At 42.1% G+C, this 71,349-nt stretch overlaps 3 protein-coding genes across 8 annotated transcripts; all 3 read left to right on the top strand.

Annotated features, from left to right (window-relative positions):
• Nucleotides 1-3,611: 3,611 nt before the first annotated feature.
• Nucleotides 3,612-8,130, top strand: LOC139321122 (protein NKG7-like; the record flags this gene model as incomplete). The annotated part of the gene is made up of 4 exons (XM_070949745.1): nt 3,612-3,873; nt 5,808-5,957; nt 7,075-7,209; nt 8,090-8,130. Coding segments are annotated over 4 exons (588 nt in total), but the record flags the coding sequence as incomplete, so codon positions are not given.
• An 8,677-nt stretch (nt 8,131-16,807) lies between these two features.
• LOC139320853 (lens fiber membrane intrinsic protein-like) lies at nt 16,808-27,682 on the top strand. 4 transcript variants are annotated; one of them, XM_070949325.1, is made up of 5 exons: nt 16,808-17,097; nt 22,772-22,978; nt 23,073-23,219; nt 25,476-25,589; nt 25,977-27,682. In XM_070949325.1, the coding sequence occupies exons 2-5, from the start codon at nt 22,810-22,812 to the stop codon at nt 26,021-26,023; spliced, it is 477 nt and encodes a 158-aa protein (XP_070805426.1). In that variant the 5' UTR covers nt 16,808-17,097; nt 22,772-22,809; the 3' UTR covers nt 26,024-27,682. The 4 variants fall into 4 exon arrangements, with proteins under 4 accessions (XP_070805426.1, XP_070805424.1, XP_070805423.1 ...); XM_070949323.1 differs by having other exon boundaries at nt 16,978-17,097; nt 22,761-22,978; XM_070949322.1 differs by lacking the exon at nt 16,808-17,097 and adding an exon at nt 17,118-17,747 and having other exon boundaries at nt 22,761-22,978.
• A 1,571-nt stretch (nt 27,683-29,253) lies between these two features.
• On the top strand, nt 29,254-63,456 carry LOC139320852 (claudin domain-containing protein 2-like). 3 transcript variants are annotated; one of them, XM_070949321.1, is made up of 9 exons: nt 29,254-29,494; nt 32,351-32,461; nt 33,217-33,357; nt 36,122-36,201; nt 46,051-46,251; nt 46,346-46,468; nt 53,115-53,231; nt 53,694-53,961; nt 63,439-63,456. In XM_070949321.1, the coding sequence occupies exons 4-8, from the start codon at nt 36,156-36,158 to the stop codon at nt 53,747-53,749; spliced, it is 543 nt and encodes a 180-aa protein (XP_070805422.1). In that variant the 5' UTR covers nt 29,254-29,494; nt 32,351-32,461; nt 33,217-33,357; nt 36,122-36,155; the 3' UTR covers nt 53,750-53,961; nt 63,439-63,456. The 3 variants fall into 3 exon arrangements, with proteins under 3 accessions (XP_070805422.1, XP_070805421.1, XP_070805420.1); XM_070949320.1 differs by having other exon boundaries at nt 29,254-30,065; XM_070949319.1 differs by lacking the exons at nt 32,351-32,461; nt 36,122-36,201 and having other exon boundaries at nt 29,254-30,065.
• Nucleotides 63,457-71,349: the final 7,893 nt, after the last annotated feature.

Genomic DNA, 71,349 nt, shown 5'->3' with positions numbered 1-71,349 from the left:
AAAAAGAGGATACTGTGCAGTTTACAAATTTGGGGATCTAAGAAGAGATTTCTTCAAAAGGTTCCATTTCTGGAATTCCAGAACTGTTTAAGATAGATGTTTGACTCCAGTGTAGGTAGGTTGTCGTTATTATGTCTTGTTTTACAGATTATTCACAACCTGGGCTGTCCTTTATTCCTGAAACAAGGTTCTTCTGACATAATCAGAAACGCCTGTTATCCTTTCCAAAATAGGATAGATTATCCAGTAAATAAGCAGTACTCAGCCAGCCACCTTGCTACTTGAAGAGAATGGAAAAAGCAATGGAGAATTGCATTAGTGGCATCATTTATTCTTAGTCCGGTTACTCTTAAAATAGATCACCAATGGAAAGCTACTTCAGATTGTGTTGGATTTTTCATTTGGCAGTTTGTTACAATGGAAGCATCCTACTGTCTCCATGCAGTCGCCCACATCCATCGGTGACTTCTACAAAATGCCCATTGGGGGTTCTGTAAAAATAATCCGTGACTTTTAAACTACAGTCTATCTGGTTTGAACCCAAAGATTAATGCATATTACATCTTAAGCACAGAAGCTTGAAACCATCATGCAAATCTCAGGAGACAGACTTACATCGTTTCAAAAGCGGTTATCATTTCACTGCATGGGAGAAATAGTTAGCAAAGGCCATCCGTATTTTTTTATTTTTGCACACAGAGATGCATATGTTATTTTAATAACGATGTCTGCCTAGTACATCTAAATGCATTAATCTTGCTGTTTTAAGTGTTCCTGACTGTTAAACACTGAGTTTGTTTAGAAAACTTTAAAACCCTTTTTGGATATCTTATGTGGGATTAAAACCCAAGGAAAGCATCTGTGGTGATTTGAAATACTTTATAGTAAAATATTTTTGTTTTTCCCCTAGGGGAAGGTGGGAATTTGTGTTTTTCTGATAACTTGTCACATGTTGCAATAAAGTTGGCATTGTGTTAGCAAGATGGGCTGTTCTCCTTAATATACAAGGCATGGGCACGTTTATTTAAACTTGAGCAGAGTTGTCATGGTGGGCATTTCAAGAAAGCCAATAAAATTAAGAGTCAATTTTATTTACCTAATTTTATTTATCCAAACAAACTAGCATGATCAAAGCAGTATGATTGAAAGAGGGCCCTGGGGAAGTCAAAGAAGAGATTTTCTCCCTACCTAATAGCGCAGTATTTTATTTTTATGAAATCATTTCTCTTTGCATAGCTACTGTTTATTTCAATTGTAGATACCTAAAAACAATTAAAAGCCCAAAGATTAGGTAGATGATAGCACAAGAGATAAAGAAAAATATACTATATATACAGAGAGAGATAGATGGATGGATAGGTACAGATATTTGATATATAAGAGATACAACAGGGGTGTCAAACTCGTGTCATCAATGGTGTCACATGACGTATTGTGATTTCTCCCCCCCCTTTGCTAAACAAGGCGTGTCCAGCGTGTGACACATCCAGCGTGAGTTTGAAAGCCCTGAGATAGAAGATAGATACTGGAGAGTGGGTGGGTCAATTTTGCAGCTTCTGGAGGTACTCCAGAGCCATGATGGTGCAGTGGTTAGAGTGCAGTACTTCAGGCTACTTCTGCTGCCTGCCAGCTGCCTGCAATTTGGCAGTTCGAATCTCACCAGGTTCAAAGTTGACTCAGCCTTCCATCCTTCCGAGATGGGTAAAATGAAGACCCAGATTGTTGGGGGCAATAGGCTGACTCTGTAAACCGCTTAGAGAGGGCTGTAAAGCACTGTAAAGCGGTATATAAATCTAAATGCTATTGCTACTCCTAAGTAATTTCAGAAGTTTCTTTGTAAGGAAACAGACATGACACCATTGAAACTTTGCTCATTATACTTCAGACTCTTCACAATTTAAATTGCAATCAAAACATTCTTTCCCTTGTTGCACAACATTAATCTAATTGGCCAGAAACCTTGGGGACAGAAGAACGCAGAAGCCTCATTGGTCGGAATTTGCACCCATCAATGCAGATTCCGGTGGTAGCCTAGAAACCTGTGATGGTCGTCGAGCAACCGAGCAGATCTCAGAAGAGGTTGCTGTTTCTTCATCCTTGCTTCCATTGCAGAGAAGCTGCCCCAAATGGCAGAAAGGTGTGGCTGTTGGACCTGTTGTGGGAGGGAGAAAGGGGTAAGGTCTTAACAGATTTAACAGATTAACAGAGTCAGAAGGGACCTTGTAGGTCATCTAGTCCAATCCTCCCCAAGCAGGAGTCCCTACACTATTTCTGACAAATGGCAGTCCAATCTCTTCTTGAGAGCCTCCAGTGATGAAGCTCCCACAACTTCTGAAGGCAACTTCTGTTCCACTGGTTGATTGTTCTCACTCAGAAAATTTCTCCTCATTTCCAGGTTGAATTTCTCCTTGTTCATTTTCCATCCATTATTCCTTGTCTGGCCTTCAGGTGCTTTGGAAAATAAGTTGAGTCCTTCTTCTTTGTGGCAGCCCCTCAAATATTGGAAGACTGCTGTCATGTCTCCCCTGATCGTTCTCTTCACAAGACTAGCCATGCCCAGTTCCTGCAACTGTTCTTCACCTGTTTTAGTCCCCAGTCCCCTAATCATCCTGGTTGCTCTTCTCTGTACTTTTTTTAGATTCTCAACATCTTTTTTATAGTGTGACCAAAACTGGATGCAGTATTCTAGGTGTGGTCTTACCAAGGCTTTATAAAGTGGTATTGGTACCTCCCTTGATCTTGATTGTATCCTTCTGTTAATGCAACTTAAAAAAAGAATTGGAAACTGTGACCTGCATTTTGTCCTGCCCCATTCTTTTTTTAAAAAATTTTTTATTATAAACTGAAGACAAAAAAGAAACAAAAAGAAGACGATAACAAAACAAAATCACATACATACAACTGAGGTCGATTCAGCCCCCATATACATACAGTTCCTAAGTAACATTACATACCATCCTACTACATCTTCGATTAAATTTTCCACATTGCATCTTACACTTGTTAATCTTCTTACATCTAGTATTACCTTATATATATATATATTTAGCTTAGTATCAACAATTCTATGCTATATGCTTTCCTAACATCAACCTCATGGCATTTTTACTTCTATCCATTTGTACCATTTATCCCAGCTTTGATTGAAAGTTGATTCTTGTCTATCTTTTAAGAATATATGTTAAGCTATCACATTCTGCACACCACAATTTTTTTTTTAATAATCATCTGGTCCGATGATACTTCTTTCCCTTTCCAAAATTGCGCACATGCAATTATTATATAATTATTGAGTTCCAACCTCTGTTCTATCAGATCTTGCAATCAATACCCAATACTTTCCTGCAAATGACCATTAATCAGGAATTTAAAAAAATACATTAGAAATAATCATAATTTATTTATTTATTTATTTATTTATTTATTAAATTTTTATACCGCCCCCTCTCCCGAAGGACTCGGGGCGGTGAACAGCCAAAATTAAAAACACACAATACAAATATTAAAATACATTAAAACAGAATTAAATTATCTTAGGCTTCTCCAATTTAAAACCCCGTTACCCATAAAATTCACCAATTAAAAATTTTTAATGACTCTAATTTTTTTTTCTTCCTCCTCCATCTAGAGAAATCCCTTCCACTACAGTTTCTTTAACAAGCGTCACCAGTTTAGAGATAAATTTGTCTTTCTTGAGTCAACCTCTGAAGATTAGCAGTGGCATTTGCTCAGCGGGAAGTCTGCTGTTGGAGTATATGTCCTTGAGTACCTCTTACTGGGTACTGGAGACAACTCACAGAGGCATGGTTTATAGTGGTCTCTGGAACATCTGCTTAGAATCAAAATGCAACCTGTACCAGTTTAATCTCTTAGGTAAGATCTCTCTACTCCCTCTTGTGATGTCTTAAAGATATTCATTCATTCATTCATTCATTCATTCATTCATTCATTCATTCACTCACTTTATATTCTGCCTTCCCTCCATGAAGTCAAAACAGTATACATCAGGGGTCGGCAACCTTAAACACTCAAAGAGCCACAAAGGTCCTAACCGGAAGCCCCCCATTCATATCTGGAGCCAACCGGAAGTCCGGTTCCCCCATCATAGAGTCTCCTCCTAGCGTGGCATCCTTTTTCCTGCCCTAACTGAAAGCCCTATCAATTGTGGAGCTGACCAGCGACAGGGAGCCGCTGCATTGGGATGAAAGAGCCACATGCGGCTCCAGAGCCGCAGGTTGCTGACCCCTGGTATACACAATGCCTACTTCTCTCATTTTTGTCCACATAAAGGCCCCTGAGAAATAGGCTGCGTTTCAGCAATAGGAGGTTGCTGTAACTTCAGGTGAATTTACAATCAGTTAAAAATAGAATTCTTTTGGGGGCCCATTTCAGCTGCTCTGTTAGCTTTTGGACCCGCTAGTTGATGGTGGCTTTTCCTGACCCAGAACAAAATGAGCAAACTGAATTTATAATGAGTGTTAAAAGGCAACCCCTTTTAGGAGCTACAGACAGTGATTTACCCATGCCTTTTCCCAGAGACGCGGTGGCTCAGTGGCTAAGATGCTGAGCTTGTCAATCGAAAAGTCGGCAGTTCAGCGGTTCGAATCCCTAGTGCTGCGTAATGGGGTGAGCTCCCGTTACTTGTCCCAGCTTCGGCCAATTTAGCAGTTCGAAAGCACATAAAAAATGCAAGTAGAAAAAATAGGGACTACCTTTAGTGGGATGGTAAAAGCGTTTCGTGCGCCTTTGGCGTTGAGTCATGCCAGCCACATGACCACGGAGACGTCTTCAGACAGCGCTGGCTCTTCGGCTTTGAAACGGAGATGAGCACCGCCCCCTAGAATCGGGAATGACTAGCACGTATGTGCAAGGGGAATCTTTACCTTTTCCAGGATATCGATCTGATTTTCCAATCTAGCCTCTTACTTTCAGACCCAAGCCCAGAGACAAAACAGTGAGAGCCAATCAAATCCAACCCTTTATTTGCTTACACCTAAAGAGACAGAATCTTGCCTAATTAAAGCTATAACCTTCTAATCTAGCAAGTATATATCCTGAGGGATTTTAGGCTGTGGCCACCCTGAACCTCTTCCTTCCTCCCCATCCAGTTCAGGACAGCAGGGTCTCTTAATCCAAGCTTCTTTCTGGGAAAGCTCAGTATTGCCAAGATTCCCTCTCTACTCCTGCAGGTATGCATTACACTACACTACTGCACTAATCCCAGATTTTCCCATGCAATCACTAGTTTCAGGATCAGGCAAACCTGGCTAGGTGCTGCTATCTATCGGGACCAAATTTCTAAATTGACATCCCAATTAACGTTTAGGTAGACATCTAAACGTCTAGGTAGAGATGGAACTAGGTAGAGATGGAAAACCCAGCTTTTTTAAACCCAGCTTTTATTTTTTTTTAAATTCACTTCTGTGCAGATCTCACTTCTATTTTCACCATTCAATATTCGATAACAAGAGTAACGACCTTTGTCATTCCTTTAATTTCAGCAATTTTTTTTTAAATATCCAAGGGTTGCTAGCAACAGTGAACCAGATTGGAATTGAAAATGTTTTTCATTTTTTTTAAAAAAAATGTGAAATTGTAGCTGTGTTAGTAAAAGAGGGGCATCAAATATATTGGAGGTTTAACATGCCTCTTTACGAGCATTATTGTTTAGGCTTGGCAACTTGCTACGAAATGTTGCGGAATTTTTGGGATGCTCTTTGAGGTGCAAGGACAGGGTTATGGGGCTGAATTTGTACACACCCACACCCACACCCACACTAATGTTTTCTTTCTTTTCTTGGGCACAGCTTTGCACATCCATGTTACCCGCGCCTTCCTGCTAATGGCCCTCTTCTGTGGCTTCATAGGGTTGCTTTTCAGTTGCATCTCTTTTGAACGTAACAAGCTATACGGTGTATCGGTGATAAAAACAGCAGCCGTCTTCAGCTTCAGTGCAGGTTGGTAATAGACTAAGGGCTGTTGTGACTCTGACCCCCGAGGCCGACTTATCGGAGGGAGAAGGCTCCAAACATGAAGGAGAGGACTTGGCCAGGCCGCCTTCTCCAGGACTCTCCTCTCTGGCAATGCCTCAGGTGTCTCCCGAGGGAGAAGAGATTGGCCAGGAGCCAGGTATCTCCTCACAATCAGACAGTGATGGAGATAAGTCTTGGCTGGATCCACGCCAGCGTCGGAGAGACAAGCGTATGCAGCAGAAAAGGAGGCGTGCCAGAGATTAAGCTGAGTCACTGGACCACACCCCACAGGGGATATAAGGGAGTGAGGTGGCCATTCAGATTCTGTGATGGACAAAACTAACTACTAGCGAGTCACATTGTATCTTTACAACAACAATATCTGCCTTGGATTTAATACGGACTGGACTTGACAATTCTTGAACTGTGTGTATCTTGTTTGGCTTTATCTGTCGGAGGAACAACCCTTCCCTTTATGGGTAAAGTTCTTGCCAAGCAGCTACTGGGTTGCTGCCAATCCCCTTATCGAAAGAATTTGTTGTCTGCCAGTTTTATTTAACCCCTGGATATCTGTTTGTGTGCATGTGTGAGACGGGGACAGAACAGGGGCAGCCTTTTAGAATTATTCCAGAAAGGGGTTTTGGAGTGGATACAGAGTGTAAATGTAGCCTTTGCCTGCAACTCTTTAAAGCAGCTAGGTCTCTTCTTGGTATTGTTGGAAGAAAAATCAGATCCAGTTCCAAGCCGGGAGAAAGATGCTGAAAATAGGCTGCATTCTGGGAAAGGAGATAATTTAGTAGCCAGAAACTTCAATGACAGCAGCATGTTTCTGGGGTGGCTGACAAAATGGGGCTGAGATAGGTGAGCTTTTATATATTCTTTGGGGGCCTTGTGATTGAGATGTCTGTTCCTGTGCAAGTACATGTCCTTTTAATATTCTAATGGCTGTTGTCACATTCTTATGCGGTCATGTAAGAGTAATGGCTGGCTCTACAGGCAAAACAGCTCCTAGCACCCTTGACTATTTGGTTGATGGGTGAGGTTGCTAGATTGCTGTTCAACTCCCACTCCACATTTCTTTTCCTTTCTCTTTTGCCCCTAGGTTTCCTTGTTCTGGTTGCCATGTCTCTGTTCACAGCCATTCTTAGGAGATCGCCAGGATACGCCCAACGTTTAGTAGTATTTGGTACATCCTTCAGCTTGGGCTGGGCCTCCATTCTTATGTACATTGTCACCGGTGAGTCATCTTCTTTTTAGAAGGCCTAGAAGGCCTAGATATTGATTTAATGTCATTATGTTTTTGACACTAGGGATGGTTTGAAGGACTTCACCATTCCTTCCAGTGGTGGGTTTCAAATTTTTTTATTACCGGTTCTGTGGGTGTGGCTTGGTGGGCATAGCATGGCTTGGTGGATGTGGCTTGGTGGGCATATCAGGGGAAGGATACTGTAAAATCTCCATTCCGTCCCCAATCCAGGGGAAGGTTACTGAAAAATCCCCATTTCCTCCTGATCAGCTGGGACTTGGGAGGCAGAGAATAGATGGGGGCTGGGCCAGTCAGAATTTTTTCTACCGGTTCTCCGAATTACTCAAAATGTCCACTACCGGTTCTCCAGAACTGGTCAGAACCTGCTGAAACCCACTTCTGGTTCCTTCCCTTCAGCCAAACTGGCTGGGGCAGATGGGAGATGAAACCAGGGGTGCTATTCAGCAGGTTCCAACAGGTTCTGGAGAACCGGTAATGGAAATTTTGAGTAGTTCAGAGAACCGGCAAATACCACCTCTGGCTGGCTCCAGAGTGAGGTGGGAATGGAGATTTTGCAATATCCTTTCTCCAGGAGTGAAGAGGGAATGGAGATTTTGCAGTATTTTCCCCTGCCACGCCCACCAAGCCACACCACACCACACCGCACCCACCAAGCCACGCCCACAGAACCAGTAGTAAAAAAAAATTGAATTCCACCAACTGGATGATGCCCCAAATATCTGAATTTTCAGGACTTATAGATAGGTGTAGATAAGCATCAGGCAACATTTTAAAATCAATCAATTATATTACTATTTCTGGCTTTGACAGATGACTTATATGACTCGTTTTTTTTTCCTTTCTCCCCCAGGTATTCTACTTTTGTTGACTGAAAAAACCATCATTTCTTAAGTCTAGGCATCTACCCTTCCACTGAGACTTTTGAAAAAGTCACCCATCGCACATTTGCTGGTTTCATAATCATGGAAACGATTATGCGCTGGAGCATTTAGCTGGGGCAAATGCAACCTTATTCTCTAGGTATATGAAGACAGTGTCCCATTTCTCCGATGTAATTGGACCATGATTTGCTACTATGAAGGGCCTTCAGCCAGTTCTTTCCCAGCTTGACAGGACATTGGCATGCAATATTTTATGATAGCTGGAAATGACCATGGCGTGCTATGACATCCCAGAAACTATGATCTGGGGGGGGGAATCGGCGCTTGCTTCACCTTTAAATTGGAAACTGGGGTTTGGCTTCTAGTTCTGACTTGCAGCTAAGTAATGGTTCATGCTAATTTCACACATGTTGGGTATCATAAGGAAACAGAGAGGGCTGAATGAGAAGAGACAGATAAGAAGAAAGCACATGTGATGATACTCCATGGCAGCCATTGTAAATAATACCTCATTTGTCTTCGTACACCTCAAAAAGATATCTTACAGCTATCTTGCGGCAGTGAGCCAAGGCAGACAATATTTCAGCCTTTCTCCAACTGAAAATCAATTAGACAATGCATAGGTTTGCCAAAGGAGCATTAGCTTCCGGTGTAAGTGAGTGAGTATATGGTGGTGTAACGATGGCGGTAAAATGGACATCTTGAGGAGAACAGGGGTGTCCATTTTGCTTAGTTGTCTGAGGATCTGTGCAAAAGCATGGGAATCTGGCGTGTAAATATCTCTTTGTGGGGATCAGTTAACCTGTGGATTGTATTTGTCAGTGAAAACATATATGAATATGGTTTTGTTTGTTAGTTGTTGTCAATAAATACACTCTATCACTATGTATTTTGCCTCATGGTTGCCTAGCCTTTCTTGTTCCACCCAGATTTTCTTGAGATCTTTTTTAGATCACGCCTGTCTTGTTTGAAATCAAAGAAATAATTTTTCAGTGCGTGCAGTGACTTTTTTCCCTAAAAACAAACAAACAAACAAAAAAAAACTGGCATGGTGAGATATATAAAGGATTTGACTAGGGTGAAAAGATCCAGGTTAAATATTTGCTTAGTCAAAAAGTTCATGGGTGGTCATGAGGCATTCTTTATACAGACAACAACCATAATTTGTTTTGGCTTAACGTCAGTGTCAATCCAGTCAGCTATGTTTTATTGAAACGATCATGATTCATTAAACCATATCTTGACATGTTAGATGGACCTAGTTGTTCTCTCTCTGACTTATTTCCTGTGATTGCTGGAAGGCAACAAAGGGCTGAAGTGAGAACCAGGGCCGCTGAGAGGATTATTAAGTGCTGGAACAAGACTAATATGGGACCCCCCGCCCAACCATACATGTGTGCGCAGCCTCCCCGCATGCCCACCGCAGATGCGTGTGTAGTCCCCACACACTTGCCCCGCCCTCTGCGCATGCGTGGCAGAGACCTGAAGACCATTTCCAACACAAATTAAGTGTGCGACATCCAAATTCAATAAATTACATAAATCACTGTTCACTGAGTTTCAGACTAATAAAGGTTATGTCAAACAAGGTTGCAAGGCGGTTTTGCTATACACACAAAGTATAGAGCCGTAATGGCGAACCTATGGCGCGCATGCCACAAGTGGCACACAGAACCATATTGGTGGACACGCGAGCTCAGCTCTGTATTCGGGCCGCCTAGGCCCACCAGAAGTAGGGAAACAGGCTGTTTCCAGCCTCCAGAGGGCCTCGGGGGGTGGGGAAGGCCGTTTTCACCCTCCACAAGCTCCTAGAAAGGCTCTGGAACCTGGGGAGAGCAAAAAATGGGCCTTCCAGTCCCACCAGAAGTCAGCAAATGGGCCGTTTCCGGCCTCCAGAGGGCCTCCGGGTGGTGCGGGGGTTGTTTTCACGCTACCGAGGCTCCTAGAAAGGCTCTGGAGCCTAGGGAGGGTGAAAAAACAGGCCCACCATGCCATCGCATGCCAAAAGCGGGAGGCGTGCGGGGGGTGTCATGTGCACATGTGCAGGAAGGCAGGGCGCATAGATTTATGGGTGTGGGCATGCATGTGCATGACCCCCCCCCCCCCAGTTCCCCCTCCCCCTGCTTTTGGCACGCGATGGCAAAAAGGTTAGCCATCACTGGTATAGAGTATGAAGTATATATCCAATATCGTTTTTCTTTTTAAAAATTTGGGTTTGTAAAAATGTTTTTTTAAAAAAATGTCTCCTTCATGGGCCCCCTTTGAGCTCCATGGGCCCCGGAACAATGTACCGGCTGAACCCTCGTCTCCTCAGGCCTGGTAAGAACCAACAAATGCCATCATCCGCTCTGTAGAGAAGATGGGAAAGAAACATCATAAATAAAAGCACTTCTTTTCGTGCCTCGTTTGAGTTGACTTCAAATAGATATTGAGATATTAGATTTTTTAATTGTTTAATGGGTTTTAGTCGTAAGGTTCTTAATGTTTGGCCAAAGGGTATAATTCTTTTAAATTTTTAAATTTTGTATTGGATGTTTTTTACTTGGCTGTGCACCGCCCTGAGTCCACTAGGAGAAGGGCGGTATACAAATTTAAATAAAATAAATAAATAAAAATAAAATAAATACAGATGAAACGGATTAATATATTTAAGGCAATGGCGACGCCTGGCCTCAGACAAAATATTTTGGTTTCCTTCAACTGTAGGGTGAGTTCTGAAGAGATCGTGACGGTGGAGTAATCCATTCTTTAAACAGATTTTAAGTACTCTTTTAAGTACAGGTGATCCTCGACTTACAACAGTTCATTTAACGAACATTCAAAGTTACAATGGCACTGAAAAAAGTGATTTATGACTGGTTTTCACACTTAACGACCATAGCAACATCCCCGTGGTAATGTGATCAAAATTCAAACCATGGGCAACTGACTCCTATTTATGACAGTTGTAGTGTCCTGGGGTCACGTGATCCACTTTTGCGACCTCCTGACAAGCAAAGTTAGTAGAGAAGCCAGATTCATTTAACAATGGTTGGACTAATTTAACAACTGCAGTGATTCACTTAACAACTTTGGCAAGAAAGGACGTGAAATGGGGCAAACTCACTTAAAAAATGTTTCACTTAGCAACAGAAATTTGACAAGACAGTACTATTTCCTGATTGCCCTCTTCAAAAATCTCCTTCAATACTGTTATTGTTTAGCATCATTTTATGGGCCTGTGTATCTTTCCTCTAGCTAAAATGTCATCCCCTCTTGTGTTCAGTTTTCGAAATCATGAAGTTGCTTACATTTGTTATGTCTCAAAGAAACCAGAACAGGATCAATTTCCCACAAGAAGCTCTCTGCTCTTTATGATGGATTCTTACATCTTCCTGTAAAGATTTCAATATTCCAATTTTATCTGTACTCTTAGTTCATTTATTGGAGTCTTATTGAACTTTCCACTGTTTATTTCAGTTTTGTTTTTTTTTCAATTCCTTAGCTCATAACTAAAAATTTCTTTCATTCAGGATTGACTCATCTGGCATTTTCAAACTTGTCCCAAATGATGGAGGACCATTTTCCCTGTTGCTTCTCTGATTGGTTTAAGTTTCCACATGTAGAATTTTCCAAGAATCTGATTGGTCAAATGTTATGTTGCTTGGCAGTGACTGGATCAGCTGTCGTCTCCTAGGCAACTGGATATATTTCTGAAGGGGTTGATGCTTCTCCAGAGTCAACCCCCAACATAAATATGGTAGACAGGTATGACAACAGGACAACCCCTTATGGTAGGGAAAAAGGGAGGATGTGTAGAACGGACAGCATGACATGGAATACATGAGGTATAAAGGCCATTTGAAGCTATCCAAGTTTGTGAATTGATGTGACAAATGAGATAGGGCATGATCTCATATTTCAAGCACCACTCTGTGCCCATATAGCACCAATCCATCTTCTTATTCTTCTAGAACAGTGATGGCTAACCTTTTCTGGACCGAGTGCCCAAAGAGTGTGTGCAAATGCGCATGCACCCGAATCCCCAAAATGCGATACATGTGCGGCCCCTGTGTATGTGCCCCGTGCATGTGTGTGCAGCCCCCTGCATGCGTCCCACACCCCCGCGCATGCATGCACCCTCTTGTGTGTGCTGTGCCCCTGCGCATGTGCCTGCAGCCCCCCGTGTGGGCCCTGCCCCCATATGCATACATGCCCCCCGTATGTGCCCTGCCCCCTGTGCATGCACGGCAGAGATCCGAAGACCATCAGTCATAACCGTCAGCCCAGGATTCTAACCTCGTGAGCCACCACTTTCCCTACAAATGCGGATAATGACTCACTTCTCTTCCTTCCTAGGACTATCTCAACCATATCGGTGTATTCTCAGACTAACTTTCGTTTCTTGATGCAACCCCTCTGGTTCAGCAGCCTGATTTTCTGCACTGCAAGTCTAATGTTGATGCTGATAGCCTTGCTCACCCCTTACTGGGTGACCGAAAGTACGCCTCACGGTCTGCTTCATGGGGGTCTCTGGAGTATTTGCTTAGATCCAAATTGTGACTTTTATCCAATTAACCTAGGTAAGACTTCTTGCTTTGAATATTGTGCAAACATTACGCAATATTATGCAAGCTCTCCGCTTCAAGTTCTCTCAAGGTCCCATTTTTGCCCTACACATATAAATACATTTATGTTACATCTGTTCTATGTCTGCATTGGCTTATACATTTGCCATGGGACAAAGCCCTACAGAGAATGTTTTTTTACATTAGCAGGTATGGTAGCAACGAAGATATTGTTATTTCAAGGAGCTTAGTGACATATTTTAATTTCTCCTTCATATTAATAAAAACCTAGATGTTCAGAGCTCATTCTGAGCTAACATGCTTGGATATTTTTACTTATTTACTGAATACAGGTGGATGTGTGGATATTTGGGTTTTGTTAAGTATTTAGGAGTTAAGCGCATAATTTTCATGGAACAGGCGTGGAATTTTCTTTGTTATTTTTGCTGTTAGAATTTGCCATGAAAGCAATTTTGCTAAAATTGCTAACAAGAAAGCATCCTACTGGGAACCCCACAAAGATACAACATAGAGCTTCACGGTTATTTTCCAACATATTTCTCCGGAGGTTTTGCTGATGGCAAAACTTAACCTGTTTTTGTGAAGGTAGGATAAAGAGGGTCCATCCATCTTTGTACCATTGCTGCCTAATGCTTTTGTAATTCTCTTTCTCCTCGGCTCTTAGCATGGTTTATCCACACTGCCAGGACTTTCCTGGTGCTCGGAACAATCTGTGGCTTCCTGGCTTGGTGCTGTGTCTCTTTTTCTTTTCTTCGTACCCAAGTCAACTCAGTCTCCCTGGTCTTGCTCGGCTCTATCTTCAGCATCACAGCAGGTAACAGTGCTTGAGGTATCCTCCATTTTTATTTTACTGTATCAGTAGGCCCGTTCTTCTCTCTTGAAGGACCCTATTGCAAGGCTGAGGGAAAAGTGATTTAAGATGGGCCATAAAATGCCCTTCTTCATGTTGCACTTGTGCGGAATGATAACTGCTAATTTGGAAAACCTTATGAAGTGGATTGAGTGAATTCATGGGGTATTATTCTTGAGATGGTATTCGAAGGCATGCTGCCCTCAACTTGGATTAACACTGGGTTACCTTGAAGAAGGGAACAGCATCGCTTCAAATACTACTTGAAAATGAAATCTGTTTTCATGTCCTGTTTCTAAGTCCCTCACAATGGTTGGTCATGGTGATGTTAGACCATGATGTGCCTTTGCCTGTTCTGGCAGGGCTATTCTTTGGTTCTTATCCATGGGAGGCAAATTAGAGCTTTTAATTCCCTTGAGCCTTTGGGAAGTGATGTATTGGCACCCCAATTGGAAAATGATATCACTTCTGTTTGGACCACCACTTTCTTATTACTGATCAGTTTCTGTTCTGTGATTTTGTGTCCTCTTGGTTAAGTTTTGTCAAGTTTGCTATAAGCCAGCCAGAATTGGTTGAGCTGGACACCCATGCAAATGTTTTTAAACAAATTAATATTATATGCAATGTTCTTTTGAAGCAAATTCCTTTGTTTTTCTTTTTTTCTCTCTTTCTCTCCTTCTCCTGTTTGGCCCTAGGTACTCTCTTCTTACTTGGCATGTGCATATTCACATATATATACAGGAACAGCAGGCCTTATACACAGCATTTAATTATCTTTGGGTCCTCCTACAGCTTGGCCTGGGCTTGCATTCCAATGTTCATCATAACAGGTGAGCCACGACATCCAACGGGGCTCATCTTGATGGCCATCTGCTTAGAGAGAATGTCCACCAAAGGAAAATACACCATATACAGAATTCGAAAATAAATAATTTTTAACTATTGCAAGGAAGAAGAACAATACCAGCTATCTTAGCAGTGAACATTCATTTTCTAAAATAAGATCTTTAGGTACTATACAATTAGTTTAAAATGAAATAGGGGAACAGAAAACAGATGTAAAAACAAAAAAAGATATAGATAGCTGGATAGCTGGATGGATGGATGGATATATGATAGAGATAAACAAAAAAGAAAGAAAGAAAGAAAACCAGCATTTTTTTAAAAAAAAAATGCAGCTGGAATACAATAAATGTGATTAGCATCTTTTTTAAAAACAACAACAACCAAGAATTCCATCAGGAGTGTATAGAGTGCAGGAGCACCAATATATGCTAGGCATTAATTTAGTAAAAGCTGAAGAACCACGAGGAAACCACTTAGCAATCAAAGCAAATATTTTAGCAGCAAACTCAGTCCGTCAATCCTCAGTAACAGGATCCCTGGATTTCTTCTCGAAGCAAGTTTGTGTTCTATCCAAATGTTGCAATGGGAAGAAGGTACCAGAGCTTTGTGTGTGTGTGTGTGTGTGTGAGAGAGAGAAAGGAGTTACATCCCCAGTATGGGAACTTTACTCTTTGTAAACAATTAGAGCTAGTTTGGATGAGTCTCAGCTTGTCTGAAATTAACTTCTTTCTCTTTTCCCATCAGGTGCATTACTGATGAAGACGCATCGAATTCTCTTCCAGTGATCCTGTCCAACTAGCCATGATAGTCATCAAGGAATGCTCCTGTATGATTTTCACCCCTTTGGTTGTCTTGGCTAGAAAGAACATAGCCTCATCCTAGGAATGAGGTCACAGTTACAATATTCCTGTGCCTTAGTTGGAAATATACTAAGTATGTCCTATGAACTTTTCTGTCTGTTTTATAACTAAGTAGAGCTAAATCGAAGTCTGACAATTTAGAATATCCCATAACATTTTTTAACAGAATAAGGACCACTATTTTAAAGGATTTAGCTTTCATTTCAAACAGGCCTTCAGCTAATCAAAGATTTTCCTTCTTCCTGTCTTGCAAGCAGTCACATATAACCAGTTTCAATTAGCTTTATTGATTAGCCTAGTATAGGCCATATCAAAGCACAAGGTGCAAACACATATCACCAATAAAATCTTATACAAACAATTTCAAATAAAAGTAGGGTAAAATACAATAGTTATAGGATAAGACACAAGATAATTTAATACATAAATACATAAAATAGCATAAAATGACATAAAATTATATTTCGGTGTTACCCTTACAATCTACCCCAATCAGGTCCCACATATGCAGATCTCAACCGAAACATTTTGTTTAAGTCCGGCGCTGTGTTAAATGTTATTTTCAGGTTCTGGCCACACATAAAGTAAGTTGTTTTGATATGGGGATCCCAATGAGTCATTTTGTTTGTTTGTCTGTCATCTTCAGACTCTTATCTAGTTTAGAAGCTGTGGGTGTGTGAGCTCCGACCTCGCAACACACCCACAGCTTGTAAACTAAGATAAGAACCTGAAGATGACAGGGTTGTGAGCCTGTCGAAACGTTGCTATAAAGAAAAAGTTTTAAGGTACTGGTAGGATTTTAGCTAAGGTTTTAAAGGACCTTGCAGAGTGCTCTGTAAGGATTTTTAGAAGATTTTAAGCTGGGATTTTAAGCAGAATTTTAAACATTTTAACTTATTTAACATGACGTGGGAAAACACCCGAGATTTTAATTTTTTGCATATATATATATATATATATATATATATATATATATATATATATATGTATGTATGTATGTATGTATATATATAAGCAAGTTACTCACAACGATCAAAGGGGATCTGAAAAAGAAATCATATTCCCCATTCCTCATATTGAGGAGTGGCTGAATAAGTTTCTTTTTCTTCTTTTTTATTTCATTTCTAGCTATGATGTTGACACCTTTCCAGCAGCAACTAGCAACGAATCAGGAATTCTAGATATAGAACAACTTCAAAAAGAACAATATAATACTGGACAAAATGACTCAGAATGACTTGAACAGGTTTTAGGGTTGGGGGTCCACACAGTCTAAGGGCTGGTTGGCCCCATGATAAACCCCTCCCCATCTGCATTCAAACTCCTAGTCTCTCCATCATAGAACTCTCCATTTTGGGGGGGTAATTGTATAATGTTGTTTTATGTTTTTTAAATTTTTAATCTTGTCACTTGGTTTTTCATGTTTCAATTTATTAATTAAATTGTACGCCACCAAGAGCTCCTCTTTGAGAGAGATGGATGGTTAAGAAGTTTGATCTATGAATAAATTAGTAAAATGTTAATGGATTTTTTTGAATGAATTGAAAGGCATGGAAACTTAATTAATGAATAAAATTGATTTTGTAGATGCTAAATTCAATGGTTCAAACTGGAGTGACTCTTGCATTGGCTGATGTGTAGCAATCGTTTTAAGATCTCAGAGAGCCAAGAATTAAGAAATACAACAGGAAACACATTGTAATATGGGTGGGGAAAGAACCTAGATATCAAGAGTCCCTTAAACTGTAAAGGAAGTGATAGTTCTCTGTTAACATATAGTTAGTTAACATATATAGATCTTCATTTCAGAGAGTTATCACCTGCAGGAAGGTCAAGGAACGGATTCTAAGCTGGTGAGACAGCATTTCTTTATTTCTTTAATCATTTAAGAATTGGCAAATTTTATTCTGAATGAGCTTCAAGAAGTACTGATGGAATCTAATTGTAAGCTTTTGAAATCAATATTTTACGCAAGGCTCCTTCACTTAAGATTGTGGGGGAAGTTGCATATTTTTTTTCTGCTTGCTGAATAATACTTCTAAGTGCTATTTGTTCCATCACCAGTGAGGCTAATCGTGGCTCGATGTATTAGCTCAAGATTCCTTGAGAAATCCTGAAGCTCGGATCTTCTTTAAGATGCTTGGCTTCTGAAAATGTTTGCTCATTTCTGATAAATTTGATCAGTCATCCGTTTCAATGAAAGCACTCTGGGTTTTTGAATGAAAAATGTGCTAAATGTGCTAACATTGAAAATAAAAGGACACAGACTTCCAGTGGCAATCCATTGGAAAATGGATTGGATGTTTTTCAAATTAAGAAGGAAAGGCTGAGAGGTTTGAAGGAGTGTAACCAGGAAATATTGAGAGAGATTTCTCCAGAGGCTTTGATACAGACAACTGGAAAATTGTCAGGAGGTGTTGGGATCTCTAATATAAGAAGGAGGATTCGAAGTGGAATTTTACAACTTTTTTACAAAAATGGATTCTCAATCGCAATTAAAGAGGTGTGTTTAATGAAAGGAATTACTTTGCGAAGAGAAAAAGAAGATGGAGGAATAAGACTGAAGAAGAAGGTTCGCAAAAAAGTCAGGAAAAAATCGAGATGGAAAAATTACAATCTTTTTGCCTAGGGAGGATAGTAGTAGTGGAAATGAATGACTAGACCTGTATTTAGGAATATGATTTGTTTTGAAAAGTTATGTTATAGTGTAAATGAATGATTTACTTATATTTAGGGACATGATTTGTCTTGAAAAATTATATTAAGTAATGTTACGTTTGAATTGTTATGGGCTACTGACCAAACTTTCACTTTTGTCCTGAAGTATATTAACACTAAAGTTATATTTCAAGGAATGCTTTGCTGAAAAACTTATATAAGCTTATAAAGAATGTTTTGTTGAAGAATAAATATAAACTTGTGGGTTATAAGGAAAATATAAGTGGTGCAAGGGTTGAGGGAAGATCTTTTACAATATTTTTTATAGATATCAAATAGTGAAGATGTTATTTGATTATAAGCAATGGATTTGTAGAGAACAAGATGAATAAGTTTATGCAAAGCTATTAAGTAAGGAATGTTCCCAGGAAGAATCAATATGAGTTTATGGGGTAAAAAGTATAAATAAGGTTTTTACAATATAATTTATTTAAGATTGGTTAAAATATTTTGTTAATGTGTTAATATATGTAAGGGTTGGAGATGTGATGGTTAATTGTAATTGGGTGCTGATTGTGCAATGCTGGAAGAAAGAAGACTTGCTTATTATTGAAGAATGGACAAGAATGAAGTTGGATTGATTATTTTCAAGCAATAATTGGTTTAAATAGTTATATTCAGATATGAACAAGGGGAGTTAAAGTGCAAAAGGGGGAGAAATCTATAGATAGTTAGCTTGTTTTTTTTATATGTTTGTTAAATGCTATAGCCTGTATTTGCTCTGGGAAGTCCAGGGGGGGGAGGGTTGGGGCAGGAGGGGGGAGGAGGGAAGGGAAAATATGTGTAAAATTTTTAAAAACTTTTTAATAAAAAAAATGAGCTATGAGAAAATGAGCTATTGAATCTGACAGCCAGAATTTGTGTAACAACTCTTTGAAATCCGTGGGGCTAAATCGAACTTCTTGAACAGAAATATTCAAAACACATTCTTTTTTTGGGGGGGGGGATAGCTGATCTTTTTCTTTCTCTCCACTTCCTAGAAAAAAAAAATATTAACTTTTCCTTAAATAAGGAATTATAAACTAACAATGTCCACTGCATATAAAGAAAATCAATATAAAATATTCTACAGATGGCATATGCCGCCTGAGAAATTGGCAAAAATGTTTAAAGGTAAATCAGCTAAATGTTGGAAATGCCATCATTTGCCAGGTTCATATTATCATATGTGGTGGATGTAACCAGAAGCAAAGAACTACTGGAATAAAATTAAGTTATGGTTGGAGGAAATGATACAACAATGTATGGATTTAAAACCAGAGCTGTTCCTACTGGGTATCTTACCAGAGAAAATTAGTAAAGAAAATATATATTTGATTATACACGTAATAACAGCTGCAAGGATTATTTATGCACAAAATTGGAAAGCAGAGAATATACCATCAGAGGGAGAAGTAATTAAAAAAAAATTAGATTGTGCAGAAATGGACAGATTAACTATGATGATAAAAGAAAGAGAAGATTCAGAATACTTTAAGATATGGAATCAATTTTACTATTGGTTAGAAAAGAGATATAAATAAGTTTTAATAGAGATAGATAAAAATGTTACAATTAGAATATTCATGGAAAATTTTTGTAATGGACTTGGCGAGAACGAAGATAGAAGAGTTAATAGAAAAGAAGAAGTTTTTGGAGATAAAACCGAGATATCACATGGAAGAAATGAACGATTTACTAAATGTTTGTCTTTAATATATATATATATATATATATATATATATATATATATATATATATATATATATATATATATATATGTAGGTCTTTGGTTATTCGGGTCTTCTCCCACGTAAAATTGGAAGTGTCTTGGCGACGTTTCGACGAAGTCTCATTCGTCATCTTCAGGCTGGTGTTCTTGGCTTCGTGCTTCCAGGAGCAATGTGAGATCGCAGCTGTCTCTTCCTTTTAACTGCTAGTGGAGGTGTGAGCTGATTGGGTGGGAACTTGGCTGTGTTCTGATTGGGTGGAGGTGTGTTCTGATTGGTTAGGGGCTTGGCTGTGCTCTGATTGGCTGGGGTTGTGTTCTGTTTGGGTGGGGGCTTGGTTGTGCTCAGCTTAGTCTGAGTTGCAGGGGGATTTGAGCTGGTGAGCTGCGTTGTTGTTGTTTGGCTTCGTGTTTGTGGCCGTGCGAGCTCTTCATGGTGGGTGTCAGTCTGCTTCATGTATGGATTGGAGGGGTTTAAAGTGGCTAATGATGCAGCTGCGGTCTGGCTTCTGGTCCTTGGTCGTGGCTCATTATCAGTGTGGGTTTGAGTCTGCTTTCCGCGTGGATGTGTGGTGGTGACATCAGGTGTGGCACTCGTGAGTGTGGGTCTGGTGTCATTCGTCGTGTTAGGGACTCGTTTGTCAATAAGGGCGGGTTTCCAAACCAAAGACCTACATACAAACACCCGCGAAAACCTGAGAAAACAAATATATATATATATATATATATATATATATATATATATATATATATATATATATGTAGGTCTTTGGTTATTCGGGTCTTCTCCCACGTAAAATTGGAAGTGTCTTGGCGACGTTTCGACGAAGTCTCATTCGTCATCTTCAGGCTGGTGTTCTCGGCTTCGTGCTTCCAGGAGCAATGTGAGATCGCAGCTGTCTCTTCCTTTTAACTGCTAGTGGAGGTGTGAGCTGATTGGGTGGGAACTTGGCTGTGTTCTGATTGGGTGGAGGTGTGTTCTGATTGGTTAGGGGCTTGGCTGTGCTCTGATTGGCTGGGGTTGTGTTCTGTTTGGGTGGGGGCTTGGTTGTGCTCAGCTTAGTCTGAGTTGCAGGGGGATTTGAGCTGGTGAGCTGCGTTGTTGTTGTTTGGCTTCGACCGCAGCTGCATCATTAGCCACTTTAAACCCCTCCAACCCATACACGAAGCAGACTGACACCCACCATGAAGAGCTCGCACGGCCACAAACACGAAGCCAAACAACAACAACGCAGCTCACCAGCTCAAATCCCCCTGCAACTCAGACTAAGCTGAGCACAACCAAGCCCCCACCCAAACAGAACACAACCCCAGCCAATCAGAGCACAGCCAAGCCCCTAACCAATCAGAACACACCTCCACCCAATCAGAACACAGCCAAGTTCCCACCCAATCAGCTCACACCTCCACTAGCAGTTAAAAGGAAGAGACAGCTGCGATCTCACATTGCTCCTGGAAGCACGAAGCCGAGAACACCAGCCTGAAGATGACGAATGAGACTTCGTCGAAACGTCGCCAAGACACTTCCAATTTTACGTGGGAGAAGACCCGAATAACCAAAGACCTACATACAAACACCCGCGAAAACCTGAGAAAACATATATATATATATATATATATATATATATATATATATATATATATATATATATATATATATATATATATATATATATATATATAATGTTTTTCCTCTAGCCAGGTTTTCCCTACGTAACCAAGGTTTTTCTGCAGAAGTAAGAATATATATATATATATAGTCTTATGGGTCTTTATTTGAACAAAATATAGGATTTTATGTATGTGTGTGTGGGGGGGGGGGAACCCTCTTGGTGGAAGGACAGGCTCAATTCAGACTGGAATGCTCCCTAAGAGACAATTGCTTTATTTTACAATGCATTGTGAAATACACATCTATTGGTAAGGAATTGTGGTGCACATGTGCAGCACATGTGCAGCAATTGTGCAGCACATGTGCAGCAGCCCTGGGACATTCTCCCGCAGCACCGCTGCCGCCACCCCTCTCAGCTCCAGCACAGCACTCCGTCTCCCCGAAGGGCTGCCTGCCCATGGGCCGGGCCGGAAAGCAGGCAAGCATGACAGGGCCAGGGGGAAAGGAGCTAGCGAGCTGGGCGGCCCTGACATGCTTGCCTGCCTTCCTGGCAGTCCCCGTGGCCAGGCCCGCTTGCCTGCCTTCCTCCCCAACCATCACCTCTTTGTTCGGCTGCTTACCTTCTGCAGAGGCTGGTCCAGAGTCGGGAAGACAAGCTGACTTGAGTTTTCTGCAGCCCTCAGCCGGACGCCACTGCTGGAAAGCGGCTGGCCAGGAAGCCTCCAAAAAGGCTTCTTGGCCAGCCACTTTCTCCGCAGGCTGCCAAAAAGTACCGGTGGGAAAAGCTGCTGCCATCGTCACCATATTCTTCATGCATGCACATCCCATTGGACTTACAAGGGAATGGATGCACGTGCACGAAGAACATGGCGGCAATGAACTTGCTGGCTGGGGCGAGCGAGCGGCGACTGAGGGACTGGTTTGGGGGCATGGCCAGCCAGCCATTGCTACCAGTTCTGCGATTGACAACAGATTTTTACTACCGGTGCGAACCGGGAGCAAGCAACCACTTTACTAGGCCCAAAACGGGGCAACCTGGCACGTCGCTGTCCTCCCCGCGGCCCGTTTTTGCTCCCAGGGAGGTGCAAGAGGCGAAGTGCTGCCTGTCACACCCCTGGCCAGACCCACCATGGCCATGCCTCCCAGCCAGTCATTAGGGGAGAGAACCAGTTGTTAAATTATTTGAATCCCATCACTGCACATTTTCATGCTTTTGAACTGCTAGGTGAGCAGGAGGTAGGTCGCATGGCATTTCAGGTCTTGAACCTGGGCTGCCAGCTATCCAGCCTAGTGTCTTAACCACTAAGCCACCACCTGGCTCTCAACAGCTCTCATTTTTCCCTGGGAGTTTACCATGCACTAAAATCACACACAGACACACTCAAATTGTTAGCAGAAAAAAGTAATTAAGATGCGTTATCATAAATGATCAAAGTAATGAACAACATAATGAATAACATAAAATTAATGTCATCCAGTTCCATCCTAGATCTCTTGGCCAGTGGCAGACCAGTGCATTCCATAGAAATGAGTGCCCTGCATATTGGTGCTGGAGTGTGTTCCTGCATCAGCCTTCTGTGCCTGCTCCTTGCCTTGGGCTCAGACTATTGGATAGCAGATTCCGGACTACATATAGGTCTATGGAAATATTGTGAACATGAATTATGTGACTCACTTGGTGTGGAAGGGGTGTCAGGTAAGATTCAATATTCCAAATGCATCACTCACCTGAAAGGCCCAGGAGCCTCCGCCTTGAATTTTTATCTTGTGTCTGCATTGGCTCCCTACAGCTTCTTTTCATGCCATCCGAACCTTCATGTTCCTGGGGATGATCGCTGGAGCTGTCTCTCTCGGTGGGCTTTGTACCATGAATAGGCAACCCAGTCTTGGCAATATCTCCATGAGCTGGATCACATATATTGCCAGCTTTACTGCAGGTAAGAACGTTTACAAGAGTCTTTTCCCAGATACGGTTTTTTTGTGTGGCTTAGTTCAAACACTATCACTACTAGTGTGTGTGTGTCTCTGTGTGTCTCTGTGTATTATAGTACTGTACTAGACTAGACTAGACTAGTGTTCTGACTCAGCCTTAGCAGAAGCAAGAAACGGACTCTTTGTCATGAAAAATCCCTTTTATTTACCTCTTGTGAATTAATTGCCTTCACCCACCGAAAACTTCAGTCCTGCAAGGAGTTAACTGCAGCAATAGACCTTATCAGTTCATTCAGTGCAAGGCTGTGAGCTCCCAGCCGAAAGGCTGCAACTTAAGTTCTGGCAAGCAATCCTTGTTGCATGAAACACAATGAGCAAAATCTCTAGAAATACGAACCCTTTCCTTCTATTTATTCCCCAGCCAGGGAGGGACCATTCAGCGTCCACGTTTGCTTTGCTTCCTGAGTCAACTCCTTGTTCTCCCTTGTTCACCTCTCCTAACTGCTCTGCGCATACGTGCATCTGGAACAGGCCCCAGCTGTTCTTCCTCCTCACTCATCTCAGCCTCCAAAGGCAGCTGCCTCCCCAGTGGCTGGGAAATGTCGGATGGCCCTGGCTCTATCTCTGTGTCAGACTCTGAGCATCCATCACAGCCTTCCCCAGGCTCCAGAAGTGGCCCAAGTTCTTCCCCAACCTCCTCATTGACCAAGTCTGCCTCAAGCTCCGCTGGCAGCTGGCGGGCCACAATGACGAGTCAGGGTGGCACAGTGGTTAGAATGCAGTATTGCAGGCTAATTCTGCCAACTGCCAGCAGTTTGATCCTGACGGGCTCAAGGTTGACTCAGCCTTTAATCTTTCCGAGATCAATAAAATGAGGATACAGATTATTGAGAGCAATATGCTGACTCTGTAAACTGCTTAGATAGGGCTGTCAAGCACTATGAAGGGTTAAATAAGTCCAAGTGCTATTTGAAACTTCCACTTTATCAAGTGATCTAAAAAAAAATCACCCGTAGTGTAATTCCTAATTCTATATTTTGCCTGTTTTTGAAGTTCATTTCAATTCAAGTTTTCTGAGGAAGGTTCAAATAGCAATAGCACTTAGAGTTATATATCGCTTCACATTGCTTTACATCCCTCTCTAAGCAGTTTTAAAAGAACTCTTTATCAAGTGATTAAAACACCCATACTGTCATTCCTAATTCTATATTCTGCCTGCTTTTGAAGTTCATTTCTTCATATGTTTTAGCCATTAAAAAAAAAAAAAAGAATTGTAATATTACATACCATCTCAGAAAATAGTAGAACCTATCTGCTGTTGGATGATCTCAAACATCTAAGCAATATTTAACCTGCCTAATACATGAATCAGAAACCATCCCAAAATCTCAGAGATGTAGGCTAGACAGGGAAGTTGAAAAGGCATCCCAAAATAATGGACACGGCTGTGTCTAAATTGATGATGATGATACAATCAGAAAGGTACAAAGCAGTGTACAAACTTAAAGCATCAAAACAACAGCTATAATCACAAGCCCAAATACAGACATTTGAGTTTTGGGAAATTGTATAATTGCAATTATTTCTACAATCTGTCATCAACCAGACAGGATTACCCCATCCTCTGGCCCAGTGGTAAAATTCGCACAGTTCTATCCAGCTCACCGAACCGGTAGCACCGGAAGGCTCTGCCCATTCGCCGGGATGTCATTACATCCCATTTTTTTACCCTCTGTGCATGCTCCTGCACACTCCTGTTCCTGAACTGGTAGCGAAGGTAAGTGCATTTCACCACTGCTCTGGTCCCCTTGAAAACTATTGATGATACAATCAGAAAGGTACAAGGCAGTGGATCAGGGGTGGGTGCTACTTACCTTTACTACCGGTTCGCAACGGAATCGCATGCGCAGATCACCGATGACGACATCCGGGGCAGTGGGCGGGGCTTCCCGCAGGTTTTAGTACCAGTTCTTGCGAACCGGTCCGAACCAGGGGCAACCCACCATTTCAGTGGATGCAATTCACTGTTAGAGCAGATTTGTGAATAGAAAAATATGAAACCGAGGGGGTGGGGGAGGCAAATTAATCCAACCTTCCCTATGCCAGTTTCTGAATTTGGAGGAAATATGAAATACTATTCTAATGCAATAAGAATCCCAAGAGGCTGTTGACTTCTTTGTAATGAGAGCAGAAAAGGCCATAGATGTCTTCCATACTTCTGAAGGAAATGTTTCTACCTCTCCCTCTCCCTTGATTTTCAGGCCTCTGCGTCATGATTGCCATGTCCATTTTCTCAGGAGGGATTGGTTCCACCAAGCTATATGGATGGTCTTTCGGCTTGGGTTGGGCCTCTTTTCCTTTGTTCTTTATAACTGGTAAGGATCTTTTTTTGGATACCCTGGTGAGAATTTTTAAAAGATACATCTTTATGCATTCTGTGTATTTTCACAATGGTGAAATTTATGTCATTTTGGGTTGGGAACTAAGCACATTTCCCTGGCAGAAGAGGTTGGGACTAAAAAGATTTCCAGACATTTAGGAAACACTAGTTTACCTCTATACCTGACATTAAGATTGTGTGCAGTTATTAACAATAGATCTATTCTGGACCATTGATTTTTAAGGATTAGAGTTTGGTCATAAACAGATGAATAAAGAGATGAGGTTGAATTCAGAACTCCATAGATTCCTGGTTATTTATTTTTTTAAAAATTCTACTTCATCTGCTGGGTGGCTAATCCATTATTTTTCCCTTCGGACAGGTTGGCTTACTTATAAATTGCATAAGAACAGAGCATCAACAGCATAGGAGAAATATGACACTGTCTTTGGAGATGACCAGTGAAGCTGCATTGGTAACCTGGAGGCACAGATCAGAATTATTGGCCCTGCACCAAATTTATAAGATGAAGCATGAAGGCAGAAGAATTAGTTTAGCCATACATTCCCAGCCCCTCCCCATCCCATTTTTCTCTAAAATATCCAGATTGTTTCTTTCTGAAGTCCATTTGGATTTGCAAATGTGAAGAACTTTGGGAGACTCCTGCAAGAAGGTCCCAGAAAGCAAGAATTCTACTCTTCTCCCTTCTTTCCTCCTTCCAGGAAACCAAAGATGCTTTTTGGTTTATCTGTGGTCTCCAAGGTCCACATCTGGGGTCTGCAACCTTAAACACTCAAAGAGACATTTGTACCCATTTCCCACAGGAAAAACAAACAAACAAACAAAAAAAAAACACCAGGAGCCACAAAACCTGGGTGGGCGTGGCCAACTCAACATCACTCACTTCCACCAGTCACATGACCTCCTAGCCATGCCTATTGGCCGGTCATCAGGGCAGAGAACTGGTTGTTAAAAAACACTGGGAACCACAAAACCCATTTGATGTCTCTCTCTCTCCCTCCCTCCCTCCCTCCCCCCTCTCTTTCCCTCTCTCCCCCCTCTCTTTCCCTCTCTCCCCCCTCTCTGTCTCTCTCTATGCCTCTCTCTGCCCCACCCACTTCTCCATCCCCTGCCGTAGCCCTTACATTCTCAGGCCAGGCGAGGAGTGACTGGAAGGGGAGGGTGAGGGGCGGGGCCAGCCAGTGTTGGGATCACCCGACAGGGAGCCACAGCAGAGGGTCCAAAGAGCCGCATGCAGCTCCGGAGCCGCAGGTTGCTGATATCCGGTCCACACCCATTTGCACTATTCAGATGACCCAGAGGGCATAGATAAATTTCCAGGTGGCCTCCATGACTTTCAGAAAGAGTACTAACGACCAGATGACTGCAAGGAATATAAATCCTTTCTCTCCTCCACCATTCAATCAGAACTGAAGAAGCGTCTTGGATGAGAAGTGAAACATCTTTGAGGGGGAAGAAAAAGTCCAATTGCCTTTTGTAAAAAGCACCTTTGGAATAACCCTGAGCTGGATGACTGAGAATCTCCATAGATTCTTTCAGAAAAAATTGATTTCCATTCTGCCCAAGGGAAAAGAAAAAAGAAAATTAATTTTCTTCCTGCCAAAAGAAATAGGATGGAATTATCCCTGCCATGCCTTCTCTTCTTCCTCTGATGGGGATCAAGAATTCTCTGGATAAACACCCCGCCCCAACCTCACCTTCGTTGCATCTCAGATTTCCCCCTTTTCTATATCGCACCTTTAAAAATTTTATTTCCTAGAAATCAGAGTTTTTGCATTTTAGGATAAGGAATGCTAAAGAATTGTATAACTCATGGCATACGCTCTCAGGCTATAATTGTATCTGTTTAAATCACCTCTTCTTCAACATCCTATCTGTATAATCCCCTGTTCTTCTTTCATCTGTTCTTCAACAGAGTCTTTAGGTCTGAAAATATTTGGAGAGGAAAATGATATTTCCAATTCAACTGAATTTATGCAATTTGAACTACTTTTTTTTATCAATGACTGAACTTTTTAACTCTAAATATCTGCAAAATATATTCTCCAGTAAAAAGGCACAAATATTTGCAGTGTTTCGTGAGAGTTTCAATGGAGAAGGGAAACTTGATTGGAGTTGGATGCCAACTATGTCAGCTACCCCTCAGCACCACTGAAATTAATGGGAACTAAGTAATCACTCATTTTCAGTGAGTTAGGGACTTATTTGTAACTTAGTGAGTCCAACATAGAATTTAAGCCTCTGATAAGTAACAAAGCTAAGACTTCAGTCACCATAAATAAGGGCTGTTAAATATAAAATGTGCTCAGTAGCCAATGTTTGAATAAATAAGGAGAGGGAAATGGATATAAAGAAAATTTTATTTTGATCACAGTCTAAAATGCCTAGGACCAGCTGAATGTCACTCATGATTTACCGTAAAATATAAGGAGGGAGAGCCAATTCGGTGTAGCGGTTAAAGCATCAGACTGGAAACCAGGAGACTGTGAGTTCTAGCCTGGCCTTAAGCAAAAAGCCAGCTGGGTGACTTTGGGCCATCTGTTTTCTCTCAGCTCTAGGAAGGAAGCACTTGTGAAACATCTTCCCAAGGAAACTGCAGGGACCTATAGAGACAGCTTCTGAGAATCAGATATGATGGAATGGAATAGATCTGGAAGGGACCTTGGAGGTCTTCTAGTCCTACCCCTTGCTCAAACAGGAGGCCCTATACCAGTGATGGCTAACCTTTCTGCCATTGCCTGCCAAAAGCTGGGGGAGTGCAGGGTGGTCACGTGTGTGTGTGCCCACACCCATAATTCTATGCGCCCTGCCCCCCAATGCATGTGTGTGCGACCCCCCCCATGCTTCCCTCATTTTTGGCATGTGATGGCACGGTGGGCCCGGTAGGCCCATTTTTTGTCCTCTCCAGGCTCCAGAGCCTTTCTAGGAGCCTGGGGAGGGCAAAAACAGCCTTCCCTACCTCCCCGGAGGCCTTCCGGAGGCCGGAAACAGCCTATTTGCCGACTTCCGTTGGGCCCCAAAGCCCCAATAATCAGCTGGCCAGCACGCTGGAGCTAAGCTAGGGTAACACTCGCGTGCCCACCAATATGGCTCCGCGTGCCACCTGTGGCACGCATGCCATAGGTTCGACATCACGGCCCTATACCATTCCAGACAAGCGACTGTCCAGTCCCTTCTTAAAAGCCTCCAGTGATGAAGCACCTACAACTTCTGAAGGCCAGCTGTTCCACTGGTTAATTGTCCTCACTGTTAGGAAGTTTCTCCTCAATTCCAGGTTGCTTCTCTCCTTGATTAGTTTCCATCCATTGTTTCTTGTTTCGCCCTCTGGTGCTATTTTTCTACTTGCATTTTTTACGTGCTTTCAAACTGCTAAATTGGCAGAAGCTGGGACAAGTAACGGGAGCTCACCCCATTACGCGGCACTAGGGATTCGAACCGCTGAACTGCTGACCTTCTGATCGACAAGCTCAGTGTCTTAGCCGCTGAGCCACCACATCCCCTAGAGACACCCTACTACACCCCCAAGGAAGAAAGAAAGAAAGAAAGAAAGAAAGAAAGAAAGAAAGAAAGAAAGAAAGAAAGAAAGAAAGAAAGAAAGAAGGGAGGGAGGGAGGGAGGGTAACCCTTTTGCATTCCACCAGGGGGCAGCACAATGCTGAAGGCCTGGTCCTTGCATTAATAGACCAAGGATTTGAGGCAGCTTTCAAAGGCGCTACATCACCATTGCTGAAAAATGACTTGGAAATGCCCATCTGATCAACTTTTGCAAATAAATTGAGAAGAACCAAAGAATCTTGACTCAGTTCCAGAAAAGAGACCTGAAGCAATCAAAGAGAACAAGAATCGGTCATTGGGACCTAGCTCCCAAAAATATTAAAGGTAAAGGTTCCCCTCACACATATGTGCTAGTTGTTCCTGACTCTAGGGGGTGGTGCTCATCTCCGTTTCAAAGCTGAAGAGCCAGCCCTGTCTGAAGACATTTCCGTGGTCATGTGACCGGCATGACTCAACGCCAAAGTAAGCCCCGCCTACTTTCTCCTTGATCTCTAAACCACGATAATAAATCTTGAGCATATAATGACACTCACTGTACTTTGTTCCAAGCCTTTCATAGCTCTTAATCTGACACGCTCTGTTACCTGTGGTATTATTCCACCTATTATTTCATCCTTCACCGGAGGTTCCTTGAGGTGTCTTATCTCGGAGTTGAAGCAAAAACTGAAGCTCAATTTCCTAGAGTTTCCTGAATCAGGAATCCTGACAATGTGGTGGCCGCTACTTCTCCTAAAGATCTCCAGCCCTATTCTTCTGACGCTGGCTTCTGCGCTTTTGTTCGCTGGCATATTCACCGAACACTGGGTTGTTGTCATTACTCCTCTGGGAATATACCATGAAAACTTGTGGAAATCTTGCATTGAGTCAACCTGCTTTTCTTTGGATCTGGATTGGGGTAAGCTGTTTGTCAGGATGCAGCATGTGACGCGTCTGGGCCACTACCTTACCTGAGGTTGCTAGTTTCTTTGAAGATACAGGTTCATAGTTCTCTTGGGAAATGACTCTGCTTCCAGAGCTGCTTCTCGTTTGCCATTGAAAATGGTTAACAATACGAATAGGATAGGATAGGATAGGATAGGATAGGATAGGATAGGATAGGATAGGATAGGATAGGATAGGATAGGATAGGATAGGATAGGATAGGATAGGATAGGATAGGATAGGATAGGAGCTGGAAGGGATCTTGGAGATCTTCTCCGCTTGCTCAAGCAGGAGAACTTACACTATTTCAGATAAATGGCTGTCCAATCTCTTCTTAAAAACCTCCAACCTCAGGTGGCAAGCTGTTCCACTGGTTAATTGTCCTCACTGTTAGGAAGTTTCCCCTTAATTCCAGGTTGCTTCTCTCTTTGATTAGTTTCCAACCATTGTTTCTTGTCCTGCCTTCTGGTACTTTGGAAAATAATTTAAACCCCCACCCCCACCTTCTTTGTGGGAGCCTCTCAAATACTGGAATCCTGCTATCATGTCACCCCTAGTCCTTCTTATCTCTAGATTAGCCAGACCCAAATCCTTCAGCCGTTCTACATACGGTTTAGTCTCCAGGGCTTCGATCATCTTAGTTGCCCAATTAATTGCCCACAAATCTTTTAGTTGGCCACATTTAGAAAAGTATTTTGAAAAGGGCTGGGTAGTCCTCCCCCAATCCTTTAAAGTTTTGAGAAGCTGATGACCAAAAGATGAATATCTAGAATGCTTTGTGTTTAAGATTTGAGGGTGATGTTTATATGAAGTTAAACCTGAAAAATTTGGGGATATTTATATTAATGGATGGCTTCAACTGTTTTCAAATTAAATCTTAAACTATATCCTGTCTCTCTGGATATGAGAGTCTGGTCACACCCACTTTTTCTTCTTCAGCTCATTCATCGTTTCTCTTCTCGGCGTCTCTTTTTCTTGAAACATTTTTGAGGAAATTTTATTCCTGCTTTTCTAACCAACCGTTGAAAATAAAACTTAAGGCTATTAAACATTGGGAAAAATAACACAGCGGTTGGATTTTCACAACGTATTAGACTTAAGGCTTTGATGGCAAATCTTTTCTCCTCAGCCTTTCAAAACTTCGACAAATGTGTCACTTGACTTTGCTGGGTTATCACACTCCCCACCACACACACAAAAGCGAAACAATTATTCACGTATTATCTTTTCTTTCTTTCTTTTTTTAAAAATGGTGGACAAATGGAAGCAGCGCCAGGTTGGGTGGGGTTTTCTTTCTTGAAGTGGCTTAAGAGAATGCTCTTTTGCTGCCTGTGCGACCTGCAAAAATCGTATGAAAACAGATACCATATTTAGGGGATTTTTGGAAGCTCTGTGACACAGAACACACTCTCACACACACACATTATCACATGGTCTCCGCAGCCTCTGCAAATCACGCAAGACCAAGGCATGTTTTTAAGAATATTTGTGTTGTTTGGTACCGGTGAATGCTACCATGCCACCCAAAAAATCCTGGCATGTCACCTTTGATAATATCTTGCGCCCGTCGGAGTCTGAATCTGAGACGGAAGATGAACAGCTGACAGAGAGCGGGAGAGTGGCTCAGTTGGGTGTGGAGGAAACTGGGGAAGGGCAAAGTCAGGCTGGGCAAAGCAGGGGAGAGGTAGAACAGGGGAGAGGGGGTTCAGATGAAGACCAAGGCCCACCTCCTCCTCATCCTAGGGGGCACAGGGAAGAATGCAGAAGTGAGTAACGTGGGTTGGGTGGTTTACGGGGAAGGAAAGGGCCCCGGTTCTCTTCACAAGGCACACCTGGGGATGGAGTTCAAAGGAGAGGCAGTTGGGAAGGGCGTTTGTCGGGAACAAAAAGAGCCTTGGTAGTACAGTGGTCTAAAGCACCCTGTTATTAACACAGCTGCCTGCAATTACTGCAGGTTCGAACCTTACCAGGCTCAAGGTTGACTCAGCCTTCCATCCTTTCTAAGGTAGGTTAAATGAGGACCCAGTTTGTGGGGGCAATAAACTGACTTTGTATAAATATACAAAAGTATGAAGGCTATTGCTTAACACATTGTAAGCCGCCCTGAGTCTCCGGAGAAGGGCGGCATATAAATCAAATTAAAAACAAAACAAAACGCTGAATTCATCTAGTATTGAGAGTTGTGGCGTTCATTCCCGGCATTCCTCCTGACAGTTTGAATTAGAAACGTGCTTCTGTGTGCTTATCTTGTCTTGCTAGAATTATTCTTGGCTTCCTGGACTCATTATCCTGCCCTGCTGGAGTGATTGATTGTAGTCATTCTGATTACAGCGCTTGGACAGGAGTAGCTGCAGCCGGAAGCTGCTACAGGTTTGTGGGAGAGCTTTTTTCCAGGCCGGAGAGTTAAAGGGACATTGGGGGCAAAGTTGGTGCCAATAAAGGGACTCATACCGGTTCTCTGGCTGTGTTGCTTTCATGCCACACCCCAAGTCATCACAGATACGTGTATCATAGCTTCCCCCATGCCTGGATTAGAAACTGGCAGTGTGTGATCTAAGCTGTTGTCAAAACCCTATCATTAGCCACGAGGTATAGCCACCGTAAGGATGAGCTATTGGGCATAAGCCATAATGTCAGCTAGCAACTGTACAGGTAGTCCTTGACTTACAACAGTTCACTTAGTGACATTTCAAAGTTGCACCGGCACTGAAAAAAGTAACTTATGACCGTTGTTCAGACTTATGACTGTTCCAGTATGCCCATGTTTCTCATGCGATCAAAATTCAGATGCTTGGCAACTGACTCATATTTATGGTGGTTTGCGGTATTCCTGGATCTTCTGAAAAACAAAGTCAACAGGGAAACCAGATTCACTTAACAAGGACAGTGTTTCATGTAACAACTCTGGCAGGAGAACTCCTAAAATAGGGCAGAATTCGCTTGGCAACTTTCTCACATAACAACAGAAATTTTGGGTTCAATTTTGGTCATACGTTGAGGACTACCTGTATTTACGAACCTGGGGTTTAGGATTATAGTGTTATGTGAACCCAGCCTACTATAAGGTAACTCCAAAGTCTTGTCTTGTTTTGCATTCTGAATGTTCTCTCATTATTCTTTTGCAGTATACGAAATCTTTGTCATTTGGCTTCTGGGAACAGCGGCAGGATATTCAATCATACTCCCCATTATTCTCCTCCTGCTGTACATCTGGAAGACGAACAAGTTCCTGACCAAAAGATTCAATCAATCCGTCTTAGTGCCAGGTATCTGCAACCCCAAATTCATTTTCTGGATCAGAATGGATTGGCTTTGGTCCCTTAAAGTTAAGGAGAAACTTCCTAAGAGTGAGGACAATTAACCAGTGGAACAGCTTGCCACCTGAGGTTGTGGGTGCTCCATCACTGGAGGTTTTTAAGAAGAGGTGGGTAAAATGGGGAGCCAGATTGTTGGGGGCAAAAGGCTGACTCTGTAAACCGCTTAGGGATGGCTGTAAGGCACTGTGAAGCGGTATATAAGTCCAAGTGCTCCTGCTATTTATGATGCTCTGTGAAATGATGACAGGTTCTTCTTAGCCTCAGCTCTTCAAGCATATAAAGTTGCTTTTATAATTAGACATGATTGGGATGCTTTAGTTCTGGTTTCCCACAATTAGTTTCCTCTATGGGCCAGTACTTCTCTAAACCACTTCCTCTTATATGCTGAGCTCTCACACACTTTATTGTCATTGCCCTTGTGTGTTTCCCTTAATGGCAGTTAATCCCCTGAAACTACACACATAATTTCTCTAATACCTTGGGCCAGTTAAAAAAGTATTGTGATACTCTTCCCCACCAGTGGTGAGTTTCTCCCGGTTCAGCCCAGTTAATTGTCCTCACTATTAGGAAGTTTCTCCTCAATTGCAGGTTGCTTCTCTCCTTGATTAGTTTCCACCCATTGTTTCTTGTCTTGCCTTCTGGTGCTTTGGAAAATAAGTTGAAACCTCTTCTCTTTGTGACAGTCCCTCAAATACTGGAGTACTGCTATCATGTCCTCCCCAGTCCTTCTTTTCTCTAGATTACATTCTAGGAAGAATGGTAAAGGAACAAGGTATGTTCCAGAAGTTGAAAGGACAGATAATAGCAACATAACATTCTTCCAGTAGTTGAAGGTGTGCCCCAGGGAAGGGAATGTGGATTTATGATCTATAGCTCCAGAAGACAGGACAGGAAATAATGGGTAGAAACTTTACAGGGACACATTCAAATCTGAAATGAGATGTTTCTGTCTGAGTGGTATTAAGCAGTGGAAGAGCCTACTTCCTTGAGCGAGAGGGGTTCACTCATGGGAAGTTTTCAAACAAAGTTTGGATAAGTATTTTTTTGTGTGAGATGGTAGTATGATGAGTCCCACTTCTTCTAACCCCATGTTTTATGATCCATAGGTACAAGCCTATGCCATTCAGTTATACGTTACCACCTGGTCTTTACTGGCAGAGTAGCCAAACTTAGCAACTCAGTGTGATGTTTTGGTCTTGGTCAATCAGAAGCTGTCTAGCATGTCCATATCTAAGAAAGGATGAATTTCTCCTTTTCCCCCCCTTTATTTTCTCGCTGTGATGTCACCCTTTTTCAGTAATAGCTAGAAGTGAACGAGAAAAGGGAAGTCCAAGTATCCACTCCTAGGTACAGAACAATCCAAAAATAGAAAACCTAGCTCACAATATACAGCTACAGAAAATAATTCAGAATGAACTGAAGGGATTTCTTAACGTGCTTTTTGAATGAATTGAAAGGCATGCAAGTTGTCCTCAACTTGCAACCATTCATTTAATGACTGTTCAAAGTTACAATGGCACCGACAAAAGTTCGCCTGATTCACCAGTTGCAGCCCTTTCTGGACCGGAACTCCTTGCACACGGTCACTCACGCCCTTGTCATCTCCCGGCTGGACTATTGTAATGCTCTCTACATGGGGCTCCCCTTGAAGAGCACTCAGAGGCTCCAACTGGTCCAGAATGTGGCCGCACGGGTGGTTATAGGCGCAACTCGTTGCACCCACGTGACACCCCCCCTGCACGAGCTGTACTGGCTCCCAGTGGTCTTCCGGGTGCGATTCAAGGTGTTGGTTACCACCTTTATAGCGCTCCATGGCATAGGACCCGGGTACCTCCGAGACTGACTTCTGCCACCAATAGCCTCCCACCGGCCAGTTCGCTCTCACAGAGAGGGTCTCCTCAGGGTGCCATCGGCCAAGTTATGTCGGCTGGCGACACCCAGGGGGAGGGCCTTCTCTGTGGGAGCCCCAGCCCTGTGGAATGAACTGCCCCCGGAAATACGTAAGATCTCCGACCTCCGGGTATTTCGCTGTGCACTCAAGACCCTGCTGTTCCGCCAGGCCGGGCTATCGACATGATAATTTTAAATTGGGGTACTTTAAATTTCTGGGGTTTTAAATTGAGCCGAATTATTTAATAATTTTAAATTATTTTAATTGATGTTTGTCTTGTGCTTTTAATAGGCTGTACACCGCCCTGAGTCCTTCAGGAGAAGGGCGGTATAGAAATAAAATTACTATTATTATTATTATTATTATTATTATTATTATTATTATTATTATTATTAAAAGTGACTTACGACTGGCCCTTGCCCTTACTTTCATCACAGTATCCCAACAGTGAGGTGATCGAAATTTGGGTGCTTGGCAACTACTACGGTATAAAGTTATGGTCATTGCAGCACCCGGAACTCATGTCATTAACAGCCATCGTCACTCCTCTACAGGATTTTAAATACACTAGTGGCCAAAATTTTGGAAACTTTTTTTTTGGGGGGGGGGAGTGTATTTTTGAGGTTTGATGGCTAATAACACCACTTTTTTGGGGGAGTTTCAAGATAATCCTATTCCACTGCTGGAATGGCCTGGGAATAGCCCAGACCTTCACCCAATTGAAAATCTATGGAGCCGACTAAAGAAACTTGTTAGTCAGAAGCGATCCAACAATAAAACCCAGTTAATAGAAGCAATCCTTCAATCTTGGTTTCACATTAGAACAGCTGCAGAACTCAAAGACTTGGTTCGCTCCATGGGAAGACGTTGTAAGGCCGTGATTCATGCTAGAGGTTACCCAAGTAAGTACTAACTGATGTGATTTTTTTAAAAAAAATATTTTTATTATACATTTATTTATTTATTTATACATTTTTTCTTTATAACACATCATATTTCCAGTTTTGCAATGAGAATGTACTGGCTGTATCCAGTCCTATACATAGTATTATACACCCTGGTTATAACCACTATTTTCTTAATCTTACGTTATAGTTTTTTTCAAATGCATAATGTTGTACGTCATAATTATAACCATTATTCTCATAATTGTACCATAACCTTCTATATATTTATCTCTATATGCATTTTAATCTATAGTCACTTACAGTCCAATTGTAATATATATATATATATAGCTATCTGAGTCTCCCAGAGAGCAACACAGAGTTGCAGTTTGTCAACAGAAAAAAAGCCCTGAAGCTTGTGAATGAGATTTCACACAACCAGAGCTGCAAAACAACTTAGTTTACGTAGGTAAAACCTGGCTAGAAAGAATATGCACATAAAAGCCTACGAAAAAGAAAAAGACACATTATACCTTTACAGGGGGAATATCTGAGAAGTGGGTGTGGCTCACCGACGAAGCCTTATAAGGCAGAAATAGCTATCTGAGTCTCCCAGAGAGCAACACAGAGTTGCAGTTTGTCAACAGAAAAAAAGCCCTGAAGCTTGTGAATGAGATTTCACACAACCAGAGCTGCAAAACAACTTAGTTTACGTAGGTAAAACCTGGCTAGAAAGAATATGCACATAAAAGCCTACGAAAAAGAAAAAGACACATTATACCTTTACAGGGGGAATATCTGAGAAGTGGGTGTGGCTCACCGACGAAGCCTTATAAGGCAGAAATAGCTATCTGAGTCTCCCAGAGAGCAACACAGAGTTGCAGTTTGTCAACAGAAAAAAAGCCCTGAAGCTTGTGAATGAGATTTCACACAACCAGAGCTGCAAAACAACTTAGTTTACGTAGGTAAAACCTGGCTAGAAAGAATATGCACATAAAAGCCTACGAAAAAGAAAAAGACACATTATACCTTTACAGGGGGAATATCTGAGAAGTGGGTGTGGCTCACCGACGAAGCCTTATAAGGCAGAAATAGCTATCTGAGTCTCCCAGAGAGCAACACAGAGTTGCAGTTTGTCAACAGAAAAAAAGCCCTGAAGCTTGTGAATGAGATTTCACACAACCAGAGCTGCAAAACAACTTAGTTTACGTAGGTAAAACCTGGCTAGAAAGAATATGCACATAAAAGCCTACGAAAAAGAAAAAGACACATTATACCTTTACAGGGGGAATATCTGAGAAGTGGGTGTGGCTCACCGACAAAGCCTTATAAGGCAGAAATAGCTATCTGAGTCTCCCAGAGAGCAACACAGAGTTGCAGTTTGTCAACAGAAAAAAAGCCCTGAAGCTTGTGAATGAGATTTCACACAACCAGAGCTGCAAAACAACTTAGTTTACGTAGGTAAAACCTGGCTAGAAAGAATATGCACATAAAAGCCTACGAAAAAGAAAAAGACACATTATACCTTTACAGGGGGAATATCTGAGAAGTGGGTGTGGCTCACCGACGAAGCCTTATAAGGCAGAAATAGCTATCTGAGTCTCCCAGAGAGCAACACAGAGTTGCAGTTTGTCAACAGAAAAAAAGCCCTGAAGCTTGTGAATGAGATTTCACACAACCAGAGCTGCAAAACAACTTAGTTTACGTAGGTAAAACCTGGCTAGAAAGAATATGCACATAAAAGCCTACGAAAAAGAAAAAGACACATTATACCTTTACAGGGGGAATATCTGAGAAGTGGGTGTGGCTCACCGACGAAGCCTTATAAGGCAGAAATAGCTATCTGAGTCTCCCAGAGAGCAACACAGAGTTGCAGTTTGTCAACAGAAAAAAAGCCCTGAAGCTTGTGAATGAGATTTCACACAACCAGAGCTGCAAAACAACTTAGTTTACGTAGGTAAAACCTGGCTAGAAAGAATATGCACATAAAAGCCTACGAAAAAGAAAAAGACACATTATACCTTTACAGGGGGAATATCTGAGAAGTGGGTGTGGCTCACCGACGAAGCCTTATAAGGCAGAAATAGCTATCTGAGTCTCCCAGAGAGCAACACAGAGTTGCAGTTTGTCAACAGAAAAAAAGCCCTGAAGCTTGTGAATGAGATTTCACACAACCAGAGCTGCAAAACAACTTAGTTTACGTAGGTAAAACCTGGCTAGAAAGAATATGCATATATATATATATATATATATATATATATATATATATATATATATATATGTTTTTATTTCTATTTTGTTAATCTTCTTTCATTATTAAACTACTATCTGTTTAATACTAACTACTACGTGTTATCTATGTTATGCGCTTTGGGCACTTGGCACAAAAAAGGTTAACCATCACTGATCTAAGGTATCCACCCTGAATTTTTTATCTTGCCAGGAGACCAGAATTCCTTCTGGTATCAACCATCTGAACATCACACTATATTTGATCAATTGTGCCGTCAAAATTTGGTGCTGTCTCCTCTGTTCTCTCACTCTCCTAGGTATCTCTTTTAAAGTCAGAATTTCTCTCCCTTTGTATTTCATAGGTTCATCTCTCGTTCTTTTGTATACTTCAACTCTCAATGTCTTCTTGGTAAAGCTCACAGTCTCCTCTTTTGGTAATTTGTGCCTTCTTGCATAGTTTGTATGAATTCTAAATATTTCCTCTATATCTCTTGGTACATCCTGCTTATTTTTCTGTAGCACTCCGGACAGCAGCTCTATCATGGTGATAATTTTTGCACATCTCGTTTTTTCTATGGTGATAAATGTTTGTATATCTCGTTTCTTCTACGTGTTCCACTTTTATTCTTTATAACTGCTATTCTAATAGCAAATCCTTCATAAAAGTTATTGCATTACATTCTCGATTAAATGATCTTTCCATTGATAGGTATTTTTATGGTACTGCTCCCAAAAAATTGGTGTTATTAGCCATCAAACCACAAAAATACACTTTTTCCCAAAAAGGTTTCCACAATTTTGGCCACTACTGTATAGAGAAGCAGAGAAGGACTGCGGGGATGGGGGTGGAAGGTTGGGAGCTAACCCAATCCATTCCCTCCTATGTAGTTAAAGTTGTGTCAGAAGAAACCCACTCTGAGTATCTTAAGAAGGAGGCTGCTCTAGTGCTATGTTTCACCCCCCCATCTTTAATTAAGTATTTATTTATTTATTAGTTATTTATTAGTTCGATTTATATGCCACCGTTCTCCGGAGACTCAGGGCGGCTTACAATGCGTTAAGCAATAGCCTTCATACTTTTGTATATACCTGCTTAGTAGGGCTTTCGGGCCCCCCTAAGTGGTGTTCTTATTTATACAAAGTCATCTTATTGCCCCCTCAATCCGGGTCCTCATTTTCTAGTATCACTAGATGTGAATGTAAACTTATCTGCCTTCTTCTTCTGGTTAAAATGTCAGACTGAAAAGCAATGGATCTTTTTACTGTTCAATTGAACAGTTCTAATAATATGGGTGGGAAGAGATTCTAGAGCTTACTCTGAATAAGTTAATTGACTTATTTTTAGGTTCAGATTGACTGAAGACCTGTAGAGTCCTGAATCAGGACACTACCAGTCTTCAAACTGTTGGAAGAAATGTCCATCTGGGTTCAGTTCCAAGTGGGGAGAAAGACACTGGAAACATGGTGGCTGTTTGGAAAGATGGTTGAGTGGTGGACAGGACCACATGGTTTGAGGTCCTGGGCAAAGAAGAGCATATGGATGTGTGTGTGTGAGAGAGAGATCTATACCCTCTGTTGGGCTTTGAATTTGAGCTTGTATTCTGAGCGGTTGTCAGACTCCCATGGGGACATGTAGGGGTAACTTTGTAGGTTGTCTTTTGAGTCCCAGGCCTGGTTGAATCTTGCTGGGTGATGATGTAATGAAGAGGGTTTTGGACAATTCCTATTATGGCTGAGGGCTAATCCTACCTTTGTTGGATCTTGGGTGAGGGCATTTGCTTATGAATAGACCTAGCTATCTCTTTATCTCTGAAGTGCTGACATCTACTGTGGGCTATTGAGAAGGGTGGGGCTATTAAGAGTGAATCTGCTTCCTGCCTAAAAACATGTTTCTCCATTTCTCATCCAGGGCGGTATAATATTCTGCCTTTTTTAATATTTCCTAGAATATTTCATTCTTCTTGGTGAGGGGTGAGTGCTAACTTCCTACAAAACAAAATGCCTTTTGTAACAAAGAAATTCAAGATTATAATAAACTATTTTGTTTTCTCAAGTTTATCATTCATTGCAACCTAATTTCTGGGGATGGTCAGTGTCTGATGAATTTACAATAAGCAAAATGGTGATTTCATTATTGGGAGTTGTCATAATGTGATTGTTTTATACGCTCTCTGTGTGTCGATGAGCGCTTAACCAGAATTACCTAGAAAGCTTTTCCTTTGCTTACTCTTTCCCATTTTCTGCAAAAGCTTCTTGGTGAGAGCATCCCTTTTTAAGACAAAAGTCGAAACCGTGACTTGCATTTCACAGAACAAACTTGTCTTCTTGGCTTTGCGTAGCAGAACTTTAGCTTATTCGCTTGTTTGTTTTTTGAGCAGCTCAAAAAAAAATCAAAGTATGGCATTTATTCAGAAGCAAGTTACTCATAACGATCAAAGGGGAGCTAAAAAAAGAAATCAGTTTCCCCATTCCTCATATCTAGGAGTGGCTGAATAAGTTTCTTTTTCTTCTTTTTAAATTTCATTTCTTGCTGAGAGGTCGGCATCTTTCCAGTAGCAAGTAGAAACGGAACAGAAACTCTAGATATAGAACACGAGCCCCTCTTTGAGAGAGGGGAGTGGTTAAGAAGTTTGACCTATGAATACATGAATAAAATGTTTATGGACTTTTTGAATAAATTGAAAGGCATAGAAACTTAATCAATGAATAACATTTATTTCTAGATGCTAAGTTTAATAGTTCAAACTTCAGTGACTCTTGCATTGGCTGATGTATTGCAATCATTTTAAGATCTTAGCAAGTCAAGAATTAAGAAATCCAACAAATTATATAGAGTGGGGAGAGTCCCTTGAACTGTAAAGGAAGTGATAGTCATCAGTATAGTCTCTGGCAGTGGAGCTCAAGCATTCTAGATCTCTACTTCAGAGAGTTATCACCTGCAGGAAGGTCAAGGAAAGGATTCTAAGCTGGTGAGATTGTATTTCTTTATGTCTTTATTCATTTAAGAATTGGAAAAATTTATTTATTTATTTATTTATTTATTTATTTATTTATTTATTTATTTATTTATTTATTTCGTCAAGCATGTATTTGATTACAGATACAAGTGTAAACGTAATTATTAATACATGAAATGGATACGAATAAAAGGAAAGATTAGGACACGGAGGGTAGGCATGCTGGTTCTAAGATTTCTAAGCCCAAAATTTCAAGTTTCAAGTGCACACGATAAATTTCATCTATATATTCTTTCATCTCCATCTTATTTCTTTCTATTAATTCCACCAATATTTCAGCCATTTTCTCACCCAGGTCCTCTTCTTTCTCCTCCACAACATTCTGAAATCGTAAGAAGTACGAGGCTTTTTCTATTTCCAGAAATGCAATTGAATCTGAGAGCTCTTTATTCAATTGTACTGATTTCTGTTCCACTGTTTCTACTTTAAGGTCTATTTGATCTTTCTTTGTTTTCATTTTCTTAATTCTTTGCTCATTCTCTAGCATTGCTTATTGCATAGTTTCTATCTTATCATTCATATTTTTGATGTCTTCTTTTACCTCTCCTATCTCATTCTTGATTTCTTTGTGATGTTCCTTTGCCTCTTCGTGGTTGTCGGCCATTTTCTCTTGTGATTTCAATAGAGTTTTCTGTATCATCTGTAACATGTTTTGCATGCTATTTACTGTCAACTCTGTTCTATCTTTTTCTTTCCCCAACATATTTTCTATTGACCTTTGATTTGATGGGGAGGCCATAGGTAGGGGATTGGTAGTAGGTTTTCCCCCTGTATTAGCTACAGTTGCCATGGATGACATTTTTAAACTCCGGGTGAATTTTTTCCACAATATCATTCAAACACAATATTCTATTTAAATTTATACTCTTTTTTCTGTATTACTCAATTGGATTCTCCTCCTTCTCCTATAAGCCTCTTGATTAATCCCTTTCTTTCTTAGGAAGTGTATTATTCTTTCTCACTTTTCGTATACTTATTTAATATTTAAAGTAAATTATACCTATTCAATGAAAAAGTTATAATAATATCTTTTTAAAAAAAAACTTATAATAATATTCAATCTATATATTTTATCCTCTTAATCTCTATCAATAATTATCTTATTATTTATTCTATATTTATCATATACCAGTAATACAAATATATAAATTACTTTAGTTCCTTCACCTCCAATCCAAACAATCCATCTACAATTCGTTAGTCCTTTAAGATTTTTTCAAATTTCCCCTCTTTCAATGTCAATAGACTGATTAATAAATGAAGACAGCTTAACAGAGTTATTTCCCCCTTATTACACTATCAACAATTGTTTTAGAGCCTTTCCAAAATTTCCTGTTTCTTTTCTGTATCTTTCCTTTTAAGTCTGTATTGCATCAGCCTCCATCTTCTCCACAGTACTCTCTCTGAGTCCTTCGGTTTTTATTCTCTGCTCAATGCAATCTTCCTTTTTTTATCCAAAGTTATAAATCCATGACTGTCCACCAAAATATCCACCAAAATATCCGTGAGTTTATTTGTATTTTCCGTCCTTATTCTGCCAATAGTCTGTCTTTTCCACAGTCGCTAGTCTTTATATTAGTTCTTATAGTCTTATTTAAACCGGTATTTTTAAGTCTCTTGCACTATTTCCGCTGAATCCCCTTTGATGTCACCTTTCCTTTTTGTGCCCTCTCCACTTTTCTTTTTTCGATAAGTCCTTCGCTCCAGTCTCACTTTCTCTCCATTACTTTGTATCCACTTTATGGGATCTTCTTTTCTGTTGCACTAACCTCTCCACCCGATCTTCTCTTTTTCTAACTCTTTCACGATCACCACCCAATGCTGATTTCTCTTTTTCACTTCCTCACTGTGCGGCCGCCATTGCTCTCAGTCTGCCTTGAAGACAAACTCTTTCCCCGCCGGATTTAAGGGGTTCGGTCTTATCCTCCAGGATGATAGAAAGTCGTCCAAAGTCTTCCAACCTTCCCCTTTTGTTTTCTGATCTCTCCAGGATCAGAAATTCTCACATTTGAGCACTCTAGAACAGGGGTGTCAAACTCAAGGCCCAAGGGCTGGATGAGGCCTGTGGGGTGATTTAATCCTATATGGCCGGCCTGGAAACAGCAAAGGACCAGCCGGTAGTGCCTCTGCCAGCAAATACAAAGCTTGGAGGACTTCCGTGTGTCCCCCCCCCCCACCCACAGGCTACATTTTCACTGGTACAGGGCTAGCAAAACAAACTAAAAACAAAACAAAAGGAGAAATGTTTCCCCCTTTGCATTTAAGCATACAAGAAGGGACAGGAAAGAAGAAAGGGAAAGAGGAAAGACAAAGGAAAAGGAAAGATGGGAAGAAAGCAAGGAAAGAAAAATAAGGAAGGAAGGGAAGGAAGAAGAAAGAAGAATGAAGATGGAAGAAAAAAGGAGAAAAGGAGAAAAGGAAGGAAGGAAGGAAGGAAGGAAGGAAGGAAGGAAGGAAGGAAGGAAGGAAGGATATAATGAGAGTGAGGGAGGGTCTCAGTGAAGTCCTGCCTTAACACTTGGCCACCACAGGTGCCCCCGACACAAGTCCTATGTCACACCCACCATGCCCATACACCCCTGGCCCTCCAAGGTCAAACACAACCCCCAATGAAATTGAGTTTGACACCTCTGCTCTAGAATAACTCTACTGCGTTTTTTAAATGGAAAATTTTGTTTATTTACTTATTGTCACAAAAGAGGGACAGTGGCAAGGACAGAAACTAAATGTATTATTATTCAGACACTAAAACCGAATTAAGACATCCGGTGAAGAATTTCTAACTGCAGAACTTTTTAGGACACATAGGGGGGGGGGGTCCCACTGCTGTCAGGACTGTCACCTTAGATAAATAAATAATATAGGCCACATTCTATTAGAATAGGAAGTTTCCATCTTTGTCCCCATTTTTAAAAAGAGGAGACAAGGAAGGTCTCCAAACTATAGGCCCATAAGTCTTATTTATATAAGGTACACCAAATTTCATTTGAGCAAAATATAGGACTGAATGGGGGGGCAGGAAGACAGGGGTCACCAACCTTTTGGACCTCAGGGACCACTAAATTCATAACTTTCAATCCTGTGGACCACTAATAGAAATTAGTGATGGGATGGGGTCCCTCAGGCAATTACCCTGGCCACCTGTTAGCAAAGAGAAGCACCTGGGGTCAACCCTAGCATTGCTGTCCATTGCAGCTAGAAATCTCAAATACGACTAAGAATGAGCGTCTGTCTTGTAGCCTGCCCGGGCACTAGATGCCCCACTCCCCCACAAACTCTGTCTCTCGAGGAGCCCTGCTGAAGTTTTGTGCACCTCTGCCTGAAGCACCTGGACTCCCAAGGAGAGAGGGAGGGGCTGGAGCTACTAAACAGGCAGCCAAGCTAAATGCCTGAAGGACCCCATTCCATCAGCGAGTGGGATTAATTGCATTGGCAGGCCGTATCTGGCCCAGGGGCCATAGTTTGAGAATTCCTGACTTAGTGCAATATAAAAAATGCAAAGATTTTTCTGCGGGCCACCAAAATTTTCTCGCAGACCACCAGTGGTCCACGGGCCACCAGTTGGTGACCGCTGCTCTAAGAGACAATTGTTTTATTCTACAATGTATTGTGAAATACACATCTATTGGTAAGGAATTGTGTACCATCTTTCTAGTTTTTGACACCATAAATCGAAATGTTTTGTGGAAGAAACCAGACACATTTAAACGTGGAACCCAGATTCTTCTTTTCTGGTAAATCTCTCTATTCAGATATCTATTTGAAAGTTTACACTGGGGTGAATGGCTCTCCGTTCCAAGGCAATTGAACCAGCAATTTTTCAAATATATTTCCACAGTCATGAAGCCCAGCATTATGCCATGGAGTTCTATTACATTCCCAACGAAGTGGTACCTATTTTATCTACTCACATTTTCATGTGTTTGAACTGCTAAGTGAGCAGGAGCTAGGTCGCGTGGTACTTGGGTCTTGAACCTGGGCTGCCGGCTTTCCAGCCTAGTGTCTTAACCACTAAGCCACCACCTGGCTCTCAACGGCTCTCATTTTTCCCAGGGAGTTTACCATGCACTAAAATATCACACACACACAAACACACACACTTTTGTTTGACAAATTATAATAAATAAAATATTTATTTATTTATTTATTTTATTCAATTTGTATACCGCCCTTCTCCTAGTGGACTCAGGGCGGTGCACAGCCAGAACTAAAACACATACCAATACAAAATTTAAAATTATTAAAAGAATTACATACTTTGACCCAAATTTAAAACATTTCGAATTAAAACCCATTGACAAATTAAAAGCTAAAAAACTAAAAAGACTAAAAAAAAGGGGAGGGGGTTCATGCCAGCCCTGCTTGATGGAAAAGAAAAGTTTTCAGGGCACGGCGAAAGACCCGGAGATCCGATATCCTTCGTATCTCCGGGGGCAAATTGTTCCAGAGGGCAGGAGCTGCCACAGAGAAGGCCCTCCCCCTGGGGGTGGCCCAGGGGGAGGGCCTTAAATAAATAAACCCTCAAATTGTTATCAGACAAAGTAATTAAGATGCATCACCATAAAACGATCAATGTAATGAACATCAATAACATAAAATTAATGTTGTCTTCCAGTTCCATCCCAGACTTCTTGGCCAGTGCATCCCATAGAAATGAGTGGCCTGTGTTTCTTTGCTGTGTTGTCCAACTTAAGCAGCTTTATATGCCTGTTCGTTGCCTTGAGCTCAGACTATTGGGTAGTAGATTCCAGAATCCATATGGGTCTATTTAGAGGTTGTAATCACAAAGAATGTCTCGATTTGAACGACAAATCAGGTAAGATTCAATATTCCAAATACATCACTAGCCTGAAAGGCCCAGGAGCCTCCACCTTGAATTCTTATCTTGTGTCTGCATTGGCTCCCTACAGCTGTTTATTCTTTCATGATACTCTTCATCGTGCTGGCGTTGTTCGCTGGAGTTGTCTCTCTCGGTGGACTTTGCTGTATGTGCAATACGAGCTGGTTCACATATAAAGCCAGCTTTACTGCAGGTAAGAATCTTTAAGAGAGTCTTTTCCCAGATATGTTTTTTTTACAGTACTATACTATACTATACTATACTATACTATACTATACTATACTATACTATACTATACTATACTAGCCAGGGTGGCACAGTGGTTAGAATGCAGTATTGCTGGCTAATTCTGCCAAGTGCCAGCAGTTTGATCCTCACAGGCTCAAGGTTGACTCAGCCTTTAATCTTTCCAGGATCAATAATTGAGGATCCTGATTGCTGAGGGCAATATGCTGACTCTGTAAACTGCTTAGAGAGGGCTGTCAAGCACTATGAAAGGTTAAATAAGTCCAAGTGCTATTGCTATTTGAAACTTCCTCTTTATCAAGTGATTTAAAAAAAAAATAACTCAGTGCAATTCCTAATTCTACTGTATATTCTCCCTGCTTTTGTTTGTTTGTTTTTAATTTTACTTTTTATTTATATCATATTAAAAAATAAATTGGACATGGTGCGACTGTCCTGGCATTATCTCCACTGTACAAACTAAATTATAACACAAGTATCTTATATACTCAGCATACATTGCTAATTATATGCACATATTTGACCCCCTATATACACTTATATTTACATATATTTCATCATCTTACACATCCTAGTTCTTTTCTGTTCCAACTTCATTTCTCAAATCCACCCATTGGTAAAATCTATTCCAAATTTCATAGTATTCTGTCTCTCCTTTGTTTTTTAATTCTAGCGTCAATCTATCACATTCTGCACAGTCTAATATTTTCTTTATCATCTCCCTTTCTAGAGGTATATTCTTCCATTGTTGGGCATATATCATTCTCGCTGCTGTTGTGATATGCAATATTAAATATGTTAACCCTTTACTGTACCCTTCTGTTATGATTTCTAATAAAAATAGTTCTGGTTTGAATTCCAATCTTTGTCCAATCATTCTTTCCAGCCACATCTGAATCCTTCACCAATAATCTTTTGCTTTTCTGCATGTCCACCACAAGTGATAGTAGGTGCTTGGTAATTGGTCACATTTCCAGCATTTTAGTGATAAATTTCTATACATTTTGACCAATCTTGCTGGTGGTATAAAACATTTTACATAAGTTCTCCTTGTACATAAGTTCTCCTTGGCCAGGGTTAATTTCCGATTTCTTTCCCACAATTTTTCCCACTTTTCCAGTTCAATATTGTCTAATATTGTTAAATCTCTATTAATACCCCATGTTTTCATATCTTTCATATAGCATGATTGAATTTGTAGGTATGACCACCATTCCAATTCTACCCCTTGTTCTTTTAATTGTAGTCTCGTTTTTAGTCCCCCTTTTTCATCTAATATATGTAACATTTCCCCCCCAGTTGATAAGACTTGGATGTAAAAACGCTTCTAGGGTGGAGAGCCAGATCGGTATTTTCATATAGTTCTGTTTTTTTTATTTTATTCCATACCTCCAGTAGGGCCTGTCCAATTCTTTGGAAGTATTGATGTACCATATGTCTTCCAGACTAGAGGAATGCATGCCATCCTACTTAAATATCATGACCTTCTAGTATTAGTAATCTCTTGTTTCTTAAAGTTATCCATTCTTTAACCCATGTTATCATTGCCGCTTGGTAATATAATTCCCAGTCAGGCAAACCAAACCCTCTTCTTTCTTTGGACTCTTGGAGTAGTTTCAATTTGATTCTTGACTTCTTTCCTTGCCATATAAATTTCAACACTCTTTTATTCAAATTATCAAAGTATTTTTTCTCTAATTTTATAAGTATGTTTTGGAACAGGAAGATTAATTTTGGCAGAACTTTGATTTTTAATGCTGCTATTCAGCCCGTAAGGGAGAGCTGGATGGTCTTCCATCTCTCTCTCTCTTTTTTTTTAAATTTGATTTATATGCCGCCCTTCTCTGGAGACTCAGGGCGGCTTACAATGTGTTAAGCAATAGCCTTCATACTTTTGTATATTTATACAAAGTCAGCTTATTGCCCCCACAACTGGGTCCTCATTTCACCTACCTTAGAAAGGATGGAAGGCTGAGTCAACCTTGAGCCTTGGAGAGATTCGAACCAGCAGTAATTGCAGGCAGCTGTGTTAATAACAGGGTGCTTAGACCACTGTACTATCAAGGCTCTTTTTTTTCTACCTTTATTTGATTTGTTAATTTAATATAATTATCCTCCTTAATCGATGTACACCTTGCCATCAAATAAATCCCTAGATACTTCACCTTCTCCGCTAATTGAATATTTGTTCCCTTAGTCAAATCATCTTTCTGTTTATTTGTCATATTCTTGGCTTTCATTTTAGTTTTCTCCTTATTTACTTTTAGTCCGGCTACTTTTCCATATTCCTCCAATACCTCCAAAAGTCTCAGACCCGATTGCAATGGCTTCTCTAAAATGAAAACAAAGTCATCCGCAAAAGCTTGCAATTTATACTTTCTCTTTTAATTTCCAATCCTTTAATCTGTGTATCTTTTTGAATTATTCTCATTAATACTTCCAAAGTCAGTAAAAACAAAAACAGCGATAGTGGACACCCTTGTCTTGTACCTTTCTGAATTCTAAAGTTTTGTGTCACCTCTCCATTCACTATTACTCTGGCCTCCTGCTTAGAATATATTGCCATAAACATGTTTATAAATTTATCACCAAAATCCATGTATCTTAGTTGATACAAAGGCCCATTTGTTTTTCCATTGTTGATCTGAATTTTCCTCCTTTAGAATTGACCTATTTAAGGTCCATCTTACAGGGTTTTTTTGCCCTTTCCAACTAACCCTCATTGAATTACAATTTTTGTATCTATTTCTACTTCAGTCACTTCTGCATTTAGTTCCATCAACATCCATACCATTGATTCTAGACTAGGATTGGCATCTATTAGAATAATATGTATATTGATTTCTCTCTCTCCAAATATCCTGTATATTTAGTTCATCTACCATTTAAAAAAAAAAGTTCTAGGTAGCATTCTTCTAATTCCTTTTTTTAATTTGTTACTTTTGTAGTCTAATTTTTTGTCTATTATTGTGTTGAAGTCTCCTAACATACAGAGATCGTCACCCTCTATGCCTCGAATAATATTGTGTAGTTTATTGTAAAATTGTTCCTGTCCCCCATTTGGAGCATACATTTCTACTAATAAGACCTGTTTTTGGTTTAATATTATTTCCACAATCAAAATCCTTCCCTCTTCATCTTTATAAATTTGTTTAGCCGAAATTGTCTCCTTAATATATAATACTACCCCTCTCTTCTTTTGTTGTGACATTTAGTCAACAATGATGTTAGGAACTGGTATGGTCTTCACAGTTCTCCAATTCTTCTTGGGACCTGCTTAAGGACTGTCAATTGTTTCCCTCTGTATTCTATTGGTTCATCTCTTGTCCTGTGAAGCACTTCGTCTCAGATCGATTTCTTCACAAATCTAATGTGTACTTCCTTTGGAAGATAGTGTCTCCTCCTGTAGTTCGTGTGAATTCTATAGGTCTCATCTATTTCTGTCGACATCTCCTCTTTTTCTGTTTCTAACGCTTTTGCTATTAGTTCTGCCATAATATCTGGTAGGTTTTGTCCTTTCTCCTCTCTTATATTCTGAAAGCATATGTAGTGCACCACTTTCTCTGATTCCAAAAAGATAACTGTAGCTTCTAATTCCTTATTTGCCTGGATTAGTTTTTCACTAATTTTGTCCACTCTTTTTTCTTCTCTCTCCATCCTCTCTTCCATCTCCTGCAGTTTCTGTTCATTTTTGGTAATCTGTTGCTGAAAAAAATTCAAATTTGTCATCCATCTTTTACATTTTTTCTTTAAGTTCTCCCATATAATTTCTTAACCGCTACTATCTCTTTTTTCATTTCATCGTGGTTCCTTGTCATCGCTTCCTGCATTGATTGCAGCATAGCCTACAGGTCTTTGAAAGAATTGGACCTCTCCCTTTGGACCATGTCTTCTATCGATCTCTTTGATGACAGACTAGATGTAGCTGATGATGTCTGGGCAGCTGGTCTTCTCCCTGTCCCTACCTTAGTTAAATTCATAGTGCTTCTCATCGTTAAGAATTTTTCCACAAAGTTAAACTTTATCCAACACTCCCCCTCTTTTTCACACCAGTAAAACCCTCCACTTCTCAAAAAGTAATTTTTGAAAAAAGTAATATTCTGCCTGCTTTTGAAATTCATTTCAGTTCAAATTTTCTGAGGAAAGTACAAATAGCAATAGACTTATATACCGCTTCACTGTGCTTTACAGCCCTCACTAAGCAGTTTTAAAAGAATTCTTTATCAAGTGATTAAAAGACTCATACTGTCATTCCTAGTTCTATATTCTGCCTGCTTTTGAAGTTCATTTCTTCATATGTTTTAGCCACTTTTTTCTTTAAAAAGAATAGTAGTGTTATGTATCATCTCAGAAAATAGTAGAACCTATCTGCTGTTGGATGACCTCAAACATCTAAACAATATTGAACTGGCCTAATACATGAATGGGACACATCACTGCAAAATCTCAGAGATGTAGGCTAGACAGGGAAGTTGAAAAGACATCCCAAAATAATGGACACAGCTGTTTCTAATGATGATGATGATACAATCAGGTACAAGGCAATGTTCAAATATAAAACATCAAAATAACAATAACCTCAAGACCAAATACAGAAATTTGAGTTTTGGGAAATTGTATAATTGCAATTGTTTCAACTATCTGTCAACAACCAGACAGGATTACCCCATCCTCTGTGTTAAGGATATTGTTGTTGTGTTACCAACCAGCAGAGTAAATGCACAAGGAAACGTTGCTGAGAGCGATGAATAACAGATATGCAAACTGGTTTATCAAAAGCTTACTTTATAGTGGAAAAACAATCTCATAGTCTTTAAACAAATTCCAAGTCTTTGCCAGTTAAATCAGTCCAGTGATACAAAAAGCTTCTTACCACACAAACAGTAGTTGGTTAGAATAACAAACTCACTCTGGTTCACAAACCACGATGGTAGCAGATCCATCAAACGATGATAGCACAATGGTTGCAACTCCACACACTATGGTAGCTTATCATAGCAACTCCTCACACAATGGTAGCATATCATCAAACCGAATACGTTACAGTACCTTACTTAAATACATTCACAACCTGTGATTATCTAATTACAGCATGACTCAGCATTACAATGAATCAGCAGAAAAACTTTAAAGTCACACAATACATATTCACATTAAAGTTACAGTACACATATATTGCCTGGACAACTTGTTAGGCTCAAACCATATCCTAACACTCTGGCCTTCTTGAAAACCAGTTTGGTAGGGGGCTAATTAATTTCAGGCCTAGTGGGCTTTTCTAAGGCAGAAAAGGCATACCTGCAATATCTCAAAAGATAGTTAATCCCCCCTTTTTCCTACGGGCCACCAACACTCCAAAACGTCCACCAATCTCTTCTGTTCATTTTCTTATGGGAAACAGCCAGGCAGGTTGGGACATCTGCTTGGTGTGTCCTTGAGGTGACAGCAATGTCTCAAGGAAGCCAACAGATGCTTGAATACCATTCTCCCACCCCTCCATCCCACCCACCCCATCTCTTGTTATTGTCAAGCTGCAAACAAAGGAAAAATGTAGGTGATAGTGTGAGTCAGTTTTGACAGCATGGTTGGGCCCAAGAAACCTAGTCGGCATTTCCACGGGCAGAAAAGGCATGGCTCCAGTATCTCATAAGATGACATTGTTTAGTTGAGGGGAGATGGAACATGCCCATCTTATCTGACTTTGTAGGATGAACAGGGACAATGGGACAAAGGCAGTCCCATAAAGATCCAGGAACCAAATGAGCAAAGGCTTTATAGATGATAACCAGCACCTTGAGTTGCACTCAGAAACGAAGCAGCAACCATTGCTGCTTTTGAAGTGTTGATGTCAGGTGGACATACTGAAGGGCATCCATAATTCTTTTCTTTTCTTTTCTTTTATGTATAACGGGAGCATATGCACCAAGACAAATTCTTGGTGTCCAATCACACTTGGCCAATAAAAAATTCAATTCTATTCTAATTATTCATGCAGCCACCTTTAGTTTCCAATGGTCTTTCAAGGGTATCTTCAAGTCTGGCCCCATGTATACTAGTCCAAACTAGAGATGACTAAAGCACGAGTGGCTGTGAGAAGAGTCTGTTGATCAAGGAAAGGATGCAATTCACTGTTAGAACAGATTTATAAAAGGAAAAATGTGAAACCAAGAAAATAAAATTGGCAAATTAACGCACAGGTACTTTTTTAAAAAGGCAATTGGACTTTCTTTCTTTTTCCCTGAAGACGTTTTGCCTCTCATCGAAGAAGCACTTAAAGCTCTCTTCTTGGATGAGAAGCAAAATATTTTCAAGGAAAAACATAGAAAGTCCACTAGGCTTTTGAAAACAGTACTTTTTGGAACAACCATGACCTGGATGACTGAGAATCTCCACAGACATTTGGCAAATTAACCCATCCTTCCGTAAGCCAGTTTCTGAATTTGGAGCAAATATGACATACTTGTACTATTCTAATGCAATAAGCATCCCAAGAGGCTGCCACCTTCTTTGCAATGAGAGCAGAAAAGCCCAAATGATGTCTTACATACTTCTGAAGGAAATGTTTCTACTTCTAGTTCTCTGTTGATTTTCAGGCCTCTGCATCATGATTACCATGTCCATTGCTACAAGATTGCAAAGCCATGCCACAGTCGAATATGGATGGGGTTACCACTTTGGTTGGGCCGCTTTTCCTTTCTATCTTCTAACTGGTAAGGATCTTTTTTGGATACCCGGGTGAGATTTTTTTAAAGATACAGCTTTATGCATTCTGTGTATTTTCACAACAGTGAAACTTATTTCATTTTGGGTTGGGAACTAAGCACATTTCCCTGGCAGGAGAGGAATCAGCAACAGTTAAACATCCAAACATCTTTTATATCCTGTATTACAGCTTATCCAATCCCTTCCTTGGTTGGGCGCAAAAAGATTTGAAGTTCCAGGCATTTAGGAAACACTAGTTTACCTTGTATACCTGACATCAAGACTGTGTGCAGTTATGAGCAGTAGATCTATTCTGGACCATTGATTTTTAAGGATTAGAGTTTGATCATAAACATCTGAATAAAGAGATGAGGTTGAGTTCAGAACTCCATAGCTTCCTGGTTATATATTTTTTTTAAATTCTATTTCATCTGCTGGGTGGCTAATCTATTATTTTTCCCTTTGGACAGGTTGTCTTACTTATAAATTGCACAAGAACAGAAAAAACAGCATAAGAGAAATATGACACTGTCTTTGGAGATGACCAGTGAAGCTGCATTGCATGAAGTTAGAAGAATTACCGTATTTTCCGGCGTATAAAACGACTGGGCGTATAAGACGACCCCCTACTTTTCCTGTTAAAATATAGGGTTTGGGATATACTCGCCGTATAAGACTACCCCTCTTCCAACGCACACCAAATAAAAATTAAAAAACATCAGATTTGATTTCAATATGGTAATTTTAATTCAAATGCTTATTCCTTTCCAAGAATCTAGTACACCAGGATACAGTGGCCTTAAATCTGTTGCTGTGATCTGGGTTAGTTTTGGCCCACTGAAGTGCAAACAAACGTATTTTATTTCATGTCACTACATAACCGTTTTGGCGATGCTCATTCACCATGTCTGCTACATGTTTTTCGAGTTCTGGCCAATGTGGGGTGCCTCTTCTTAATGCACACTTACCCCTTGGCATACTCTTTAACGCTTTTACATTTGCTTTCCAGTCCCGAACCATCTTTTCTGTTACTCCATATTGTCTTGCAGCAGCACAGTTATTATGTTCCATGGCAAAGTTTACAACTTTAAGTTTAAAACTGGCTTCATATTTCTTTCTTCTTGCTGGTGGAGCCATGATGGGGTCTTGACTGTTATATTTGTATGCTATACTGTATGTACTGTTGCTGTACTGTATGTATTGTTGCTGTACTGTAGAGAAAGGTAATGGGCTACGCTACATGTAGTGGCAAGAGGGCTATTTTGTACCAGGTTTTTTTCCTTCACCCATGCAGCCTTGTCGAGATCCGCACAGCTTCATGAATCTGAGTTGCTGGCACTGACTGATGATGCTACGGGAGCGCCGACAACATTGACAGAAAGCTGTGCCGATCTAGTCAAGGCTGCATGCTGCTGAATGCTGCAACCAGCTGGCTGCTGAGCGGAGCTTCTCCCAGGCATCTAGGGGGGTATTACCGATGCTCCGACTTCCCCAGCTGACCCCCACTGATGGCGAGCTTCACCAGCCTGGGGAAGTCAGAGCGTCGGTAATATCTCCCTGGATGCCTGGGGGAAGCTCCGCGCAGCAACCAGCTGGTTCCAGCATTCCAAGGCGATTCCAAGGAGGTCCACGGTGAAAGCGGTGCCGCGGTTGACCTGGGCCAGCGCCTTGCACACCTGGCTCTGCGTCTCCATTATGAGAAGCTCCATGCAACTTCGCATGTCTCCGCCCCAGTCGCGCAGCTCTCGCAATCCGCTCACCGGAGGAGCCATGAAGTGCTCGCACCGCCTTGCCAGATCTTCCTCGTCCTCCTTTCCCCATGGCTTTTTTGGTTGTAATTGCTGCTGCTGCTGCCGCCGAGGCTGCTCCTTCATTTCCGCCCGCCGCACCAGACCCAGCCTGGCCAGCACCGCCGTGGCTCCCGCAGTCCAAGCGGATTGGCACCCGGGCTCGCAGGCGAAGGGTGGGAGTGCACAGCGCACTTTCCTGGCTTGTCGCCGATCCGGACGGCTGCAGTAATGGTGAGAGCGGGCAACCTCGGGAGAGCCATTTCAGGACTCCTTTTTGCACGTGTAGCGGATCCCAGTTACCAAGAAACCCGGAGAAGAGGCACAAGGGGGGTTTATCAAAAAGGAGCTTTAAAAGAGGTCTCGATACAGAGGACGCGGTGAGCATGGACACCGTCCACACAAACAGGCACCAAAGTCTCGTTGCGGCAATGTTAAGCCGCGACTTTACATGCCTCCTGCTTGTTCCAATGCCTTCGCGATAAGCCGGCAGAATCAAAACTCTTTTTTTCTTTCTTTCCCTCTCTCTCTCTCTCTCTCTCTCTCTCTCTCTCTCTCTCTCTCTCTCTCTCTCTCTCTCTCGGTGGCTTTGAACCCATGGAATTGGGGGGGGGAGGAGAGGGGGAATGTTATCAGCAACAAACAACAACAAAAAGTGTGTGTTTGTGGAGAGGGGAGGTAGTGGTAAAGGCGGCAGACCGGTTTTTTTTTTCCCGAAGCCGATCTCTTTCGCGGCGTATCCAGCCCGACCCCATTCAGAAGAAAGGCTGCAGCCGGAAAGAAACGGGGGGGGGGGGGGGAGAGACAGCTGCACCTTTTGTTACATACACACACACGAAACCCACAGTTTTCTGGCCTCTCACGCAGATCTGTTGTGGGGTGGGGTGGGTGGGAGCCACATAATTCCGGGAGGCGAAAAGGGGCGCAGGGATATTTCCAGAAATGAGCGAAATAATGCAATCCACGCAGCGACGCCCATATTCTCCCGTTCAGATTCTACCTCTGGCTGAGAGAAAACTGCCTTGAAAGTTTCTCTGCCCCCCCTCACCCTTTAAACCCAAGACCCTGCCTCATTTGCAGACTAAAGCACTTCTTTCCCCCGCCCGATTAGCCCAGGTTAAAATCTTAAAAGCTCGGGCGCCCCTCAAGCCGCTTCTCCCGACACCGGGATGAACGAGAAAGCCGTTTTAGCTTCACCTATTCTTCCACACACACCCCTCCACCCCGGAAGGTAACTTAGCGCTGCTCCAGGATGTTCGCTTCGGGCTCCTTGGAATCGCTGGCGGGCAGTTCTTCCCGTTGGGGCGATGGTGGATGGCTGCGAGCCTGGAAGAGGTGGTGAAATGCAGAGCAATACCTCGTGGGGAAGGAGTTCGCCGTGGCTCCCGCAGTGCAAGCGACGCCGATCGCTGCCACCCACCATCGCCCCAACGGGAAGAACCGCCCGGCAGCGATTCCAAGGAGCCCGAAGCGAACATCCTGGAGCAGCGTGGGCCGGCCTGGAGGATTAAACCCCGGGAGCCCAGGTGCCGAATCCCGCACAGCAGAAAAGACATGACAGCCGGTGCCCAGTTCCTTCTGCAGCCGTCCGGATCGGCGCCAAGCCAGGAAAGTGTGCTGCGCACTCCCACCCTTCGCCTGCGAGCCCGGGTGCCAATCCGCTTGGACTGCAGGAGCCACGGCGGTGCTGGCCAGGCTGGGTCTGGTGCGGCAGGCGGAGATGAAGGAGCAGCCTTGGTGGCAGCAGCAGCAGCAATTACAACCGGAAAAGCCATGGGGAAAGGAGGACGAGGAAGATCTGGCAAGGCGGTGCGAGCACTTCATGGCTCCTCCGGTGAGCGGATTGCGAGAGCTGCGCGATTGGGGTGGAGACATGCGAAGTCGCATGGAGCTTCTCATAATGAAGACGCAGAGCCAGGTGGTCAAGGCGCTGGCACAGGTTGACCGTGGCACCGCTTTCACCGTGGACTGCTGGGAAAGAAAGGAAGGTGACCCAAATTCTGGGGTAGAGTGGGGACGCGTTCCTTTCTCGTGGGCCGCGCACTGCCTGCACCTCTTGTAGGTTGGAACTAATTTGGAGTACAGCTTCCCCTCAATGTTGCCGGCGCTCCCAAAGTGTCATCGTTCAGCACCAGCAACTCAGATTCGGGTACCCGGCGTATAAGACGACCCCCGACTTTTGAGATGATTTTCCTGGGTTAAAAAGTCGTCTTATACGCCGGAAAATACGGTAGTTTAAACATAGAAAAACATTTATACATTCCCAGCCCCTCCCCATCCCATTTTTCTTTAAAATATCCAGATTATTTCTTTCTGAAGTCCATTTGGATTTGCAAATGTGAAGAACTTTGGGAGACTTTTGCAAGAAGGTCCCAGAAAGCAGGAATTCTACTCTTCTCCCTTCTTTCCTCCTTCCAGGAAACCAAAGGCGCTTTTTGGTTTATCTGTGGTCTCCAAGGTCCACACTTGGGGTCTGCAACCTTAAACACTCAAAGAGGCATTTGTACCCATTTCCCACAGGAAAACAAAAAAACAAAAAACCGGGAGCCACAAAACCTGGGTGGGCGTGGCCAACTCAACATCACTCACTTCCACCAGTCACATGACCCCCTAGCCATGCCTACCCAGCCGGTCATCAGGGCAGAGAACTGGTTGTTAAAAAACACCGGGAACCACAAAACCCATTTGATGTCTCTCTCCCTCCCTCCCTCCCTCCCTCCCCCCTCTCTTTCCCTCTCTCCCCCTCTCTGTCTCTCTCTATGCCTTTCTCTCTCTTACCCTCTCTCTGCCCTGCCCGCTTCTCCATCCCCTGCCGTAGCCCTTACATTCTCAGGCTAGGCGAGGAGTGACTGGAAGGGGAGGGTGAGGGGCGGGGCCAGCCAGTGTTGGGATCACCCGACAGGGAGCCACAGCAGAGGGTCCAAAGAGCCACATGCGGCTCTGGAGCCGCAGGTTGCTGACATCCGGTCCACACCCATTTGCACTATTCAGATGACCCAGAGGGCATAGATAAATTTCCAGGTGGCCTCTTTCAGAAAGAGTACTAACGACCAGATGACTACAAGGAATATAAATCCTTTCTCTCCTCCACCATTCTGTCAGAACTGAAGAAGCGTCTTGGATGAGAAGTGAAACATCTTCAACGGGGTGGGGGAGTCCAATTGCCTTTTTTAAAAAGCACCTTTGGGATAACCCTGAGCTGGATGACTGAGAATCTCCATAGATTCTTTCAGGAAAGTTGATTTCCATTCTGCCCAAGGGAAAAGAAAAAAGAAAATTAATTTTCTTCCTGCCAAAAGAAATAGGATGGAATTATCCCTGCCATGCCTTCTCTTCTTCCTCTGATGGGGATCAAGAATTCTCTGGATAAACACCCCGCCCCAACCTCACCTTCGTTGCATCTCAGATTTCCCCCTTTTCTATATCGCACCTTTAAAAATTTTATTTCCTAGAAATCAGAGTTTTTGCATTTTAGGATAAGGAATGCTAAAGAATTGTATAACTCATGGCATATGCTCTCAGGCTATAATTGTATCTGTTTAAATCACCTCTTCTTCAACATCCTATCTGTATAATCCCCTGTTCTTCTTTCATCTGTTCTTCAACAGAGTCTTTAGGTCTGAAAATATTTGGAGAGGAAAATGATATTTCCAATTCAACTGAATTTATGCAATTTGAACTACTTTTTTTTATCAATGACTGAACTTTTTAACTCTAAATATGTGCAAAATATATTCTCTAATAAAAAGGCACAAATATTTGCAGTGTTTCATGAGAGTTTCAATGGAGAAGGGAAACTTGATTGGAATTGGATGCCAACTATGTCAGCTACCCCTCAGCACCACTGAAATTAATGGGAACTAAGTAATCACTCATTTTCAGTGAGTTAGGGACTTATTTGTAACTTAGTGAGTCCAACATAGAATTTAAGCCTCTGATAAGAAACTCAGCTAAGACTTCAATCACCATAAATAAGGGCTGTTAAATATAAAATGTGTTCAGTAGCCAATGTCTGAATAAATAAGGAGAAGGAAATGGATATAAAGAAAATTTTATTTTGATCACAGACTAAAATGCCTAGGACCAGCTGAATGTCACTCATGGTTTACCGTAAAATATAAGGAGGGAGAGCCAATTCGGTGTAGCGGTTAAAGCATCAGACTGGAAACCAGGAGACTGTGAGTTCTAGCCTGGCCTTAAGCAAAAAGCCAGCTGGGTGACTTCGGGCCATCCGTTTTCTCTCAGCTCTAGGAAGGAAGCACTTGTGAAACATCTTCCCAAGGAAACTGCAGGGACCTATAGAGACAGCTTCTGAGAATCAGATATGATGGAATGGAATAGATCTGGAAGGGACCTTGGAGGTCTTCTAGTCCTACCCCTTGCTCAAACAGGAGGCCCTATACCAGTGATGGCTAACCTTTCTGCCATTGCCTGCCAAAAGCTGGGGGAGTGCAGGAGGGTCACGTGTGTGTGTGCCCCCACCCATAATTCTATGCGCCCTGCCCCCCAATGCATGTGTGTGCGACCCCCCCCATGCTTCCCCCATTTTTGGCATGTGATGGCACGGTGGGCCCGGTAGGCCCATTTTTTGTCCTCTCCAGGCTCCAGAGCCTTTCTAGGAGCCTGGGGAGGGCAAAAACAGCCTTCCCTACCTCCCCGGAGGCCTTCCGGAGGCCGGAAACAGCCTATTTGCCGACTTCCGTTGGGCCCAAAAGCCCCAATAATCAGCTGGCCAGCACGCTGGAGCTAAGCTAGGGTAACACTCGCGTGCCCACCAATATGGCTCCGCGTGCCACCTGTGGCACGCGTGCCATAGGTTCGACATCACGGCCCTATACCATTCCAGACAAGCGACTGTCCAGTCCCTTCTTAAAAGCCTCCAGTGATGAAGCACCTACAACCTCAGGTGGCAAGCTGTTCCACTGGTTAATTGTCCTCACTGTTAGGAAGTTTCTCCTCAATTCCAGGTTGCTTCTCTCCTTGATTAGTTTCCATCCATTGTTTCTTGTTTCGCCCTCTGGTGCTATTTTTCTACTTGCATTTTTTACGTGCTTTCAAACTGCTAAATTGGCAGAAGCTGGGACAAGTAACGGGAGCTCACCCCATTACGCGGCACTAGGGATTCGAACCGCTGAACTGCTGACCTTCTGATCGACAAGCTCAGTGTCTTAGCCGCTGAGCCACCACATCCCCTAGAGACACCCTACTACACCCCCAAGGAAGAAAGAAAGAAAGAAAGAAAGAAAGAAAGAAAGAAAGAAAGAAAGGAGGGAGGGAGGGAGGGAGGGAGGGAGGGAGGGAGGGAGGGAGGGTAACCCTTTTGCATTCCACCAGGGGGCAGCACAATGCTGAAGGCCTGGTCCTTGCATTAATAGACCAAGGATTTGAGGCAGCTTTCAAAGGTGCTACATCACCATTGCTGAAAAATGACATGGAAATGCCCATCTGATCAACTTTTGCAAATAAATTGAGAAGAACCAAAGAATCTTGACTCAGTTCCAGAAAAGAGACCTGAAGCAATCAAAGAGAACAAGAATCGGTCATTGGGACCTAGCTCCCCAAAATATTAAAGGTAAAGGTTCCCCTCACACATATGTGCTAGTCGTTCCTGACTCTAGGGGGTGGTGCTCATCTCCGTTTCAAAGCTGAAGAGCCAGCCCTGTCTGAAGACATTTCCGTGGTCATGTGACCGGCATGACTCAACGCCAAAGTAAGCCCCGCCTACTTTCTCCTTGATCTCTAAACCACGATAATAAATCTTGAGCGTATAATGACACTCACTGTACTTTGTTCCAAGCCTTTCATAACTCTTAATCTGACACGCTCTGTTACCTGTGGTATTATTCCACCTATTATTTCATCCTTCACCTGAGGTTCCTTGAGGTGTCTTATCTCGGAGTTGAAGCAAAAACTGAAGCTCAATTTCCTAGAGTTTCCTGAATCAGGAATACTGATAATGTGGTGGCCGCTACTTCTTCTAAAGATCTCCAGCCCTATTCTTCTGACGCTGGCTTCTGCGCTTTTGTTCGCTGGCATATTCACCGAAAACTGGGTTGTTGTCATTACTCCTCTGGGAATATACCATGAAAACTTGTGGAAATCTTGCATTGAGTCAACCTGCTTTTCTTTGGATCTGGATTGGGGTAAGCTGTTTGTCAGGATGCAGCATGTGACGCATCTGGGCCACTACCTTACCTGAGGTTGCTTGTTTCTTTGAAGATCTAGGTTCATAGTTCTCTTGGGAAATGACTCTGCTTCCAGAGCTGCTTCTCGTTTGCCACTGAAAATGGTTAACAATACGAACAGGATAGGATAGGATAGGATAGGATAGGATAGGATAGGATAGGATAGGATAGGATAGGATAGGATAGGATAGGATCGGATAGGATCGGATAGGAGCTGGAAGGGATCTTGGAGATCTTCTCCCCTTGCTCAAGCAGGAGAACTTACACTATTTCAGATAAATGGCTGTCCCATCTCTTCTTAAAAACCTCCAGCAGTGAAGCACCTACTACCTCAGGTGGCAAGCTGTTCCACTGGTTAATTGTCCTCACTGTTAGGAAGTTTCCCCTTAATTCCAGGTTGCTTCTCTCTTTGATTAGTTTCCATCCATTGTTTCTTGTCCTGCCTTCTGGTACTTTGGAAAATAATTTAAACCCCCACCCCCACCTTCTTTGTGGGAGCCTCTCAAATACTGGAATCCTGCTATCGTGTCACCCCCCCTAGTCCTTCTTATCTCTAGATTAGCCAGACCCAAATCCTGCAGCCGTTCTTCATATGGTTTAGTCTCCAGGGCTTCGATCATCTTAGTTGCCCACTTAATTGCCCACAAATCTTTTAGTTGGCCACATTTAGAAAAGTATTTTGAAAAGGGCTGGGTAGTCCTCCCCCAATCCTTTAAAGTTTTGAGAAGCTGATGACCAAAAGATGAATATCTAGAATGCTTTGTGTTTAAGATTTGAGGGTGATGTTTATATGAAATTAAACCTGAAAAATTTGGGGATATTTATATTAATGGATGGCTTCAACTGTTTTCAAATTAAATCTTAAGCTATATCCTGTCTCTCTGGATATGAGAGTCTGGTCACACCCACCTTTTCTTCTTCAGCTCATTCATCGTTTCTCTCCTCGGTGTCTCTTTTTCTTGAAACATTTTTGAGGAAATTTTATTCCTGCTTTTCTAACCAACCGTTGAAAATAAAACTTAAGGCTATTAAACATTGGGAAAAATAACACAGCGGTTGGATTTTCACAACATATTAGACTTAAGGCTTTGATGGCAAATCTTTTCTCCTCGGCCTTTCAAAACTTCGACAAATGTGTCACTTGACTTTGCTGGGTTATCACACTCCCCACCACACACACAAAAGCGAAACAATTATTCACATATTATCTTTTCTTTCTTTCTTTTTTTAAAAATGGTGGACAAATGGAAGCAGCGCCAGGTTGGGTGGGGTTTTCTTTCTTGAAGTGGCTTAAGAGAATGCTCTTTTGCTGCCTGCGCAACCTGCAAAAATCGTATGAAAACAGATACCATATTTAGGGGATTTTTGGAAGCTCTGTGACACAGAACACACTCTCACACACACACATTATAACATGGTCTCTGCAGCCTCTGCAAATCACGCAAGACCAAGGAATGTTTTTAAGAATATTTGTGTTGTTTGGTATCGGTGAATGCTACCATGCCACCCAAAAAATCCTGGCATGTCACCTTTGATAATATATTGCGCCCGTCGGAGTCTGAATCTGAGACGGAAGATGAACAGCTGACAGAGAGCGGGAGAGTGGCTCAGTTGGGTGTGGAGGAAACTGGGGAAGGGCAAAGTCAGGCTGGGCAGAGCAGGGGAGAGGTAGAACAGGGGAGAGGGGGTTCAGATGAAGACCAAGGCCCACCTCCTCCTCATCCTAGGGGGCACAGGGAAGAATGCAGAAGTGAGTAACGTGGGTTGGGTGGTTTACGGGGAAGGAAAGGGCCCCGGTTCTCTTCACAAGGCACACCTGGGGATGGAGTTCAAAGGAGAGGCAGTTGGGAAGGGCGTTTGTCGGGAACAAAAAGAGCCTTGGTAGTACAGTGGTCTAAAGCACCCTGTTATTAACACAGCTGCCTGCAATTACTGCAGGTTCGAACCTTACCAGGCTCAAGGTTGACTCAGCCTTCCATCCTTTCTAAGGTAGGTTAAATGAGGACCCAGTTTGTGGGGGCAATAAACTGACTTTGTATAAATATACAAAAGTATGAAGGCTATTGCTTAACACATTGTAAGCCGCCCTGAGTCTCCGGAGAAGGGCGGCATATAAATCAAATTAAAAACAAAACAAAACGCTGAATTCATCTAGTATTGAGAGTTGTGGCGTTCATTCCCGGCATTCCTCCTGACAGTTTGAATTAGAAACGTGCTTCTGTGTGCTTATCTTGTCTTGCTAGAATTATTCTTGGCTTCCTGGACTCATTATCCTGCCCTGCTGGAGTGATTGATTGTAGTCATTCTGATTACAGCGCTTGGACAGGAGTAGCTGCAGCCGGAAGCTGCTGCAGGTTTGTGGGAGAGCCTTTTTCCAGGCCGGAGAGTAAAAGGGACATTGGGGGCAAAGTTGGTGCCAATAAAGGGACTCATACCGGTTCTCTGGCTGTGTTGCTTTCATGCCACGCCCCAAGTCATCACAGATACGTGTATCATAGCTTCCCCCATGCCTGGATTAGAAACTGGCAGTGTGTGATCTAAGCTGTTGTCAAAACCCTATCATTAGCCACGAGGTATAGCCACCGTAAGGATGAGTTATTGGGCATAATAAGAGCCTTGGTAGTACAGGGGTTTAAGGCACCCTGTTATTAAGCTGGTTATTAAGACCAGCTGCCTGCAATTACTGCAGGGTTCGAATCTCGCCAAGGCTCAAGGTTGACTCAGCCTTCCATCCTTTCTAAGGTAGGTGAAATGAGGACCCAGTTGTGGGGGCAATAAGCTGACTTTGTATAAATATACAAAAGGATGAAGGCTATTGCTTAACGCATTGTAAGCCGCCCTGAGTCTTCGGAGAAGGGCGGCATATAAATCAAATTAAAAAAAAAAATAAGCCATAAAGTCAGCTAGCAACTGTACAGGTAGTCCTTGACTTACAACAGTTCATTTAGTGACATTTCAAAGTTGCACCGGCACTGAAAAAAGTAATTTATGACCGTTGTTCAGACTTATGACTGTTTCAGTATGCCCATGTTTTTCATGCGATCAAAATTCAGATGCTTGGCAACTGACTCATATTTATGGTGGTTTGCGGTATTCCTGGCTCTTCTGACAAACAAAGTCAACAGGGAAACCAGATTCACTTAACAAGGACAGTGTTTCATGTAACAACTCTGGCAGGAGAACTCGTAAAATAGGGCAGAATTCGCTTGGCAACTTTCTCACATAACAACAGAAATTTTGGGTTCAATTTTGGTCATACGTTGAGGACTACCTGTATTTACGAACCTGGGGTTTAGGATTATAGTGTTATGTGAACCCAGCCTACTATAATGTAACTCCAAAGTCTTGTCTTGTTTTGCATTCTGAATGTTCTCTCATTATTCTTTTGCAGTATACGAAATCTTTGTCATTTGGCTTCTGGGAACAGCGGCAGGATATTCAATCATACTCCCCATTATTCTCCTCCTGCTGTACATCTGGAAGACGAACAAGTTCCTGACCAAAAGATTCAATCAATCCGTCTTAATGCCAGGTATCTGCAACCCCAAATTCCTTTTCTGAATCAGAATGGATTGGCTTTGGTCCCTTAAAGTTAAGGAGAAACTTCCTAAGAGTGAGGACAATTAACCAGTGGAACAGCTTGCCACCTGAGGTTGTGGGTGCTCCATCACTGGAGGTTTTTAAGAAGAGGTGGGTAAAATGGGGAGTCAGATTGTTGGGGGCAAAAGGCTGACTCTGTAAACTGCTTAGGGAGCGCTGTAAAGCACTGTGAAGCGGTATATAAGTCTAAGTGCTCCTGCTATTTATTATGCTCTGTGAAATGATGACAGGTTCTTCTTAGCCTCAGCTCTTCAACCACATATAAAGTCGCTTTTATAATTAGACATGATTGGGATGCTTTAGTTCTGGTTTCCCACAATCAGTTTCCTCTATGGGCCAGTACTTCTCTAAACCACTTCCTCTTATATGCTGAACTCTCACACACTTTATTGTCATTGCCCTTGTGTGTTTCCCTTAATGGCAGTTAATCCCCTGAAACTACACACATAATTTCTCTAATACCTTGGGCCAGTTAAAAAAGTATTGTGATACTCTTCCCCACCAGTGGTGAGTTTCTCCTGGTTCAGCCCGGTTTGGCCAAGCCGGTAGCAGTGACGTCACCAAACCGGTTTTCTTTGTCCGGGAGCTGGGCCCTCCTGCCCGCCCCCCGCGTTATTTCTACCTTATATTTCTTTATTTTTAGCACAGCTGATAGGTGCAGCAGAGTGGATTGCCGCACCTCAGCTGGGCATATTCCTAATGTGCTTGCGCAGAGCGCAGGTTTGGCGTCCATGTAAACGAAGCGAGCTTGCGCGCGGCAATCGCGCGCAAAGCGCGTGCACGAAAAGAACCGGTAGTAAAGCCGGTTTGAACCCACCACTGTTCCCCACCCCCCTCCTTTAAAATTTTGAGAAGCTGCTGACCAAAAAAATGAATATCTAAAATGGTTTGTATTTAAGATTTGAAGGTGATATTTATATGAAGTTAAACCTGAAAAAATTTGGGCATATTTATATTAATGGATGGCTTCAACCAGAGATGGCATTCACTTACCTTCGCTACCGGATCACAAATGGGAGCGCAAGCACCCCCTCTATGCATGTGCAGGATCTTCTGTGCATGCGCAGAGTGTTGAAAACAGGACATGATGATGTCTGGGCGGGTGGGCGGAGCCTCCCACAGCCACTGCTACCGGTTCTCCCGATCCGGATAGAGCCAGCTGAATAGCACCACTGGCTTCAATTTATTTCATATTAAATGTTAAGCTCTTTGGATATAAGAGTCTGGTCACGCTCACTTTTTCTTCTTCAGCTGATTCATACTGGAATCCTTGCTATCATGTCACCCCTAGTCCTTCTTTTCTCTAGATTAGACAGACCCAAATCCTGCAGCCGTTCTTCACATGATTTAGTCTCCAGGGCTTCGATCATCTTAGTTGCCCACTTAATTGCCCACAAATCTTTTAGTTGGCCTCATTTAGAAAAGTATTTTGAAAAGGGCTGGGTAGTCCTCCCCCAATCCTTTAAAGTTTTGAGAAGCTGATGACCAAAAAATGAATATCTAGAATGCTTTGTGTTTAAGATTTGAGGGTGATGTTTATATGAAGTTAAACCTGAAAAATTCTGGGATATTTATATTAATGGATGGCTTCAACTGATTTTATATTAAAGGTTAAGCTATATCCTGTCTTTTTGGATATGAGAGTCTGGTCACACCCACTTTTTCTTCTTCAGCTCATTCATAGTTTCTCTTCTCGGCGTCTCTTTTTCTTGAAACATTTTTGAGGAAATTTTATTCCTGCTTTTCTAACCAACCGTTGAAAATAAAACTTAAGGCTATTAAACATTGGGAAAAATAACACAGCGGTTGGATTTTCACAATATATTAGACTTAAGACTCTGATGGCAAATCTTTTCTTTTTTAATTTGATTTATATGCCGCCCTTCTCCAGAGACTCAGGGCGGCTTACAATGCGTTAAGCATTTTCCCCTCGGCCTTTCAAAACTTCGACAAATGTGTCACTTGACTTTGCTGGGTTATCACACTCCCGACCACACACACAAAAGCGAAGCAATTGTTTGCATATTATCTTTTTTTTTAAAAAAAAGATGGACAAATACCTTGGGTCAGTTTGCCTGCACATTGATGGTTTTGTTGTGTGCTGTATGCAATCGCATTATCACAATTAGCCATGATATTTTAGAACCAATCCTCTATCTCTAACACATTTCAATTCATTTCTTCCTAGCGGTGGGTACAATGATTGCAATGTCAGTTTATACTGGACATTACACTTATGAGGTGGAATATAAAGACCGTGGATTTTCCTTCTGGCTGGCCTGGTCTTCCTTCCCCATCTCCCTCGTTGCTGGTAAGTTCGGTGGTGGTATTATGAAACATGGGCTCCATCCCTCCTAAGCTCCTTTTTCCAAATTGAGCTTCCGATTGTTTTTCAAGATAAACCATCTTGGTTTAATTAAAGACACCTTTGAAGCTAATTTGCTCTGGGTGAATCCAGGATGTGTGTTTCCTTAACCATACAGAAGTGTTTTGCCACTGGGTCCTTCTGCAGTGTTTTGTCAACTTTGCAATTAGTTTGGAGTTCAGAGATTTCCTAGGGGTTGCCCATTCAAATATTAACCAGCCTCAAGATTGCTTAGTTCTTTCAAGACAGGCCAAGCTTGGCTTGGTGTTTCCATTGACTTCTCATTTACTGTGATGAAAACACAAAATGGCGGGACATCAGAAATATGTGTGTAGCTTCTCCAGATGTTGTGGGTGCTCCATCACTGGAGGTTTTTAAGAAGAGATCGGACAGCCACTTGTCTGGAATGATATAGGGTCTCCTGCTTGAGCAGGGGGTTGGATTAGAAGGCCTCCAAAGTCTTCCAGTATTTGAGAAGTTGCCACAAAGAAGAGGGAGTCAACTTATTTTCCAAAGCACCAGAGGGCAAAACAAGAAACAATGGATGGAAACTAATCAAGGAGAGAAGCAACCTGGAATTAAGGAGAAACATCCTAACAGTGAGGACAATCAACCAGTGGAACAGAAGTTGCCTTCAGAAGTTGTGGGTGCTTCATCAGTGGAGGTTTTTAAGAAGAGATTGGACAGCCAGTTGTCTGAAATAGTGTACGGTCTCCTGCTTGAGCAGGGGGTTGGATTAGAAGGACCTCCAAAATCCCTTCCAATGTTGTTATTCTGTTTTTCTTAGAAGTTAGAAAGAATGAGGTTTGTGCAGCTTCATAGAACTTAGAATGAATGAGATTTCAAAACAGCATTTTTATGCAAGCAGAGAAAGTAGCAAGTTTTTCTCTTCCAGACCATCTCCTTAGCAATTAGCTCATGATGTAGCTCAGACAGGAATGAAATATAGAGAATGGTTGCTGGAACTGGGTATGTCTAGTTTAATGAAAAGAAGGACTAGGGGAGACATGATAGCAGTCTTCCAATATCTCAGGGGCTGCTACAAAGAAGAGGGAGTCAAGCTATTCTCCAAAGGACCTGAGGGCAGGACAAGAAGCAATGGGTGGAAACTAATCAAGGAGAGAAGCAACTTAGAACTAAGGAGAAATTTCCTGACAGTTAGAACAATTAATGGGTGGTTATGGGAGCAACGTGGAGTTCCCATGTAACACCTCTCCTGTGCGAGCTGCACTGGCTCCCGGTGGTCTTCCGAGTGCGCTTCAGGGTTCTGGTTACCACCTTTAAAGCGCTCCATGGCTTAGGACCTGGTTATCTATGGGACCGCCTGCTACCACCAATAGCCTCCCACCGGCCAGTACGCTCCCATAGAGAGGGGCTCCTCCGGGTGCCGTCGGCCAAACAATGTCGACTGGCGGCCCCTAGGGGGAGAGCCTTCTCTGTGGGGGCACCTACGATCTGGAACGAGCTCCCCCCGGAGATACGGAGGATCCCGGATCTGCGCACCTTCCGCCGCGCGCTTAAAACGTTTTTATTTCATCAAGCTTGCCTGGCCTAAATCTTCTCCCTTTTAAAATTTTTTAAATTCAGATTTTAAACACTAATTTTAGTTTGTTTAATTATGGGATATTTTTAAAATTTAGCCAAATTGTTTAATCTGTTTTAATCTATTTTAAATTTTGTATTTCTGTGTTTTAACTTTTGGCTGTTCACCGCCCTGAGTCCTTCGGGAAAAGGGCGGTATAGAAATCTAATAAAATAAATAAATAAATAATAAATAATCAGTGGAACAACTTGCCTCCAGAAGTTGTGAATGCTCCAACATTGGAAGTTTTTAAGAAGATTTTGGATAACCATTTGTCTGAAGTGCTGTAGGGTTTCCTGCCTAAGCAGGGGGTTGGACTAGAAGACCTCCAAGGTCCCTTCCAACTCTGTTATTCTATTCTATTCTATTCTATTCTATTCTATTCTATTCTATTCTATTCTATTCTATTCTATTCTATTCTATTCTATTCTATTCTAAATGTTCCAATGCAAAACAAGAATTGGATAGGATTTCATGGTGAAGATGATCAAAGCTGAATTTTCAGTGTATTTTTCAAGTTAGTCTCCACCAAATCCTAAAGATTGCGATGCACGTTTCTTTGACTTCTTCTTCTTTGTCCCTTCCAGTTTTTGCAGGATTGTGTCATAATATACTCCAGGAAATCGAAGAAGAAGAGGAAACCATATCAAACGTAATTCCAGGGAACTGAAAAAGCTCCAGACCATGGAATGTGGTTTAGAGATTTGGAAAGAATATTTCTTCTTTAAACGAACTAGAACTACATCCAAAAATGCTTTGGAAATGCTCCTTGGTTTATATGTTTAAAGTTACTCAGTGTGGCTTTTTATTTATTGATCTCATTTCCTTTTTCTTGAAGCAGAATCGAAATGCCCTATTAGGGATTTTCTGTCGCAGCTTATTTTAGAGCCACATTTTGTCTGGAGCAGTGAATGCGCAATTGAAGCCCCGCTGGAGCTGTACGTAAATATTCCAAACAGTTGTTGTGACCCGTAGTTGATATTAAATGCAAAACAGTTCCCAAAAATAAACAAATTTTATTAAAACAGCTGAGAATTAACTCATTCTCAGCGTATTCTAAATGAAATGAAAGCAAAGTCTTTAAAACACCAGTCTTTAGTTTATCTCTGACCTTGGGATTATTAGGCAAACTGCCAAAGGCTTTTCTTGGCAACAGTTCAGGAACAGAAGAAATAACTAGTCAAACAAGAAGCAATTCTCTCAACAGTTGTTTTCCGGCAAAGAAGCCAAGAGCCATTGCTGGTCTTTTAAACCTTATGGGAGGGGCCAATCATCTCTTGGCCCTACTGCCAAGTCGTCCTCTCTGCTTTAGCTGCTCCTGCCTTCTGGCAGCTCTTCTCATGTGTGCACTAGGAACAGGCTCCTCCTGTTCCTCTGCCTCTCTACTGTCAGCCTCTGGAGGCTCCGAAGTCCGCACATCACTCCCAGATGGCCCTGGCCCCATCTCTGCCTCTGACGCAGAGCCCTCATCTGGGCCTTCCCCAGCCTCCAGGACTGGCCCATGTTCTTCCTCAGCCTCATCGCTGTCCGACTCCGCTGCCAGCTCCGCAGGCTGCTGGTGGACCACAACAACAGTATCATTTTCATGCTTTCCCTTTTTCTCAACTCCCTTAAAAATGCACAGAGACATCAAATACAAATAAATCCACACAGAGACACAGACGTGCGTGCCTGCACAAAAACAGACAGGGTATCAAGGTTCGAAGTCGTCTCAAAATAAATCGCACTTCAGCCAAGTTCTTTATGAAAACCCATTCATTTATTAGCACGACATTCTGTTCCAAAACTCATTGCAGCCAGCAATGAGTTCCTGCTCCAAAACCCTTCCCTTCCTGGCTTGCTCTCCTGTTCTGATTGGCCATCTTCCACGTCATTCCACTCCTATCTACTAACTAAGCTCACGGGAATTCCCCCCCCTCCCATCTCATCTCCTAGGGAATAATCTCTCCAGGGAATTAACTGGGTGAAGTGTCAAACGGTCTCTTGCCAGATGCTCTCCCTTCTTCTCTATGTCAGCCCTGAATGAAGTGCAGCTTGAGGGGCTGACATCCGGCCCCTCCCACTTCATTTTCCCAGGGTGACCTGTGTAAGACAAACAACAAGTTAACTACCGGTACCCCGGCCGGGAGTGTGTGCCCGTCCCCTCCCGCCTTGCCCGGATGTTCTGCATGGAATTTGGCTATACGGCGGTCAGCTTGAATGTTTCTGCTTTTCACCCAAGAGGCCTCTGATAAGGGGTAACCCTTCCACTTGATTAAATACTGGAGGTGCCCCCTGTGCCACCTTGAATCGAGAATTCGCTATACCTCATAGTGAGTGTGGCCCCCAATAACCAGAGGCTCAGGGGGGTCACATGGCACCGGTCTTAAAGTCGACCCCACTACAGGTTTCAGGAGTCTACTGTGAAAAACGGGGTGTATCCTTCCTAGTAATCGGGGCAGCTGTAGTTGTACTGCGACCGGGTTGATTACTTTTACTATAGGGAATGATCCTATAAACTTCGGGCCCAGTTTCCTGCTCGGGAGTCTAAGTCTCAAATACTTGGTAGAGAGGTAGACCTTCTCTCCCACTTGAAATTGTCTTTGGGGAGTTCGGTGCTTATCCGCT

This window comes from Pituophis catenifer, unplaced genomic scaffold (assembly GCF_029215685.1).
Source record: "Pituophis catenifer annectens isolate HBS135680 unplaced genomic scaffold, rPitCat1.0.hap2 SCAF_9, whole genome shotgun sequence".
Lineage (NCBI taxonomy): Eukaryota > Metazoa > Chordata > Lepidosauria > Squamata > Colubridae > Pituophis > Pituophis catenifer.
The sequence above is the reverse complement of the archived record's forward strand: the minus strand, read 5'-3'. Positions and strand labels throughout refer to the sequence as shown.

Excerpts from the sequence above, each read along its gene's own strand:
- LOC139320853 (XM_070949322.1), top strand. The coding sequence starts at position 17,722 with ATGGATTCTCAATCGCAATTAAAGAG. Across the intron at positions 22,979-23,072 it reads TGGTGTGGAAGGGGTGTCAG|CTTCTTTTCATGCCATCCGA; the intron begins GTAAGATTCAAT and ends GGCTCCCTACAG. Across the intron at positions 25,590-25,976 it reads TCCTTTGTTCTTTATAACTG|GTTGGCTTACTTATAAATTG; the intron begins GTAAGGATCTTT and ends CCCTTCGGACAG.
- LOC139320852 (XM_070949319.1), top strand. The coding sequence starts at position 29,693 with ATGACACTCACTGTACTTTGTTCCAAGCCTTTCATAGCTCTTAATCTG. Across the intron at positions 46,252-46,345 it reads CGATTTGAACGACAAATCAG|CTGTTTATTCTTTCATGATA; the intron begins GTAAGATTCAAT and ends GGCTCCCTACAG. Across the intron at positions 53,232-53,693 it reads TCCTTTCTATCTTCTAACTG|GTTGTCTTACTTATAAATTG; the intron begins GTAAGGATCTTT and ends CCCTTTGGACAG.